This window comes from Sitophilus oryzae, unplaced genomic scaffold, assembly GCF_002938485.1.
Source record: "Sitophilus oryzae breed Bouriz unplaced genomic scaffold, Soryzae_2.0 scaffold_1624_pilon_pilon, whole genome shotgun sequence".
NCBI classification, from domain to species: Eukaryota; Metazoa; Arthropoda; class Insecta; order Coleoptera; family Curculionidae; genus Sitophilus; species Sitophilus oryzae.
In genome coordinates this window covers 537,305-609,393 of record NW_022146308.1, presented here as the reverse complement: position 1 = coordinate 609,393, position 72,089 = coordinate 537,305, and the positions used below count along the sequence as shown (strand labels likewise).

Here is a 72,089-nt window from a genome sequence, read left to right as displayed (position 1 = left end):
AATCCAACTTTGAAATTGAGACTAGTTTTTAATGGCCGGTTTTTTTTTGCCGGTGAGTTTATATACAACATAACTTTCATTACACTAATTTCAAGGTTCTGAATGAGGTTTAATGGTTTAGTTTTGTCATAATTTTTTGGATTATGAAACACAGTTTTTATTACAGTGTATAAAAATTAAATATTCATTGCGAATTATTCGATCAGAAATGTTTAATATTGCCTTGTTTCAAATAATATTTAAATATTTTCAACTGCGATTAAATATGATTTAGATTTTAACAAAAAAGTCAGATAACAAGAATAAAACTCTATGATCGAGACTCTCCATCTTCCTGATGATGTGTAGAGATAATTAAATAAAAGGTTTTGACTGAAATTACTCAGTATTACTGAATAAACATAATCGGTTTACTATTATTACTCTATAAAATTTCAAATTATTTTTATAAGTAGTAAAATTTATATGCTATTTTAAACTTTTATAGCATTTTTATGTTTGAATAAATATAGCAAATATCGATTTATTGCAAGTCATTTTTAGTGAAATTCTGTATTTAATGGCAGTAGCGATGAAAGGCAGAGATTTAAAAATGGAATTATGTCATAATAGAGGAATAAAATAAACGTTACATATTATTAATGCTACTATGATATACTGTAATTATAGTATGAGGAAGAGAGAGAACGTTAAATATTTATATAATCTTTATAAAAAGTAATATAATAATATGTCATATTAGATTAATGCATTATCGAGCGCAACAAATTTGTTTATTTTTGTGCACTTTTTTAGAAGTATTATGTTATATAAAAAAATTTTTAGAACAAATATACTCTATAAATCAGCCACATTATCTTCTAAATAATAATAATACATTTTATAAGAGAGTGGAAGTAAATTTTGCTACTGACCATATTAGCATCATGACATTCACATTAGATATAAAATGACATTCTGAATAGAATGACATATCATACGTCAACTTTTGATATTCTCGCTTAATAAAAAAATGTATTTTACATTTCAATCCAGGGTGCCACGGCTATGTTAAAAATACTAATGCTGAATCAAGAAGCCTTGGAAAAATAGATTTGATCGTCTAATGTTTTAGTGTCTTGTCCTGGCCTGTTAAAAAATGTCCAAATCTTATTTTTAATCATTCAACGAGGGTGGCTCATAAGCATATTTGGAAAAATAATTTTTTACGAAGAATTTGATACCACACACCTGGTATTTCGAGTCAAATTTTCGTTAGGAACCGCAAGTTATAATTTCAAATAAACCATATGCGAAAATGTCAAAAGTTGACATATGATATGCATTCTATTCAGAGTGTTATTTTCTATCGAATAAAGTAAAAGAATACCGAGGGTGCCGTTTAAAAATCAGAAGTTGTAGTCATTTCCGGTGAAACATGAAGTTACCGAAAACAATTGAATACCGTCAATCAATCCTAATTTATATCATATATTAACATACCAAATTTCGTTTTTTTTAACTGAGAAATTAAAAAACTTATAGGGATGAGCCACTTTTGAGACGCACCCGGTATAACGATTGTAAAATGTTTTCCTGAAAAATATATTTTACGAATATAAATTAAATAAATATAATTAGTTCTTTACTTAACCAGCTTTATACAATTTTATCAATTCCTTCTCATCTAGGTTTACAGCGACCTAAAAATTCTTATTACACTCTAAAATTCTGAATCGAAGTTGCGAAAATTCTTATACCTTTCTTTATGGTCGACTTAATGTGTGTTTAGAAGGATATAACAAAGGATCAAATAAAAGAGATGTCGGCCTTGAATTATCGATGAATATGTCTATCACAGACGTTATTGATACTTAAATAGCATTAGATTGAAAAAAAAACGGCGTCTAAGACGGCTGAGGAAAGAAAACCGATGATAATTTTGGCGAGGTCAAGCCCTAGACGTCCTTTACGTGGCCCGTACTCTTCTTTGTTTTGGAATGGCGCCTACTGCCATTTGGCCTTAAGAAGGTTGTAATTTATTTTTATATTGAGTAAAAATGGTTTTTAAATACTCTAGTTTAAAATTCGAAAAAAAAATATTTTTTTTGGCAATTGATTTGTGTGTAATTATTTCGGAAAAAGCCAATATTGACTCTGAAATTCAGCACAGGATTAGCAGCGCCTCAAGATCATTCTGGAAATTAAAAGATAGGGTTTTCTAGAGTCATGACTTGACCACAAAAACAAAACTTGAGTGTACCAAGCAATGATAATCCCCACAATGTTATATGGAAGCTGCAATAGAGAGACCTTAGACTACTCTTAAGAATCAAGTAGTTCCACCGTATCTCAAACGTATCGTCTTTGAAAATGTTAGCTGCAAGAGTGTTGAAGTCATGATTACTAAATCCCGCTTAAGATGGGATGGTAACGTATACAAGATGCAAGAAAACCACCACCAAAATCTCTTTTTTACGGTGAGCTTGTAGACAATAAGAGGAAACCGGGTGGACAACTCAAAAAGTACAGGGTGAGTCAACGATAAAGTCCATTATCTCATTTGTTTCAAGGTTTACAAAAAAATATTAAATATAAAAGTTATAGGGACGGTTAAGATACACATCTTGAATTATCTGAGTATACAGGCTGCTTCAAAAAAGTGTGGCGAATATAACATAAGTTTTTTTTAAATGCAACACCCTGTTTTTTATTTTTAGATTCTGGGTAAAATTCCATAACTTTTTTATATATAATGTTATACACCTAAAATTAATAGCTTTTGTAATATTTAAATTTGTTTAAACAAATGTTAGATTGCAGTGTGATAAAAAATTATCAATGATAGCATTGTTTCTGAAGTTGGACAACTAAAATTTGGTAGGAGAATTTAATAGAGATATAGAAAAAGACCTGTGTAAAGATGTTTTAGTTAGATACTACCGGGAAAAGCCTATGGAGGGTTCTGAGCAAAATGGGAGTTCCGAATCATCTAGTGGCTCTTATTAACAATTTATATGACAATAATACGGCAATTGTCCTAGATAACAAAACGTCGGAACCTTTCAAACCTAGAAAAGGGGTACGCCAGGGCTGTATACTGTCACCCAGATTGTTTAATGCCTATGGTGAATACATCATGAAACGTGCTTTGGAGGGCGAGGAAGGAGGAATCCTAGTCAACGGTAAAATCCTAAACAACCTCAGGTACGCGGACGATACCACTCTGATAACGAAAAGTGATGAAGAAATGGCCCGGTTGCTGGAAAGAGTTACCTTCGAAAGCAATAATCTTGGTCTAGAAATAAACATTGATAAAACCAAACTCATGCTGATTGATAGAAGTGGTGCAGTTCGATTACACAACCTCCTCCCTAATATAGAAAGAGTAGATCAATTTATATACTTAGGGTCTTTAATAACAAATAATGGGGGCTGCGAAGCAGAGATATGAAGGCGTATAACTATGGCACGGACGGCTATGATGAGCCTAAGAAAAATATGGACAGATAGGAGCATTACTAAAAACACCAAAAAAACCCTTGTTCGATCTTTGGTGTTCTCCATATTTCTATACGGGTCTGAGTCATGGACCGCCAAGAGCGCTGATAGACACCGTATAGATGCATTTGAGATGTGGTGTTGGAGGAGAATGCTCCGTATCCCATGGACAGCTCGAAGAACGAACCAGTCAATTCTTAATGAACTCGGCATCACAGATCGATTATCCACCATCTGTCGTAGACGCATCCTGCAATACTTCGGTCATATCACTCGCAGAGGTGAAGACAACCTTGAAAAAATCATAGTACAAGGCAAAGCAGAAGGTCGAAGACCCAGAGGACGATCACCATCGAGATGGCTTGACCAAATAGCAAATATTACAGGTCAGCCATTTCAATCAAATCTCCCAGAGGCGGAAGATCGCCAACGATGGAAGATCAAAATCACCAACTGCACATAGCCATAATGTCACGATTCTTCAGACATGAAGAGACGACGAAGAAGAAGACTACCGGGTGGTCAAAATATATTTATGAATTTCAACTACTTAAAATTAAGAAATTTCAAATTTTTTAAATGGTACACCCTATATATTATTATTTTTTCTGATAGATTTTACAAAACTCTTCAACTTTTATTAAGTATGTCTTATACCTATTTTTAATAGTTTCCGATTTATTCCAATTTTTTCTATTTTTATCCATATTTTTAATATAATACGCTATAACATCATAGTTGCCATGACGAAAAGTAATAATTATCAAGATTTCTTGTCTGTTAAGCAAGTTAAGAAGAAAATTTAAATTTAAATTTAATTTGTTGAAATAAGTATAAGTGGTAGAGATAATAGTTACAGATTTTCCTAAAATGAAATAGTCATTGTGACTGATACACACGAACAAGCCAAGAAAAACATATTTTTTGGTTCAATACTATATATTATATAGTACTTTGCTAAGTAGTATAAGAATATATGTAGATTATCTAAAAAACATCTTCAGTGTGTAATGGGACGGTTTCGCGGCATTAATAATATTGGCTTTACCAAATGAATTATAAACCAGCATTACTACGAGAAAAAAAACTTTACTGTATGTCAAAGAAAATTCCTATATCAGTATAGTCTTCAACAATTAAGTATAGTATTACCCTAATCTGCGGCTATTCGCCCCGACGGAAAATACAAGTGTCATCTTTCATAATATAGAAATACACTTCATAATATAGAAATGCAATTTGTTTTGACATGGTAACTATGATTTTATAGGGTAATTGTATTAAAAATATCGGTAAAAATAGAAAAAATTGGAATAAATCGCGAACTATTAAAAATAGGTATATGACATACTTAATAAAAATTGAAGAGTTTTGTAAAATCTATCAGAAAAAATAATAATATATAGGGTATCCCATTTAAAAAATTTGAGATTTTTTAATTTTAATTAGTTGAAATTTCTAAATATATTTTGAACACCCTGTATCATTTAACTAAAATATCTTTACATATATCTTTCTTTTCATCTCTATAAAACTCTCCTACCAAATTTTGGTCCTCCAACTTCAGAAACAATGGCACAACTGACAATTTTTTATCGCACTGCAATTTAACATTTGTTTAAACAAGTTAAAATATTACAAAAAGTATTAATTTTAGGTATATATCATTATATATAAAAAAGTTATGAAATTTTACGCAGAATCTAAAAATAAAATAAAAAATATGGTGTTGCTTTTAAAAAAGCATATGTTATATTCGCCACACTTTTTTGAAGCACCTTCTATACTCTAGAATAATTTTAAAATGTGTATCTTAACCTTAATAACCCTATAACTTTTATATTTAATTTTTTATTGTAAACCTCGAAACAAATGAGATAATGGACTTTACTCTCTCGTTGACTCATCCTGTACAAGGGTATTTTCCGCAAAAATTTCAAGGGGATAAGCTTGCAGAACCAGTGGCAAGACGAATCAATGGAGAAGAATTGTAAACTCAGTTAACAGTGACAACCAAAAAGTAAAGAGGCAACAAAGTAATGAGATTTTTGAATGTTCGGCGTGCGGTAGGCAAATAACATCACGTATTAGGCTGTTAAGTCACAGAAAAACTTATGAAACAAGTTGATTGCCATTCTCTAGCCCTCTTTGACGGCGTTTTGTTTTCGATCATACTTTTCAAAAACACTCAAGCGTCTTGCCGACACCTTCGTAGATTATAATAAAAAATTATACGAGAACAGACTGTGATTTATGTCGCTGGGAAATTTGATCTAAAAATCTTTATCAAACTGGTATAAAGTTCACGGGGCCTTATAAATTACCTTTAAAAGGACGTTTTATACTTATGACCTTGCCGCTCCTTCCGCCCGGGAAGTTTTAAGTGATATTTGTTACCGGTGCAACTTCAGCATCTTTATGAGTTTGATCCTTCGACTCGTACTTGCTCGGCTTAGTACACATTAAAGTTAAAAGTGCTGGCGAAGGTTTCAGATTATTTTTCTAAAAGTAAAAAGGAATAGATAAAATATAAAATTTGAATGTTTTTAGCAAGCAAAAGCATTTTTAAAAGTCCATTATTGTTACAAATATTTAAAAAAAATACTAACCATAGATATGTGCAGGCTGGGCCAAATTGGACGCTTTTAACGGGAAACACCGTTTTCTACAGGAGATGACAAAAATTAATATCGGTGTCTGGAGCTCAATTTTTATCAAAACCATGATGGTGAAAAGCGCACATCGATATCTGTTACTGTTTCAGAGTTACGGGGTGTTTTTCAAAAATGTGCATTTTTAACAAATCGCTGTAACTTTTTTGCTATGGATAATTTTATATTTTTATGAAAACATTTCCAAAGAACCGTTTTACGTAGAATTTAATGGTTTAAGTATAATTTTTTTAAAATTAATAATTTAAGAATTATCAACAGAAAATTTGACTTTTTATATGGGACACCCTGTATATTTTTAATTCATTGAAAAGAATATAAAATTACCTTTCCAAAAATATAGCACACTTAATATATTGCTTGATTCCTCTTCGAGATATTAGAGTTTATAAAAATTCGCCCACTTTAAATAAGTAGGCTTTGAACGGCGCCGGCTGTAATGCAAAAAGTTCTAGGTGTGAGTAATTAAAACGAAAATAATATGTGTAATGAGAGATTTTTTTTTAACAATATAAACTATAATTAACAACATAAACACATTTAAACTATATCTAATAACAATAAAAATACATAGCAAACCAAGACCCCCATGATATTTTGCTAGGTGTTCGACATATAGACCGTCTTCTATTATTATGGACAGACGGGACCGTTTTTAAACATTTCTCGCAGAATTCATTAACTCAGTGCGAATAAAGGATACCCTCGTATAACCGCTAAGTGCTTCTAATTCTTGTCTAGATTATACAGCCAATTTAGAAATAAGAACCTTAATTCTTCCGCAAAGATAAAAAATCATATTTACTATAGGTATAAGTCCGGCGGCCTCGACGGTTAACGGCTGGGATCTTGGTTAGCTATTAAATGATTCTCGAAATTGGCTGCAAAAATTTGCTGATAACTTCAGAGTTCTGAGGCGGTGGTTCGTCTTACTAGAAAAATATGTTTTTGAGTTCCATTAGGGATAGATCAGCAATAAGGGGTCCAAAGCCTACTAGATATAAGTGGCGAACTCTTAAAAATTCTGTATTTCGAAGGGGACTATAACAAAATATCAAGTGTGTTATATTTTGGGAAAGGTAATTTTAAGTTCTTTTCAGTTAATTAAAAATATACAGGGTTTTCCAAATAAAAAATCAATTTTTTTGTTGATAACTCCTAAATTAAAAGCTTATAAGGTTGAGTCACATTTCAAGAAAGGCAGCTCTCAGCGAAAATCTAATTACGCCACTAAATTCTACGTTAGAAACTCTATACGTGTATTGATGTGAAAACTGTATTTTCTATCTCTACTCATAAACGAGACACCTTTTAAAAACACAAAAATGTGACATTCCGTACAGTGTGCTTGAATCGAATGGATGCCCCTTACTGGAAAACCTTATTTTCGGACTAAAATCAAATATTTAAAGGTGTGATTTACAATGCAGTATGAACTCAACATAATTAAAAAAATTAAATCAAAACTGAATTTTGTTTAAATTAAAACACATATACAGGGTTGTGCACCACATACTACACGGAGTATTGTAGCTAAACGGTTAGATTTTTACAAATTGTAAGTTTTGGGTTTGTTGAAGGACTATGAGAGCTACAATTTAAAAATATTTTTACAAGATACAGAGTGTCCCAAATAAATAAAAAATATCAAAGTTTTATTTTTTTTAAATGGACACCCTGTATATTATTACATTTTTACTTTCTACGATTAAAATGAAGGTAAATTTGATTAAAGTTTATCACACTTAAAAAAAATTAAACCTTACCGTTTTTGAAATATTATCAATTTTCTGAAATTGCAGTGAAAATTTTAAAGCTTCATTTCTCCAAGGGTATCAAAGTTTTTAATACTAAATATTTACTGAAGTATGTTTATCGATCAGTTATTGTGTTGCAGTAATTAAAATAATACAACCTCATACAGAGTGTCTAAAAAAATATTTTAAATAATTTCTAGCTTTAAACGGCCATAACTTGTTTAATTTAAATAGAACACCCTGTATATTTTAGGAGAATCAGATGCACAATTTAATTGTCTATCAAATTGTATTAAACCATTTTTTACCTATCCCTTCAAGTTTTCGTAGAAAATACATTTTCTTATAATTTAGACCTCATTTATCAATATACCCATGGAATATTGACATTTTAGATTGTTTTTAAAGCAACAAATGTACAAAATGTACAGGTGCTAAAAACGATAATATTACTAGCTCTTTTGTATATAAAAAGAAAACTATTTCAATCTTTATAACAGAGTATACCATTAATTAAATATACCACCATTATTTTCGCCTAAATATTAATTAATTACATACTTATAATTGTGTTAGTTAATAAATGATTCTACATAAATGTGGATTTGAATCAGAAATTAATATAATAATAAAAATAAGCATTCTTCAAAAAATTAAATCAAATTTTTAAGGTGTTATTACACGACGTGTATCGACAATATTAGTATCTGTATCTTTAAAAATTTATTACATCTTTAAAAATAATCTAAAATGTCAACATTCCAGGGGTATATTGAGAAATGAGGTCTCAATGCATTTTCTTACGAAAACTTGAAAAGATAGGTAAAAATTGGTTTAATACAATTTGATAGACAATTAAATTGTGCATTTGATTCTCATAAAATATACAGGGTGTTCCATTTAAATTAAACAAGTTATTGCCGTTTAAATCTAGTAATTATTTAAAATACATTTTTAGACACTCTGTATAAGGTAGTATAATTTTTATTATTGCACCACAAAATTTAGTAAATAGAAATACTTCAGTGCAATATTTGGTTTTAAAAACTTAAATACACCTAGAGAAATGAAGCATTACAATTATTACTGTATTTTGACAAAAACCTAAATATTTTAAAAACGGTAAGATTAAAATGCGGTAAACCTTAATCAAATTTACCTTCATTTTAATAGTAGTAGTAAAAATGTAATAATATACAGGGTGTTCCATTTAAAAAAAATACAACTTTGATATTTTTTATTAAGTTGGACACTCTCTTGTAAAAATATTTTTAAATTGTAGCTCTAATAGTCCTTCAACAAACCCAAAACTTATAATTTGCAAAAATCTAATCGTTTAGCTACAATACTCCGTGTCGTATGTGGTGGACAACCCTGTATAGTTTTTATAAAACCTAAAACAATAACTTTATATAACAAAACAAACATTTCTAACTCATTATTTTAGATGCATATGCATAAACTGAAATGGAATGACAACAAATCATAAGTTAGATCCGCTTAAACTACCCGTCCAACTAAAATGCCTCTAACACTTCCGCAAGCAAATTTTCCGAAGCTCCCAATCCAGTCGTGCCAACACAAACTTTAAACTAGTTTTGAAATTACGCTAAAACTATCTAATTATCGCATTATGCTTGTTTATAATCGGCTGAAATAAAAGGTTAACCACGTGTCAACAGCACATATGTATATTTATAATTAATTTTATGGACGAGTTTCTCTCTGCGAAGCAATTATTCGAAACATTTTATTATGAAATGTGAATCGTATGTCAACTAGTTATGAGTTTTAGACAGGAAATAGATATATTTGGCAGTAATATTTTTTCTATAATCAAAATTCTGTATTTGTTATGTAGAATGTAGAATGTTTAGGAGGGGAGTTAATCACTGCGACCACATACAGATCTATTGTGTGTTCCACTTTCTTGAGTTATAACGTGTTATGACTCATCATACAGTCTCAGAGCTTTAACCAAAACCAGTATCTGAGACGGCTCCACAGAAGCCAGATCTCTATCCTCGAGATCAGCCGTACCAAAGTTCATGGCACGAATGGTCGTCGTTTCGGCGCACTCAGTGATAAGGTGTACTGATGTTTCTCCATTTTCCCCACACCCCACAGAATCTGCATTCGCCGTTGTTTCTCAGCTTCAACCTACTGAAGTGTTCATTGAGGAGACAGTGTCCTGTTAGAAACCCCGTGACAATTCGAAGATTGTTTTTACTTAAATCAAGAAAAACCTTTGATTTTTCTCTGTCGTAAGTTCTGAGAAACTTTTTCGAGTGTCTTAGGCCGTTGGAGGACACCCATTCCAAGTTAACGATGGAGTCTTCCAGATTCTTCAGTTCCACTTTCAGTTGGTTCCCGTTTGGAAAACAGAACGGTTCTGGTCCAGTTAGTGGAGTGTTCGCTCCTTTTCTAGCTAGATCATTTGCTTTCTCATTGCCTTCTATCCCTTGGTGAGCAGGCACCCAGAGTAGGAGGACTTTATTTTCTTTGCTTAATTTGTTGAGCTTCTCTAGGCATTCTCTGACTAGGTACCTTCGAATTGATAGTTACTGAGTTGATCGCGTTTAGTGCTGCTTGGCTATCGGATAGGATGGCAATTTCCTGTTTTCGATAGTTCCCAATTTTTTGGTTTCGATTATTCCTAATTTTGAATTGTAGCAGTTATTTGATTTTTTTTGTGTTTTGTGCAAGGTGTCCCAAATTCGAGCTTCATTATTGAAATCTCGGAAAATGGAAGAGATAAGGTTGATCGACAGTTTTACAATTTGATCCTAATCAAATAGCATCTTGTAGAACGTAGAACATTTAGGAGGGGGTGATCACTACGACCTTACAGATCTATTGCGTGTTCCCCTTTCTTGAGTTATAACGAGTTATAACTTATTATACATTCTCGGGACTTTGACAAAATCCACTATCTCAGACGGCTCCACAGATGCCAGTTTTCAATCTCCGCCATCAACGTTTATGGCACGAATGGTTGTCGTCTCGGCGCACTCAGTGATAGGTGTTTCTCCATTTTCCCACAGAATCTGCATTTGTCGTTGTTTCTTAGCTTCAATCTACTGAGGTGTTCGTTGAGGCGACAGTCCTGTTTAAAATCTCGTGACAAACCGAATATTGTTCTTACTTAAGTCAAGGAAAATTTTTGATTTTTCTCGGTCGTATATTTTGAGAAATTTCTTTGATTGTCTTAGACCGTTGGAGGATTCCTATTACAGGTTACTAATGGAGTCTTCCAGGTTCTTGAGTTCCGCTTTAAGTTGGTTTCCAATTGGAAATTAGAACGGTTCTGGTCCAGTTAGTTTAGTGTTCGCTCCTTTTCTAGCTAGATCGTTTGCTTTTCATAGCTCTCTATCCCTTGGTGAGCTGGCACTCGGAGTAGGAGGACTTTATTTCCTTTACCTAATTTGTTCAGGCATTCTTTGGCCAACTTCGAAATTATAGTTATTGAGTTGATCGCTTTTAGTGCTGCTTGACTATCGGATAAGATGGTTATTATCTGGGGGAGGGGTAATATTCGGCCATAGTAAAAATTTTCTTATTATATGTTTTTGTTTTTTCCTTTACTTAATGGGTAAATCTGTAACATTTCTTTATTAGAAAAAATGCTCTTCTTCAAAAGCGAATTTCCCCAACAAAAATAATGCTATTGAGATAAACTAAAAAACAAACTATCGGGAAAAGGTGTACCTAGATTTTAAAATTCTTTGTTTTGTCAACATATTCTACAGAGTCTTTCAAATTTTCGCCAAAATATCAACATTTTGTTGACCCTCGTATAATTGACAGATGGGAACATTCATATTTTATTTAGAAAGAGGTACTAAAAATTCACCTAATTTAGCAATAAATTGCTTAAAAAATGCTAGTAGGCTGATCAAAATCAGCCTACTAGAACAAAATATATTGGAAATCAAAATTTTTAGGTGGCCATCGTTCATGACGGCAAGAGCAGTTACAAAGTGAAACGTATTTGAAAACGCCAAAGAATTAAAGAAATTGTCACTTTGAATGCCAAAATTGGAAAAAAAATACTTGACTTATTACTGCATCGTGTAAAATCCTTTGAATAAAAAAACTAAGAAAGGAGCATATCAAAAAACTTAGATCGGGCGCGATGGGGATCAAAAATGGCCGACTTAAATTCCGGTTTATCAGTGCCATATTAATTTTATTCAAAACATGTAAAAATATGATGTAGGATCCATAATTTGGTATTTTATTGTACGTTGTCAATAAATATTATATTAATATGGTAGTTATTAAAATAGTTATAAATAGTTATTTATGGTACTAGTGCGTTATCTTACATATAAGTCACGCTGGGAAATATTTAGCTGGCTAATTTTCTCAAGTAACTTATTTGTTATAACACGCGAGTGCCATACAAAATTTTATCCAACAGCAGAACTGTTTCATGTCCAAGCTCTAAAGAATAATTGATTTAACAGGATCTACTAGTTCTACTTTCTTTGTTGAGAATTAATAAATTATCAGGGTGTGTTTATGTTACTATGCAATATAGATGTGCATTTTTTTTTGTGAATAATAATTAGCACTGAAACTAAGATGTCATTTAGATAAATCGCGATATTTTAACGATAAAATAGTGAATTATCAACCAGCAGTTTACCACCAAGTTAGATTTTAAAGAAAAATGATGCAGGAAGATCTTCCGCAAGAACCCAACAAACATTTGAAGTTAAAATTACGTTAAATTAACCACCTTTTTTTTTGGAGGTGTAAAATACCTTTACGTACGGAGTGTGGGACTCAATCTCTCCTTAATCTGCCTGAAGGACACTACCAACTAAACACTAAACCACCCCCCTCGCTCCTGCCACGTCTACCTGGACCCGCTGGACGCATCTCCTCAAGTAGCCGCCGGACTGTTTCTTTTTTTTTTCATTACCCCTGCTCTTCGCTGTATTTTGCTTCTAGTATATTTTGGGCCAGTTTTGAGATGGCTTCAAAGTTTCCTCTTCTTTCTGTTACCGATTTTAAGAAGTTATCTGCGGAGATGTTGCCACCAATCGTCATGCGTGCCGCACATCTTTCCTGTTCCCATCTTGGACAAGCAAACATTGTGTGTTCTGGAGTATCATTGGGTTCAGCACAGTATCGGCATTCCGCGACTTCCCTCTTTCCAATTTTACACAGGTAACTCCCAAAATTCCGTGGCCACTCAATATTTGAGTAAGATAGAAGTTTACTTCTCCATGCTTTCTTTTAATCCACATATTTATATTAGGGATGAGCTTATATGTCCATCTTCCTTTTTTGATATTTCCCATTCTGCCTGCCACTGCTGCACTGTGCGGTTTCTCTCCATCTCTCTGCTTGCCCTGGTTTGTACTTCACCCTTGAGAAAGAGTCGTTCTCTTTCTCTTGAGAGAAGATGCAAGGGCACCAGACCCGATATCACCAAGGCTGCCTGTTGAAGTTGTCCGATACGCCGAACAGACCCTCAAAGCCATGACTCTCTGTGCACCTTCAAGTCTTTTTTTTTATTTACGTGCATATTGGTTGCTTCGTTCCACACAGGTGCTCCATACATAATAATATTCTGGCACGCATATGCTAACACTCTTCTCTTTGCTGGTGTTGGGCCTCGAACGTTTAGCAGTATTGCGGACAACGTTTTAGCAGTTCGTTGTGATTTCAGACACACCTCCTTGATGTGCAGGCCCATCGTGAGTGCACGGTCTATGTGGAATCCAAGATGGTTGACTTTCTTTACTGGATTTATTATAATATCCTTAAAATTAAACCTTATATGGTCAACTTTTCTCTTGCGCTTCAGTAAAATCGCCTCTGTTTTTTCCACGGCTATTTCGAGTCTGTGCTCACGCATCCATCTGGCTATGATCTTTAGTGTATCATCCACAGTCTGCATTAGGTCGAGGTCGTTTATTTTTTTGTTTCTTTTATTTTTTTTTGTTATTATCACAGCAAGATCATCGGCGTAACAGATCAACTCTGTCCCACCTGGTACAGTAAGCTCCATGGCACTGTCGTATAATATGTTCCACAGAGGTAAATTAATTAAATTAACCACCTGGACTATTACTGAGCAACTCGAAATTGGTTGAAATTTCCAAGAATTGACGTTAAAATTCCTAGGAGTAAGTGGGGAATAAAACTAAAGTAATTTGGAAGTTAAAAACAGGTTAACAGGTTATAATGTCTTGTATGAAATATGGGCTATGAAGTCAAAAATAACAGACCTGTGGTCCTAACATGGTAAAATAGAGGTAAATTTTACTAAAAATAGTCCTAATTTATACTAGGTACCTACATTTTAACATGGAAAAGAAAGGAAAAGGATAAGGTAAAGTATTTTTCTTTTTAATATGTGTATGTAAATGAATTTCCCAATAATGAACCAGGAAGACAAACAAGTCTAGTAAGAACTGGCATAGCCGTTTGAACATTAATCCAATATGGATGAAATACCTACATATTGCTCTTCCTAGTAAATGTAAATAAGTTATTGGTAAGAAGTGGATTACTGGATTCACAAGATAATTATATTTGCGGAGAAAATTTTTCTGTGAGATGTAAATATGATACTGTAGCGTTTTTTAAACAACTACCTATCGATAATCACAGAAATAAATTACAAGCAATTAATCAACAAAAACAAAATCAAAATGGTCAAGTTGTGACCACCCAGTATACTAAAATTATCAGTAAAATTATCAAAGTATGTAATCTCAACTAAGTATAAAGTTTAAAATTTATATGAAATTTCAAACACCTAGAGATATAAAAAAATCAAAGTCGAAAATTTAATGCTTGTCCACCCTGTATAGGGAAAATACAAACCAAAATGTCTGTAAATATAAAGTTTCAAACTTTATCAAATGTCAAACACCTTGAAATTTAAAAAATTTCAAAGTCACAAAAAAATATTGACTATCCTGTATAAGGAAGTCCCAGCAATAGATAAACTTTCAAGTTTATCTACCAAGAAAAAATTTTAAACAACTATTAAAAAAAAATTTAACCTCAAAGAAAATTCAGGTCCAAGCATTAAATCTTGACCGCCCTGTATACCAGGTTCAAAAATATATCAAAATATCAAAAATATCAAAAGACAAAGCTGACACATCTTCGTTATATGAAATTGTCCAAATTCCATAGACCCAAATAATAATAAATAGTAATATCAAAAATAAGAAAGAGAATAAAAATTTCAGTCCTAAATCGTACCAGGAAAACAACAACTGTTTCCTCCTCTGTATCATGCCAAAAAAAATTAAACTACAAAAATTAATTTAAGAAAATTAATCAGGAAAATTGTCAGACTCCAGTGAAATACATTACGAGTAAAAAATACAAAACAGACTAAATAATATAGAGTGTCGAATTAAGGGCTGTTTTTATTTTCTCGAGGCCCTACGCTTATGGGTGCCAAATTATGTGTAGCGTTTTTTAAACAACTACCACTGCGAACGGCAGCTTTTCATCGGAGAGCAGTCTTGGATAAGGTATTTCACTGGAAAGAAAACTAATTAATAACAATAAACAAAAAAATAGGTATTGGGCGCCAGGCATGTACAGAGAAAGAAAACACAGTTGTATATTACTTAAAACTAATGACTATATTTATTCATGATGAATTCTGATTGTAAATAGCATTGTACAATTTTAATAATTATTATAGTGGTTATTTGTTGAGTAAAATTATGTATGTAAATAATATTAAATATGTTCTATGAAAAGACTATGAAAAAATACAATGCGTGTAACGTTATAGAAAATATAAGAAAAGTAGCATTACTTTATTTAAATTATTAAATTTTATGCGGTGTCAAATCTGACGTGTTGCAACCTGTAGATTCTAGAATCTATGTCTCGTTATTCACCTGTTAATATAGCGCAATAATAATATCTATAGAAAGTAATACTATTACAAGGCGTAATATAATGAAACCTAAAATCTAAATCACATTGTAACTACTGAATCGACATAAATGTTCTTAATAATCTAACCACTAAATATAGTCTGTACGATATTATTTAAAATGTACGTTACTGTTGACTGAAAATATATTTTAGATGTTAAATGTAAAACTAGAACTTAAATATACACTTAGCTGTTCTTTTATGTAACCTTGCTTCAAACAGTAGCAGCGTGAGGTGGTCTAGCATCTCTGTACTGTCTGTCGGCGATCCTGTTGGTCAAAACAACAAAAGGGGCCAGATTGAGGACACCATGAATCCTTACAGCCGTAGCTACTGACTAGGCTTAGAAATGGGAGTGAAGCAGCATGGGACTCAAGCTACATCCAAGCTGTGGCACTTAGATGTAAGAAAAAATCGTTCTTACTGGGGACACTCGTCCACAGGACATCTGTACATAAGATAATGTCTGTACATAAGACACTACCCGTACCTTGGAAATAGTCCGTACCTTGGATACTGTCCGTACCTTGGACACAGTCCGTACCTTGGACCCTAAAAATATGAAACTCTTGTTTAAAACCAAGCAAGGTCTAATAAACAAAATAAACCTACCTCGAAATACTTCCGAGGGCTCAATAAATAATAAACAACATGTCCTTTCTTCCATGTGACATTCTGGAGGACAAAAGAAAAGGGACGCCAACGTGCCAGCAAAACACAAATACAAGTTGGGACATCCGTAACTCTACCCTAAAAATATTCAATAATAATATCGAATCTATAAGGATAATATTTCATCTTTACCTGTTGCTTTGAAATAGCAGCTGATTCAGATTATACAGCAAGATTTAAATAATCACCATTTCTAAAAGCTGGGATACAACAGAGCGTCAAAACAAAGTGAGGTTAAGCACGGAGAGTTGACAGAAGCGATGTTGACAGCGCGCGCCTCCACAGAATAGTAACAGTGTTGTGTCGAACGATAACAGGGTTGGCGACCAGGGAACGTAAAAATTACGCGTCAAATAAACTATCCGGCCTGAACGAGAGGGAATCCGGTGATGATAAGCCCAGACATCATATATTATATATAAAAAAGACATGTAACGAACTAAAAACGTTACAATACAAACTAAACCTAAAAAATTATGCGCCATTAAAATTTTTTATATTTTCAACAATTAATTTTAGAATAAATCGTTACTTTCAAGGTTCTAACCTAACTTTTTTTCAGCTAACTTCCTTGGTACACTTTTAAAATTCTTAATTAGTTAATTTAACTTGTGGTACAAATTAGTTTTCTTTGCTTATTATTTGTAAAAGTTTTGTGTTTTGGGATTGTGAGTGGTTATTATAGAGGACTTTTTGTTTTATTGCACATAATGGACACGTTTAAGATTGTCTCGGTAATAAAAAAGAAACGCATTGAATATTCTTTCGTTCCCCACCAGTGGGAACAAGGTAATGTGCTATGACGTAATAATCCTTCGAAAACTATTTTAAACGGAAATCACCCCGAGGAAATTAAAAAAGGTAATTTTTAACCTGCCGTATGTCTGACTTTCTTCCAAGTCAAAAAACTAAGTTACCTTTGAAGCATAACAGCGACTTATGAGGTAGAAATAAATTAAATTTTCAACCTAATTTGAACTTCCCCAAATCAGGTCCCATTAAAAGTTATTAACAACTACATTTTAAGCTAACTTGAAAACCAAACAATGCCTTCGACCCCCGAGACAAATTTGAGGTTATAATAAAGTAACATTTGACCTACTTTAAGTCCCTGAAGTCTTAATGTCCTCAATAGGTTATCAGTAACTAGATTTTAACAATGCCAGCTAACTCCAACGTTGCTACTTTTCAAAGACATAATTTTAGGTTATTATTAACTAGTTTACGACCTCATTTTTAGATTTCTCGCACTTTATTCCCTACAAGAAATTTATTAAGTTAAATATAAGTAAAATTCAACCAAATAGTGGTTAATTTTCCGTGGTCAATGGTTTTTTCTCCTTCCTATGCTACTTGGGAAATTATTAACCAGGCAGAGGCGGCTACAGCACAAATACTGCCAGAAAAGTCTCGTGGCGTATATGATAGGGAATTCATAACACACTAGATTGTTATAACTGTACAAAAACTCACGCGTGTGTTATTATTCATTTTATATGCATGTATGCATTTAAGTAATGTCTGTATAAATAGTGGCTGTTGGATAAAATATATAATTCTAATGAAAATTAATTTGTTAATTACTAACTTAATTTTAATTAATTATTTATTACTAAAGTTATAATAATTATTTAATAACACAAACATTCGATACGCCCCTGAATCAGGTAAAGAAATTGGCGTATCTAAATTCTTTTACATCTAATCTTTGACAAGTAGTAAATAAAAGTAAAAATGCAAACAAATATATAACTAGTTAATTTTAAGCGAATTTCTTAAATGATCGGTTAATTACACCTATGTTTATTATAGTTACTTACCAGTGAAAAGTTATTCCATTATTTCCCTCGATTTTTGACCGAGATGTACCGCACGCTACACAACTCTTTTACAGTCTTTTTCGATATATCGCAATAGTGTCACTGTTAATTTAAGTTCTGCCACAATTTCCTTCTAGATTTACTATCTTTAAACTACTAATATTTGTAGAATAACTAATAAATAACATAAAATAAGCTCAGTAAAGACTGACCAATCCACAAAATTTCAAATCAAATTAAAATGCGTCAAATGAATCGTCAAACAGAACTGGCAAGGATCCCCACTCTAGGGCCCCTCCTCTGACTACCATACATGAATACATGGATAGCATTATACTCCTTCCTTAACATTATTTTCCGGACTGAAATAAAGTATGTAAAGGTGTTTTGTACGATACAGTATGAAGTAAATTATTATTTAAATATTGTGTATTATATTTTTGGTTTATTATCTTCAAAATACTAAAATGTATAACATAATATGGTTAAAACAAAGAAAATGGTGTATATTCTTGCAAACTATGTAAATCACGCTACACACACGTCCACACCCAGTATATATACCTGAGCACAACAACCTGTTTTTTCAATCGTGGTTATTTCAGCTTCGGACAACGCTTCTTGGCCGTACGTGGACGAAATCGGAGCGTCCGTGCTTAAAAACCCCCTAGTGGACGGCGGCCATCTCGATTTGCACGCCGGCTACGATCATATTAACGTAAACATCCTAAAGAACGACAAAAGTAAGAGCGAGCGGCACAAGGTCCACTACACCTACCCCGAGGAGGAGGATGCGGTGCAGGTCGTGGAAACGTCGCACCAATCGGGCTACTCAAGTAGGTATTTCTATGTGTCGTGATGTATTATTTGTGTGAAGCAGTGTATATTTTGATGGTTTGGATAGATGAAACATTACAAATTTAATAAAGTTGTTATTTAGGAAAAGTTTACTATTTTAGAAATCATGGTTAATTTTTTATAATTATCGTTTAAAGGAGCTTCATTTGGAGTAAATTAGTGGTTTCAATTAGCGTAGAAGTTTGTTCGTCCAATTTCAATGTAAGCTAAATTCAGAAGAAAAAAATTCAGAACGTCAAAATTAGTAGTAATTTTCAGTTAGTAGAAAAAGTTACCAAACTTTTAATTTTTTTTTACTAATTATAGTTCAAAATTTGCAAATAATGTCACTTTGGCATTTGATTATCATATGTCAAGACAAATTGTAGTTAGAGATAAAACGTTTATTGTTTTATAAGCTAATTATTAAGCTTTCTCTACATACAACTGGCTACCTCAAGTTGTTGCTAGATTATTCTGTTATTTTTAGTTGCATTTTTTAGACATTGTATAATTTTTTTAGACATTGTGTAATCGTAAACTATTAAGATAAAGTATAATTTAAACCACTAATTTACTCAACTAATTTGGAGGTTCTGAATGAAGATTTAAAAAAATACTAGCTTCATCCGTTTAGAGAATTATTAATTGCGAAAATCTCTTCTAAGTGTTTACTTAAGGATATTTTGTGCAGTATTTCATACTTATAGGTCAGATAGTAAGCAATTTTCATACAACAAACTTTCCGTTACCATTTTATTCTCTAAGAGGATGAATTTCCTAAAATCGCACTGATATAAACTAATATCAAAGCTTTATATGTTTAAACTAACCTTTAAACCAGCTAAAACTCAATATATAATCCAACTGACACAACCCTGACAATGCTTCATAATTGATTCCTGTAGGTATTGTGTGGTAGGTGTTTCCCATGTTTTTTTTTTAATATTTTTTACATAAAGATATAAGGGTTAAATAACATAAAAAGTCTTCATAAACAATCTGGAAATATGTACCTTTCATTTTCAAAAAAGAATCATCGAAATTGGTGATGGATAGAACAAAAAATACCTTTGTATTTTACAGTAATATGAATTGCTATTTTTTTAAAGTTTATTGTTTCAAATGACAATCATTAATATGTATACAGAGTGTTTGATATGTATACATTTTTATGTAATATAACCGTAACTGTCAGATTTACCATTGAGATGAATTTGTATATCAATTTAATTTCCAAAATAAAATAAGATGCATTGTTTTGCTTCTCGTTAATTAGAAATTACTTGAATTTTTTTAATGATGCAATTGTAGTTAAGGCGTTCTTTCTTTAACATGGAAGTATTTGACTAATACTATTTTATTATCTATAATGTAAATCTGGTAATTAAAATTGTTGTAGGCAATATATAAATTTCTTCTAATATTTTTTTCCTTATCAAATATACCAGCATATTGTATTCATACTAAATAAATATTTTTATTTCTACATAATATAAAAATAAATTCATCTAAAAATAGTAAAAAAATACTTTTTTAAATTTGTATTATTTTTGCTTGTATTTTTTTAAGTTTTCATCCATCATTTTAGTCCAACGGATTTTTCATAATTTCATAAGATATGAGAGACACTTCTTTCTACTAAAAATTAATTTCAATAAAAAAATTATGATTAAATAAAGTTTACTCGGAAATATAATACAATTTTGTCTATTTGAAAAGAAGGTTGCTGTGCTTGGATATAACTTTTTAATACATATTGTAGTATTGGTAGTTTATGTTAGCAATTAATATGTAGCTATTATTAAGTAGAAGCTTTCAATTAAAACGACATATTAGTAGCAGAACGTTAATATTTAACCTAACTAAAATTTTATTTTTAAGGTATTATTGATTTTTTTTAATTTTTAGTTAAAAATAATGATTTATAGTATAAGCACTTCACATTAGCTGGTAATAATATATTAAATATTTTTTTCCTTAGAGATACATTACCTATTGAGATTTCCTTACTTTGAATTTTTATTTTAACTTCTTTATTAATAGTTACCAGTTATATAAAGAGAGATATATTAGATTTCTCAAAGCTACCAACTCAAAGCGAGTTATTTCTCTACCGAGGTATAAAATATTGTAGCCAAAGTTCTTTTTCTCTAGTTTCCGTTTATGTTTTATGACTCGCGCTCCCAAATAATTTATTTTACTGTTTTGGAGCCCAAACTGCAAATTGCTTCTTCTATAACATTTGTTGTTTTATGACAAACAATATAAGACTTCTTCAACTACAAATTTAATTTTAGTTACAAAGTTGCTATCCACAAATTTAATAAAAATATTACTTGAGGAAATACTACTTAAATATTTATAAAATAATTTTAGATGTTTTGCTGCTATACTGGGTGTTTCATATTCGGTTCTGATCATGTCGGAAAATTTAGGAGATACAGGGTAGCTTAAATGAGGAAAATGCATGTTTTTAAATAATGGTTTTAAAAAATAGTTCATATAATTACAAATTGAACAAAAAAAAAATCGTTGATATCGGTTAAGAAATGCCTCTAATATAAAATAATTAAATATTGTTAATTTAAATGGCCGGGCAAACGCTCTCTACCGCGCCTCGCCGCTGTGACGTAACCCGCCGTTCTTCTGGTTGAGTGGAGCCAGACGCGTGATTGTTTTACACAGTTTGCTTTTAAACAAAATTTTAGTTATTTGTGTTAATTAATACATAATTACTAATTAGTGATATTTATAAATAGTAATGGATGAGCGAAAACAGAAAAAAATGGTCCAAGGCCATGAGAAGAGATGAAAAGAAAAACGTTAAATTATCCTCTATTTTTACGATTTATTGTTGTGAAGATCATTTTGATGTAAGTTCGTATATTTATTTATATTGTCTATATTCATATTTATGTATATGAAATTTGAATGTACAGGGTTATTCATTATATTTTGACACCCACATACAGCCTTAACTGCAAGTTTTAGAAGAAAACATTAAATAAAAAAGTTGCATGGTTTTTCATATACTCTGTTTTAAAATTAATTCTAGTTATACAGGGTGTTTCAAAAAATGTGGTGCAGAAAATTGTAGGTATTTTTCGCTTTTCAACTGTCAATATTTCGTAAAGATTTGAAGATAGGTATAGGATATTATACATGAAATATATCTAAAATATCTAGAAATTTCCGAAGAATCCAAAAATATATAGGGTGTGTTACTTAAAAAAGTAACTTAATTTTGGCGTTTGCTTATAGGACATCTAGTATAATATTTTCATTACTGATAAACAATTTATTTCCTATAATTTCGTAAAAAAAACAATCTTTAAAAATAACAAGGGTATGGGGGTGTCAATATATAAAAAAAATCTTTTTCAGGCTGGAGTTATTTACTCAGGAGTTATTTTTCCACGTACTAAACAAATATTTTTGTCTCTTTTCACTTCTACATAACCTACAGCATTATCTCCATCCGTCTCCCTACCTTATCTGAAAAATAAGTTTATAACATTAATTTATAACTATATAAAAGTTCGTAACAGTAGGTACCTTCTTATACTTAAATATGCCTCAGTACTACAAAGAATAAATGTTACATACTTCTCTGTTTTTTTCCTCGTAATTCAGCACCAATAAATTGGGAATTTGTATTTATAAAAGCAGCCAACATAAAAGCATCGACTTTTGGCAAGTTATCTGATTGTGCTTTTACAAACCCGGAATCTGTCATTACTTAAAAAAATTCTCAGAACACATACAAATAATAACTGCACAAAAAAGCATAAAAAGCTCCTTCAATCAACGCTAAAAGCAACAAAAATGTTTTAGTACGCCACCTAAATACGTACATAAACGGAACACGTCTGGCTGCTCTGGCCATCGCGCGTCGACGAGAACGGCGGGTGACGTCAGACCAATAGAATATCGTTTCAATTCGCGAGGCGTTCTTTGCGTTATCCATAGTATTTTAATCGTCCGTTTTATAAAATTGTGGTACTGTCCACTTAAAAACCTTTTTTAGAAAGTTTTTTTGAGATTGTCTTAAAACAAAAACCTGAAATTTACCACCCCGTATTACTCCTGTTTTTCTAGATCTCAATGATGAGTGTCAAATTTTGAAACACCCGGTATATAACGTAATATTGGACAAGAATATACTATTTATATGTTGATTGTAGAAATAGCAGATCAATAATTTAATAACACGAAACATACTCCTAGTATAATGAAATATTTATTGTCTTTGAAAGATTGATACTGAAGAGCGCAGTGTAAAGCAACATTTACGTTTTGCTGGATTTAGAATTGAATAGATTCTGCGATTAATTAGTTAAGCATAGTTAAATTAATTAATGTAGTTATCAGTATTACACATAGCAATACAAGAAAAATCAAATGTATATAATGTGCAAAATTAAGTTAGAATTTACTTTAATTTTTTCTATAAAATATGTGGGAAATAACTACGCACATTTTAGAAATATTTTTATCAGTATACAGAATAATTCAAAACATCATTCAAACTAATGATCAGCCTTGATGAAAAAGTGGTTTTTAAATTTCTTTGTATTCCAGGGTTATCGATATCAGGTGTTTTCAAGCCAAAAAACAATATTTTGTTTCAATTTTTAATTTAAAAAGAGGTTAAAAAGTAAATTAATTTAGCTACAGATTACTTGAGAAATAGTCAAAATCGGACATCTAGAACGAAATATATGGAACTTTTAAATAATGGAAATTTTAAGTTCTTTCGTCTTACTTGGATAAAAAAATAGCCCAAACAAACTAAACGTCCAAGCACGCATTTTTTGTAAAGAAAAAACAGGCAAGAAGAGACTTAAAATGTAATCTAAGCTAAAATTGCAAGGTCTTACCTTGCATATTATAAACAATAATTATTGTAGTGTTGCCAAATAGATTTTTTTAATTCTAAGTATTGTTATTCTGAGTTTTTGATACAGAACCAAATAAACATTACACATCAGTAGACTAAAAATATATAATAAAAAAATACCCTTATAGGATTTTTTGGAGAGCTGAATCCGCCACATAGCCGTAGGTATAGATATTTTTTAAAATTTATAGTTTGTATCAAATAAATTTTTAGTCACCTGAATAGGGTAGACCGGCACAGCGTTACCCACTTCTACATATTTTCTTTTAATTAAAATATTTTAGGAAATAAAAATAAATTAATTATAAATATATAAACAGTTATTATTTATATTAACAAAACTCACCTTCTTAACAGCACTTAAGGGATATAAAGGGCCATTACTACTTCTTTCCCGTTCAAAATATTCTAATAAAGTAGCGATGAGTTTTTTACGGCTATTAAACTATCTTGTACACTTCGCACTAAAAGCGGATCTAAAAAGGACAATATTTGACTGCTAGTAAAAGCGGTCAACGTATTTACTTATTATACAAAACTGCTTCTTATTTCCGGTAGTGGGTATCAATCAAAAATAAACCTGAACGTTAATCTAAATTTCAAATTTCGTATTTTCACCAACTAGATTATTAGAGCATAATAGATTTTATAAGCGGAAAAATATTTTTTTTCCTCAAAAAGTATTTTAATATAGTATATCAATAATTAAATTTATGTAGGGGTGGGTGTACTTTTACCCTTTTCGTAATTTCTCTTGATTTTTGTAAAAGTCAAATGTTAAAGCACTTAGCAAAATATAGACACCCAACATCCCATTCAAATCGGAATAATGGTTCATAAAATATACGAAAAAATGTGATTATTTTTTTATGTTTGTATGTTTTTGTATACCGTGCTGGCAACTGTTTCTTTTGGATCGGTATTTGCATGTGTGGAAGTAAATCGCATAGGGATCTTATTAAGTCGGAGTGAGAGAAATGCGACTGTGTGCTGTTGCGGCGTTGCCGGTACGCTTTTCCCTATCAAGTACAGTAAAATCACGATGGCAAACCGCTTATTTTTAAAAAACTTTTTTTTCGAAAAGATAACTAGATAATATCATTAGATATGATTCTGAGCATCTGAAATGGAATTATAAGGATATCATTGGTGTCCATTTTTTTAATAACGAGAAAACGTCAGTAATCGCGATAATTTAAAAACTCAACATTTTAACACATAACACATCATAGCTTAAGAACCACTGTGGATATTGAAATTTTTTTTATTTTGAAGATCGGATCTTTTATAATATGTTTATAAAAAAAATGGATAAGGTTTTTTTTCCATTCAAAAATTTTAAACAACCCATCCATTTACTTTTAGTGAATAGTAATTTTCAGCAATCGTGTAACTTTTTATTTATAAAGATTTTCACATACTATCTGCGAACAAAATATAGCAGAAATGTTATCAAAGTTTTTGAAAAAACTACAATCAATTATTTCTAATAGATTTCGAGATATCTACTTACTTTTGAATTTAGAGTTCTAACAGCGCGACCACTGTCGAACACCAACTCAAGTCCACTTATTTTTACCAAAAATGCAAATGTTTCTAACTTGCACTTAAAAATTTTCAAGCTATAGGGAAAATTACGACTCGTTAATTAATAAACAAATAAGGTATCACGAGACATAATTAAATCGTGAAGCTGAAGGCATGATATACACCTTTCCCTAGAACCCTAAGTCTAAGTACTGACAGAGGTACTGATTGGGTCGACCCGGTTAACCGGTCGACTGCGACAAATCACTAAAAGCTGCAGCCTGACAGGTGAAAGTTGTGCCTGTATTCAAAACTGTCAAACAAAATTTGAGGTTAGGGATAACCCTATGGAGCTATAACCCTTAGGGATAACCATATGGAGCCTGATGGGCCACAATGTAGTGACAATGATATGGGCCATAAAGTAGTGACAAAAACCATACAAAAACATTAACATACACCCAGGCACAACTGTGGCCCATCAGGCTGCAGCCGCAAAACCCCCTTCCACGTCTCTTAGCAATGCGCACAGTTTCTCGGTTTATTTCATACGTTTGGCAACTTGTTTACTGTTCTCTCTTTGTTCAGTATATTATAAACGCATACTCTTCTTACATACGGAAATTTCGACCCAAGACCCCTTTGCCAGCCCTTAGTAGAAGTTAATTGTGTCCAATTGAACTTATTTTGATTCCAAAAATACGTAGCAGTTCTATGTCCACGGAATATTGGGACACCCTGTATTCTAAAACTTTACGATTTCACGCCCATAACCTTACCACAAACAAACAATGCTAGGTGTGTGTCCTTCACAAACTCATATATTCCAGTAGATAACATTTTAACTGACCCGATATCATACATCTTTCTGTAGCTACCGTCCACGGTTAACTAGAGATATAACTGGATTACTGCGGGCCGGAACTCAGTTGAGTAATTCGCTGATATTCCGGATGTGGCAGACGGTTGCTTTAATTCGTCGGTTTACGACTCTCTCTGTACGCAGATTATACGAATCATAATAGATATTCTAGAACGTATTGTACCGGAGCCGTGTTCCAACCTCAGAGAAACAATATAAACATACTTTACTGTGCAAAACGATGGTGATCATAATTTACAAACGAGATGGGCACAGAAAAATGCTAGGTTGTGCTATTTTTTAACTCAAGATCTTGATTAACAAAAATCGTTTCATTTTTTTTCATTTTTGAAAAATAAACTATGCTCTTTCAAAATCATAAAACTTGAAGGTATAATGGTTTACCTTTTAACTTTATTAAGTTTCGATAATTCTTTTTTGTAAACAGTTCTAAGTGAATTAATATTTTTTGTTACTGTAGTCCTAGTCACTTTAGGGTCTACACCCTTGACCTGTCACTGTATTCTTTTAATTTTAGTCGCCATAAGCAAGGGAATCTTTTGTAAAATTCAATGAACAACTCACTGAGAAACTAATGTGACTGTTGCCGTAGGTCAGACATTATTTGTATTTGATTAGCAGATGATCTGCACACACTACGACTTGTCTGTGCAAACCTCTACGTATGTTTTTAAGTAGTACATGTAGAGGACGTTTTTGTCTGTCCATTGTACGACTCACCGCACTCGCAAGGTACCTGGTAGATGCACTCTTTTACTTGTTTTGATGATTCCGGTTTTGATTTTGTTAGGACACTTCTAAGAGTAGTAGCAGACTTAAAAACAGTCTTAATTTTATACTGATAGACTATTCGCCTGATCTGTTCCGATGTTTCTTTCACATATGGAATCGTCAAGTGTTTGTGAGAGAGAGAGAGAGAGAGAGAGAGAGCATCCTTCTCAGGCTGGCGCACCAATAAGTCAGACTTGCATGATTGGACTTCCCAACTAGCATTTACAGTGGCAGATACATAACTGCCAACTACAAAAACCACTACTAAGTGGGCAGTGACCATCGGTGGCTACGTCGTATATTCGTAGCTGCTAAGTAACTGCGACCAAAATGGGGAAAGATTTTGAGTAGCCGGGTAGTGTCTTGGGTAGTTTTTGTCACTAAAAGATGATTTGCCACTATGATGTGTTACTAAAAAGTAGCCTACTGGTGAATGGGATTTATCTGTTACGAAGCTGCCTAGTCGCGGGTTCGTGGCAGCCAAGTGTTATCCACCGACATGTGGAACTTTCGTTAAACTGTTAAACTTCTGTTTCAGATGAACTAACACTACACTCATCTACAGAAACAGCTTCAAAAATGTCTCAGTTACTACCTGATTTATGATGTTCACCAGTAGGATTATAGAAAGATGTAGTTTTTGTTTCTAATGTTGCATCGGCTCGCAGTGATTATTTTTGTTTAATTCTTCGGTAGAAAGTACTAGAATACCAAAATTTCTTTTTATTCGCCTTAGGCAGTTTACAAAATTTTAATAAAGCTTAAAAACAAGTAAAAGAAAACACTAAAAGAGAGCAGTACATGATGCAATCTGAGGCAATTACATTTATTAGGGTATATTAAGTTACGGTCACTATAAAGTAGCCATTTTTGACCCCGTGACTTTTTAGTGGCAATGGATGAGCGACGGCTACTTTATGACCTAGACAGGTAGCAGTAACCATTTTGCTACTTTCAATGCTACTATAAATTAGAAGTAACTAGGTGTCGTGGCCGCGACTACCCCGTAACTTAAATTGTTACTATAAAGTAACAAAAACTTAATGGTGGCATTATGGTAGCAGTTGTTAGTAACCCCTACTTTGAAAAGTTACTATAAAGATTTTGGTCTTTTATGGTGTCATATTCGGAGATTCGGGTAGTTCCAGCCACTTCTTTAAATTACATGTTTGCGACTTGTAATCGGGGTGTTTATTTTCCACTTTTATGATAGGCAGGCACTAACCGGTCACTCTCGAAATATACTTGAAAGTGACTATTCCTTATAGAGTAACATTTTAAGTGGAAGAGTGGACCTAGGAACTATACTTTAGAGACAGTGACATTTTAAAGAGGACTGGGAACTATATTTGCTAGTTGGGTTTATGTTGAAAAAATCCACGACCATATTATATCCAATATTCTTTTAGTTTCATTATCTGCAACGTCTTGTAGACGCAAGCAAATCGTACGATGAGTTGTTCCATCTGAACAGCGCCTTATATGTAAACCGGGCTAAGAAGACGGATGGACCATCTTTAGAACTACGATCAGTTTTCTAGACGGTCTTCCATCTTACCCGGCCCTTTTAACTGACAGATAAAACGTTAGGTATAGACGAGACTTTAAACAAAACTGTCATTTCCTTCCAGGTAATTTTATCGAGCCCGAACGCGAAAAACTCGTGTTCCAGAGCACGTGTCACGTCGCCATGGACAGCTGCAACAACAATTACCATTGTCGGATGCTGCTCGCCCCGATTTTGCACCACTGCGACATCTCCCGGTGCAACCGGAACTCTTGCATGGAGGCGCTCCAGACTTTTTACGGCAAACAGGATTTCCATTGGAACGTCGAGATCGCTTTCTGTCTTTGCAAGTAAGTGACGGGTTTCGATTGTCTCATTCTTTTTTGTCTATTTTCTTCTTCATGAATTTTTAGTTTTAACTAAAAATGCCAGGAAACTACTCTAGAAAAAGACAATGCTATAGTAATCTACATATCTGGAAGTATCTCTCAGGACTGTCTGTGCAAGAGGAAAAACTTTTTTATTGGCTTTTTGCGAAAAATGGCTTTCTTTATATAGGGTTTTTCAAAAAACATGTGCCATTTCTCGTGTGGTGAATCCTCATGTAAAAATAAGATATGTTTTTCATAGGTCCGATTCTGCTTTGTTTCGTAGCTATAAAGGGTTAAAGACTTTATTTTTTTGCGATTTATTATAATATTCTTCAAAGTGCTTCTAGCGATTCGAATGAAATTTTGAGGGTTAAAGTTACTATAAGGTATGTAGTCCTTTAATGCTTAGGTCTTTAAAATCAACTAATAAAATTAATATCGTATCATCGTATCGTCGGACAACGGATGCATGAAAATCAAGCTTAATCCGTTTATACTTTTTCTAAAAAAAAATAATACACACCATAATTAAAAAAGAATAGTCTACTATTTCGATTACTAACTAAATCTCAACAGGATACTTAAAAATTTTGATTTTTGGATTTTGAGGTTCTATCGTTTAATTAAATCAAAGCAATTAATTTTGACGATTCTTCAATTTGTTTTTGACATCTTCAGATATCTATAAAAAAGTTTTTTTTTCAAACGTCACAAAAGTATTAATCATGTATTAATTTTTGCGACGTGGTTGACAATATAAAAAGTCATAGCATAAAAGTAAAGCACTTTTACGCCAAAACATAATGTATTTTTTAGATTGTATTCCCATAAATACAGATATTCTCAAAAAATTGCGTGATATTCTTAACAGCATTGTAATAAAAATGATGAAATATTATGATACCTGGTTTACTATACAGGGTGATCTGAATTATATTCCGTAAATTTCGGCAGCATATTCTGCAGATAAAAATAAGTAAAAAAGTTCCTGTAAAATGTATGTCCTAAAATGTTTACTTTCGGAGGTACAGGGTGTAGAAGTTTCATTTTTATTGCTTTGTTTTATTGTTTCCAAATAATTTTTGTAGTAACGTCAATATTTGGATGAAAATTGGTATCTGGGAGTTTTTTTGACATATGAAATTTGATTTTGAAGTCAATATGACTCCTATTTGGAGGAGACGCCGCTTACATGTGTTTTAACTGTTTTGAAGAGTAATAACTTTTCGTCCGTACCTGTATAAAACTACTGAGTGAAAAAATATACTTTTCCGTGATTTTCTACGTAAAAAATGTCTCTTGGTAAACATCACTATGAGCAACCGGTCTCAAGATATTTGTAATGGAAATAGTCAATACATGTCATTATGGATAAAAATAAACATGTTGAACAGATAGTTATTTGACCGAAACGATAAATTTGGGAATTTTTTATTTTTTAAATTAATCATAAATTTTCTTCAAATAAATTATAATAAAAAAGTTTCTGTTGAACTTTTGGCACAAAAACATTTCAAATTTATGATTTCAGTCTAATAACTATTTAGTCAACATGTTTAATTTATGTCCATGACAGGTATGACAGGTATGACAGGTATGACAGGTATGACAGGTATTGGTAATTTCGATTCTTAATATCTCGAGAACCATTAACTCCTACCGATTTTTACCTAGAGAGTTTTTTTTAAGAGAGATATTTTTTACTCATTTGTTTTATACAGGTACGGACGAAAAGTTGTAACTTTACAAACCAGTTAAAAAATATGTAGATGGCGCCCTCTACAAGTAGGAGTCATATTGACATCAAAATAAAATTTTTTAATGTCAAAAAAATACGAAACACCAGTTTTCATCCAAATATTGACATTATTTCAGGAATTATTTGGACAAAATCGAAATAAAAATGATATTTCAACACCCTGCATCTCCAAAACTAAGCATTTTAGGACATACATTTATACGAACTTTTTTACTTATTATTATCTACAGAATATGGTGCCGAAGTTTCCGGAATACAGTTTGTACCATCCTGTATAATAATAATAATATAATATTGGTATAATCCATAACATTCTTTATTAAAATAAACAATACCTTACTACAAAATCTACGAGAAACTTTCTTTAGTGTTAGTAAAGCGTACAATACTTCTATATTTTTCTTACTATTCAAACTGATCTAGAAACATGCAAACCTAGAAACTCCGGAAAAACTTCGGAGTTTAAAGTATCGGAGTAAAACTTGGAGAGTCGGCATAAGTTTATGCTTTAATACTTTCCAGTTTCGACATTTTATGCATCCATAAACGTCAAGGTATTATTTACAAACGTAAAATGTATGCAAATATGTTTAGGTAATAATTTTTCATGCGAAAATAATTAAATCTTTTTAGAGATTTTGTTTAAAAAAAATGAGGTGGATCACCCTTATCACTTAAGGATATAAAAAGTAGATAACAACCTATTCTCAGACCTAGTAAATATACATGTAAAATTTTGTTAAAATCGAAAAGAATTTAATACAGGGTGGTCCGAACTGTATTCCGGAAGCTTTGGCAGCATATTATGCAGATAGAAATAAGTAAAAAGTTCGTCTAAATGTATGCCCTAAAATGCTTAGTTTCGGAGATACAGGGTGTAGAAGTTTCATTTTTACTTCGATTTTTTCCAAATAATTTTCGAAGTAACGTCAATATTTGGATGAAAATTGGTGTCTGGGAGTTTTTTGACATAGGAAATTTGATTTTCATGTCAATATGATTCCTGATTGTAGAGGGCGCCACCTACATATTATTTAACAGGTTTGAAGGGTAATAACTTTTCGGCCGCACCTGTATAAAACTACTGGGTACAAAAATATACATTTGTGACATCTTCTACGTAAAAAGGGTCTCTCGGTAAAAATCGCTACGAGTAATGGTTCTTGAGATATTTGGAACCGAAATTATCAATACCTGTCATCGTTGACATAAATTACATGTTGACTAAATAGTTATTAGACTGATATAATTTTGAAATGTTTTGTGCCAAAAGTTCAACAGAAACTGTTTTATCGTCATTTTTTCGAAGAAAAATTTATTACCAATTTAAAAAAAAAATTCTAATATTTTATTTATTTTTCTATATTTTCACTAATATTCCCAAATTTATAATTTCATCTACTCAACATGTTGATTTTTGTTTTGTCAATAAAGACAAATGTTGACGATTTTCATTCTTAATATCTTAAGAACGGTTGCTCGTAGCGATTTTCATCAAGAGACATTTTTTACGTAGAAAATCACAGAAATGTATATTCTTTCATTAAGGGATTAATACAGGTACGGTCGAAAAGTTATTACTCTTCAAAACGGTTAAAACGCATATGTCAAAAAAGTCATAGACACTAATTTCCATCCAAATATTGAGTTTACTTCAGAAATTATTTGGAAAAAATCGAAATAAATGAAACTTCTACACTTTGTATCTCCGAATCTGAGCATTTTAGGCAGAGCATTTATACAAACTTTTTTACTTATTTTTACTTATTTTTATCTGCAGAATATGCTAGGTACCAAACTTTCCAGAATACAATTCAACCACCCTGTAAATTAGATTAATGAGAAAAAAGTCACAAAATATTTGTGCCGAAGTTTTGGTATAATGCGTGACAATTTAAAAGCACATCCTACATAACATAACAACTTTATAAACCGTTTTACTCATTATGAAACAATAAACACCCTCATTTTTCCTACCATACTCGTACCAAAGCTCTCTCCCAACACGGTTAATATTTAAAATAATTCCCCGGTAATGCGAATATCGTTAATAAAAAATGACGCACTTAATTTCGTCGCTGGCGAAAGCTCATTTCAAGCGCGCCTTTTAAAATAAACATACTTTGAGTTAAATAATAACGGAGCAGTAGTAGTCGCCATGTTCGTTTTACCTTGTCGGAAAATTGTAGCGGTCGATTTTCCCATGTCGGATGGGGCTAAGCGACGGAAACGACAAGATAATTCGCGACAGGCGTGAAAATGAGCCACGGTGCAGGTTGGTGAGGTGTGAGGAAAAGGTAATCCGTCGATTTGTCTCAAGGACGCCTCGCGAAATTTGAATTAGAGCTGGACAGGGTGTTCCGCAGTCGAGTTTCATTATGATCTTGGAAACAGAAGAGATACAAGGTCAGTTAAAGGGAAGCAAAGTTGTGCAATTTGATGCTGATCAAAATGCCACCTTGAAAATTTAAAAATTCCGAATACTTTAATAGTTATTTGTGTACCAAGACCGTAAAGTTGATTAGGCGTAGCCGAGGCCAAGCGGATTTCAGGCGAGGACAAAAAAGATCATACGGCCGAGGTGCACACAAAATTTTTTAAGCCAGTGTCTTTTGAAGTAGGTAACAATTTTTTTTACAATTTTGTTTCTAAAAAAAGACGAAACTGGAAGATTAGATTCAAATTTTTATTAACCAAATGAAAAGTGTATTATTAAGTAACAAAGATGTGTGCAGAATTACTTACAGAATTTTAAACAGAAGTTTGGGTTATAAAGAAGTTAATAAATTAGGGCATTATCTGCTATTAATTGTTATGTTAAATGTACATTTATTACATTTTCAAAAAGTAATACCACTTTTAGACATGACATTGTTAACAAACATTTCATTTTCTTGATTTTCAGTAATAATGGTTCTTGCTGTTCTTGCCGCTTTATAATTTGACAATCTTAATATCGGACGTTGAAATAACTCAAATAAGTAAATTAAATGTGTCTAGTAGGCTGCCCTCATAATGACTTTGTTTGCAAAAGCGGCCGTAAAGTAAAAAAGCGGCCAAAAAAAGATATACTTTAAGCGGCCCATACATTATCAAACAAATTGCGCAACGAGTTGCCAATGTATGCTAGTGTTTGATGCGTTGCGCAATTGTTTGATGAGTTTCAAGAATGTTTGAATTCTTTTGTGCAACAGGAATGTTTGCGCAACGCGTTGTGTAGTGTGTGTGTACGTGTGTGTTGCGCTTCGTTGTGCAATATTTTAGTTCTTTCATCCAAATTCTTTGTTTTCTTTTTCGTTTTTTGGTATCATCGACATCATCTAGGGTATATACGTTAATAATTGACGCAATGGCAATTGAGGACATGATTGTTTCTCAAACAATGCACAACTTTTAATAAAAAGTTTGATCAAAATTTTACTAAGTGCATTGGTGATGCAGTTGTGCAACGAAACGTTGCGCATCGCTTTGTTGCGCAACTTGTTTAACAGTGTATGGACCGCTGAATCAGTTGTGCAACGCATCGTTGCGCATCGCTTTGTTGCGCAATTTGTTTGATAATGTATGGGCCGCTTTAGGGACGTTAATAGATCCGTAAAAATCATTTTTTGTGACACCCGCTTAAAAAAAATTGTATGTGCACTATGTACGCATATTTGAAGTGAAACTTCTCCCTAACAGCTATTAAATTGAAGAATTTAAAGGATATATAATTTTTTATGAATGCTTTTTATAAACTTCAAAAAAATAGAGTTAATATAAAACCGTATACTATTCTAGCTGTATAATTTTAAATTGTTTTTTTAGTTTTTATTAAAAACGATAATTCTCTACATCTATATCTCTGACTATTACTAACTGCTACTAACCAAGAATTTGTTTTGTGTGGTCTGTTTTTGTTTAAATCTTTTGTTCATTATTTATGTTGGGAATTTATTTTTAAATTAAAGTTATTTGTTAGGCAACCAGTAAACTCATATAATATATGTATTTCTTTTACATAATCAAAATTGTCACTCTAAATTTTACATAACCAAATTGTCACTCTAAATCGCTCTTTTAAAAAAGATAGCGATTCTTCATCTGTCTAAAGACAGATGTCACTTCTCTTGTTATTAATCATTTCATTATTCGAATTCTTAGAACGTTGTTAACAAAAGTCTTATCTTAAAATAAAATTTTAATCAATCACAATTGTTTATCTCCATCATTTACCGGATTAATAATACAGAAATTACAGCTCAGTTACAAATAATTCATTATTTATAATGATTTACAGTAATTTTATTAAATTATACTATTATATTATATATTTTATTATATTATTGTTACTGTTCTTTTTGTTGGTATGAGGGGTTCGGATGTTAATGGTTACTTCTTTAATAGACCATATCCATATATTATTTTTTCCTTTTCTTGCAAGTAAAATTTTATAATAAATTGAAAGATTTTTTATGCGACGTTTTGCTCCAACATAGTGGGCTTTTTCAGGCACAAGTGGTGTCTCATTTGACTGGAAGGTTCATTAACATCTAATAAAGAACACATTTTTTGAAATACAAATAATTTTAAGTTCTTGTCCTTATGATCAAGCCAAGTATTAACCAGATCGGCATTGCTTATCAATTTTACTCCATCTGAAAAGTATTATAAAAAAAGTAATATAAAATAAAGTTCGTCGCAGGTGAAATATACAAAAATTAAAAGTGTATGAAATAACAACAAAAATATTCAATAAATACGATATGTTTTGATATGTTTTTTTAAATGCCTTTTTGAAGTTTGAAAACGTAAAATGTTTATACCCATTTAAGAATCATCTTAAAAAATAAATAAAAACTAAACAATCACGAACTTGTTTAGAAATAAATTTAAAGTACATACCTTGTTTAACAATATTCATAGTGGCTTTCAATTAATTACGTACCGTTTAACTCCATAATATACAGAACTACTATGAATGTTATTCTTTTCACTGATAAGATAATGATCGCAAAATTTATTTTTAGTGAAAATATTTGCTAACAAAAAACGCTGTTTATGAAAAATAATATATAGGATGGTTGAACATTGCTATAAGTATAAAATTACATATTCAGATATTAGTAAATTTTAACTTTTTTTTCGATTTTTGTCCATGGGACGAAGGACTGTGCGTCGTAACTCTGGCATAGCGCTATGTGAGCTAGAGTGTTGAAACTCGGAATGTAGATGTGGTTCTTCGAGCCAGTGGCGCATGCAGAGAATGAGTCTGGGAGGGGTAATGGCAATATTTAAATAAAGTAATAGATATAAATTAAATTTTCGCTCAAAGGTATTGTAACTATGAAAAAAAAATTTAGATTGTTCTGGATTTCTATTTTGATTGATATTATTAATTTATTTTGTGACAATTTTAATTTATACAGATTTTCTTATTTATAAATTTCTTCCTGGGAGGGGTAATTACCCCCATTACCCCTCCCGTATATGCGTTCCTGCTTCGAGCCCCATTTTTTCAAATAATTTTGGCGACATTTCGTGCTCTAAGAAACCACATCGTCAATGAATCAAATAAAAAAATCGTCCGATTTAAATTAAATTTGGTATGTCTATAGATTGGACCAAGGCCAACTTTACCGTGGACGACACGTAATAAATGTGGCATTTGATCTTTTGACGTAAGAAACGTTAAAATTTGATGTCGTCCGATCGCGATCAAATTTCAAATCAAAATCATCAGGATTTTCCGTAATTATGGGTCGATTGATACCAAACCGGCACGTCGATAGAGGTACCCAAATGGAGTCTTCAGACGGACTGACGGACATTTTAATACAAATTTTATGAACTACTTTATTACTAATTTATTACTTTTTCATCATTTCAGACTACACTTTTTCAAACGTGTCCTTCAAATCCTTCAATTTAATAAATGTTTGTAAGAAGTTTCACTTTCAATCTGCTTCACTCAAATATGCGCACATAATGCACACACAATTTTTTTTAAATACGGCCTTACATTTTTTTATTAAGAATTTTAAGAGTCATCTAAGGTACCAAAATTAATAATGGAATCACACCATGGAATCATCTGCTATAAAATATAATTTCTCTGTTAAATTATTCCATCCAATTTACTAGATTGCCCCAATAAGAGAATACATACACTTTGCATTTATTTAGCCCGAAGATATTACGAACAAAGTGGGTTGACTTGCGGCGATGGACAAAAAGAAAATGCAGTAAAACGTCGGAAACTTGCAGGAAAGTCACAGTTTTCCGTGCGTCCCGCGAGATTTTTCACAAAAAACTTTTAAGTCTTCTTGAACTTGATATACGACGTATAAAAATGAGATATATACATAGCGACTTTATTGACTTTATTATTTATATTAACTGACTCTATTATTTATATTAACTTTATATAAAAAAATATTTAACAAATTTCATAAATGTTCAATTTTTCTTATTTTCAATACTAACTCAAACTAATCATGTTTCTAAGTATACGGCAACGTATTCTACTATATATATTATAGATTCTATGACCTTATAGATCTATTGTGTCCCTCTTTCATGAGTTAGAACTCATCATACAGTCTCAGGGTTTTGACAAAAAACAGTATCTGAGACTGTTTTACAGAGATTAGTTCTACATCTCCGATTTCAGTAGTGTCGAAGTTTATGGCACGAGATTATGTTTGTTATATCGGCGCACTCAGTGATGAGGTGTTCTGTTGTTTCCCTATTTTTTAGTGATGGGATAACTCGAGCGAAAATTCGCTCGTGTACTCGATTATTGAAATAACCGACATCTCTCGATTATGAAGGAACGATGTAAGTGACGAGTTACGAGCGACGAACGCAAGCGATCCTAGAGTGGAATAAATTGAAATTCGATTTTTATGTGACATATACTCGATAAAAAGCCGAGCGATTTTCTACATACATTGCAGGGAGCAAATTTATACGACGCCGTATATATATATATATATTTATCTACAACCGTTTAATTATAGCGTTTTTACATCACTATTTTTTTAGTATTTCAGTTACGTTATAAGATTCATAACACAACTAGTGGTGTTATGAATCTATAACACAACTAGATTTTATAATAATGAAAAACAACTACGAACATCTAAATATATTAATTTTTGATACAAATTCCTACTACTAATTTTTATATTAATATTAATAACACACTTTTTACACTACTTCAAAACAATTTCTGCTGCTGATGATGATGATGATTATAGTGAAGGTCTAACTGAAATAGATTGGGCTGTTGATCGGATTAGCATGCTTCCTCAGAAATTCTTGATCCCAAAATGTGCTGCGCAACCATTTTCTTGTTTTCTTTTGATGTACCTATATATCACCTTGCGACGGAACTACTTCTCCAACCTCCATGACGCTTAACCATTAGTAGATCTGCCCCCGAGTACGCCAGCAATGAGGCAGATCCCCACCATGTTATAGGGGAGCGAAATCTGGGTGCCGTACCGCCGACACATGAACGCATTAAACAAGTTGCAACAGAGACACCTTAGACAACTCTTAAGAATCCGGTGGTCCCATCATGTCTCAAACGTATCGGTCCTTGAAAAAGGTAACTGCGAGAGTATTCAGAAAATCCCGCTTAAGATGGACTGGTCACGTATGCAGAATGCAAGAAAACCGCATACCAAAATATATGCTTTACGGTGGGCCTGTAGACGGTAAGAGGAGGCCGGGTGGACAACTCAAAAGGTTTGGTTTGGATATTTACATGCCGAATGTGTGGGAAGAGTCAGCTCACAATAAAACTCAATGGAGAAGAATTGTAAACTCAGTTAACAGCGACAACCAAAAAGTAAAGAGGCAACAAAGCAATGAGATTTTTGAATGTCCGGAGTGCGGTAGGCGGATAACATAATCTGATGCGTGTCATATACTCGTCAGCGAGTAATAGCTGTATGTATGTATTATGTAGATGTGCGTCTAAAAGCGTGTCCTGTATACTTCCGGTTCATTAAGGCATAAAAAACAAGCAATTTTTTTTAGTAAAAAAATGTGACAAATGTCATAGTTAAAGGTGTTAAAGGTGGGCGACTAATAAACGAAAATTAAAACAGCATTTTCTTATTTTTCGGTAGTAGATAAAACGTTGTACATGACACGTGCGTTTAAACATGATTACAACACTCGTCTGATTAGAACGACTCGGTCTACGACCGTAATCATGTTTATAAACACACTTGTGTTGTAAATAACTATTATCCGTTTCTGAGAAACAAAATTTTACGACCTACATCGACAATGCTTTGAAATAAACTAAATCAAGCGATCAAGCATCAAGCGAATCGCTCGTTGCCTGCTACTTGCCATTCAGCACGAAAGAATATGGGCCCTGCGCACGCAACTTATTGCTTAGCGCTTAGCTTTAACGAGTACTTACAACAAGCGACGGACGAAAATCCGTATTTTTAAATACGAGCGATATTACTCTCGAGCGATCGCTCGGTTATTGCAATCGCTTGAAACTTGAGTACTCGATTATTGAAATTAATCGGTTTTTCCCATCACTATTATTTTTCCTACATAATCACCATTTGCCGTTGTTTCTTAGCTTCAATCTACTGAGGTTTTCATTGAGATTTGAGTCCGAAGATTGTTCTTACTCAAATCAAGGAAAATCTTCGATTTTCCTCGGGCGTAAGTCCTGAGAGTTTTTTCGAGTATCTTAGACCATTGGATGATTCCCACTCCAGGTTAGGGATGTAGTCTTCCCGGTCCTTGAGTTCTGCTTTATGTTGGTTTCTGTTTTGGAAGCAGAACGGTTCTGGTCCAGTTAATGGAGTGTTCGCTCCTTTTCTAGCTGGATCATTTGAATTTTTATTATCATCTATGCCGTATAATAAATAATATTTAATACATAAAGAATTGTTTTGCATTTTTTTACGCCTTAAGTTTTTGATGAGCTCTTATTTTTATACTTAATTTCTATAAATACTTCTAAATAAAAAAAAATACTACCTAGAATTAATCCATTTCCATTGAACTGATGTTGTAGAGAGGTGATATGTAGGTCTCCATAGCAACTGACGAGTAGCGTACCGTAAATCTAAAATTATACAGTAGGGTGCATATTTAATTTAGCAGCACTAAGTATAGGAGATACCGTGATTTATTTTAGGCACAATGTCAAACAGCATGATTAGGGTTAATTGATTTTAAACCAAATTATTCACAGTATTTTTAGACACCTATAAATATGATATAATGTAAAATTCCATATGATCCAATCTTTTAGTGTGCAAATAGTTTTAGGGGTAGTATATTTTGACTCCAGAAACATGATTATGAGGTTTTCTTCGCGAAATTTTTTTTAATTTTGGATTTTTTTTACTTTTTAGTAAAAAAAAACATAATTTGTTGATAATATGGCAACATAGGTAGTAGATTAAATGTGGTAAAAGTGGTTCTCAAAATTTTTTTAGAAAAAATATTTTTTTTTTGGAAATTTTCAAAATAAAATAACTCGGTAATTTTGGCTTTATTTGAAAAAACCGTAAAGAGAAAATACTATGTTTCTTTTATCGAGATCTACTAGCCCTGAAATATTAGCACTTATTTAAGATTCACCCTGTATATTTAAATAAAAAGTGGAATTTTTGAAACGAATATCATTATATATGACATTATCGTCTAGGCTGGTCCCTTTATGGCATTTATTAAATATGTTTTCTTAGTGGTTCTTTTGAGACTAAGAAACATGGTTTTGATGTCTCTATAATAAAAAAATACAATTATTAGTGTTAAACTATATTAATTTTTCAGTAATTTTTTATTTATTTTTATTATGTCTTTTTATTGTCTATTTTTTTAGGAAAACAGAAAATAGACATGATGCTTGCTTGATAGCGCAAGAAAAGATGCATCCAGTATGCGCTCAACGTATCGAAGAATCCCCACAGCCTACTTGTCTACATCTAGCAGAAAATTGCAAAGAAAATAATGCATGCAGGTAAACTACATCTTTTATATAAAACTTATGGTTAATTTTTATATTAAACATGAAATAAATATAAGTTATTATAAAGTAGTGTCTGTTAACAGAGCTAGTTTTTCTTGATTGATACTAGATTAATCAGAATTTTAACAGTTTTCAATATCTTTTTGGTAAAAAACATAATAATACATTTAGTGTAACTACAGTTTACTCTAACGCTAAAATGCACAAACCGCATATAAAGATGAATCTAACAATAATATTCCGCCAAAGTTGTAAGCAGAATTAAAAAAACATTTTTGAAGACACAAATCCATATATATTATGTTCAATAAACTTATTTTGATTATAAAAATACTTAGTAGTTCTAGATCCACGGAACATTGGTACACATTGTATTTTTGTAAGTAAAAAAAAGGTTAAACTATTACAAATATTACTTTATATACAAAATAAATATAATGATAAACATTTGCACTCGGCTATATGTTATTTGTTAAAATTAACAGACAGAACCAGCTCTGTTCTATATATACTCGAATATAAGTCAACTATTATTATAAAGCTGAAATGCTTAATATTTCAAAGGCTTTCTCGTGGTGTCAAGCATAAATGAATAATTCTGAGGTCTGTTTAATGCAATTCTTATTAGGTAATGTAAATGCAGAAACAGGATTGCTATAAAATTGCATTTCGCGATATTAAATATCAACTTCCGAATTACGTCTCTAACATTTTGTTGGGTTGTAGAAGTAAAGAAATTCGACTTGTAGAGATAAAAATACATAGTAAAATTTTAAAACACAAATTCCTTGCTAAACATATTTGAGTAAAGAGAATTTACTATAGTGTGTCCACCGACAAGATCCTTGACAGTGATAGATGTGTCAGTCATTTTAATTTAAAGTAGTTTATTTTATTTTACAAGGAAATAAGTTTGTACAACTGGAACGCATAGCAGGAAATTAATATATTATTTAAAATTTGACTGATAAGTGATTACTTCAAAATATTGTGAAAAAAAATGTATAAAACTGAAAAAATGTATTCGAGTTATTTTATTTAAAAAAACGGCATGTGTTAATACAAAACAAACAAGAACAAAACACCACATACCAAAAAAATATAAAAAAGAACTATTTCTTACATTCAAGCTTCAAGAAACTTCCCGCATTTATTATTATATTTATCAATATAACTTATGTACAAATACAAATTTGTAATATTCAATTACCTCTGCAGTTTGATTTCGGAAAAGATCAATATCGACTCTGAACTTTAGCACAGGATTAGCAGCGCCTCAAGAGCGTTCTTAAAATTAAAAGACAAGGTTTTCTACAACTATGACTTGAACACAAAAACGAAACTGGCATTGTACCGAGCAATAATAATTCCCACCATGTTGTATGGGAAACCTGGCTGCCGTACCGCCGACACATGAACGCATTAAACAAGTTGCAACAGAGACACCTTAGACAACTCTTAAGAATCAAATAGTTCCATCATGTCTCAAACGTATCGGTCCCTGAAAAAGCTAACTGCGAGAGTATTGGAGTTATGGTTACAAAATCCCGCTTAAGATGGGCTGATCACGTATGCAGAATGCAAGAAAACCGCATACCAAAATATCTGCTTTACGGTGAGCTTGTATACGGTAAAAGGACGCCGTCGCCGGGTGGACAACTCAAAAGGTACAAGGACATTTTCCACAAGCAGCTCATAATAGAACTGAATAGAGAAAAATTGTAAACTCAGAGAACAGCGATACAAAAAGTAGAGGCAACAAAGCAACGTAATTTTTGCATGTCCGGAGTGCGGTAGGCAGATAACATTACGTATCGGGCTTTTCAGTCACAGAAAGGCTCATGAAGGAAAGCGCCTGACCATCTTCTGATGCCTATCAAATACTCGCCAGCGAGTAATGGCAGTATGCATGTATTTATTAGTCATCATACAGTCTCAGGGCTTTGAAAAAAGTCGGTATCTGAATTGGCTTTACAGAGCTTAGTTTGACATCTCCGATATCAGTCGTACCAAACTTCATGGCACAAATAGTTGTCGTCTCGGCACACTCAGTGTTTCCCCATTTTTCCCACAGAATGTTCATTCGCCGTTGTTTCTTAGCTCCAAACTACGGAGGTGCTCATTGAGGAGACAGTGTCCTGTTAAAGAAAAACCATGAAAATCCGAAGATTATTCCTACTTAAATCAAGGAAAATCATTGATTTTTCTCGGTCGTAAGTCCTGTAATTTGTTCTGATGGCAGAAATTTCTTCGAGTGTCTTAGACCGTTCGAGGATTCTCATCCAAGTTGCGGATGGAGGCTTTCAAATTCTTGAGTTCCGCTTTAAGTTGGTTTCAACTTGGGAAGCAGAAAGGTTCTGGTCTAGGTAGTGGAGTGTTTGCTCTTTTTCTAGCTAGATTGTTTGCTTTTTCATTACCTTCTATTGTTTTGGGTTGGCATCCATAGTAGGAAGACTTTATTTTAGTAATACTTCCAGATAGAGAAGTTTCTCTGAAGTAGTAAAAAATTCTAAATATTTTTAAATTAATTTAATTTGATTGATTTATATTTAATTTAAAAATCTTATGCCTTTTTAGCGTAGAAATATACTACAAATTACTTAAAAAACACCTTGTATACGTATAAAAAAATCTTATTTAGGTCAAAAAATATACTGAAAACATATATTTTTTCCATGATTTAAAAAAATCTAATTCTCATTACTTTAATTCAATTTACAAACTGCAAGAACTTTTCCTAAACACAAATGATTGATCTGATAAATGTCACATTGACGATGGCTTTAACTTGGTTGGGACTAATTACCTCATAGAAGTTAATCACCCAAAGGAAATTTAATCATGCAAAGTGGTGATTTTGTCCGCCTATTTATTATTACCTTCAGTTGTTACAAAAATTAATTTAATTTAACCAAATAATTATAAATAAGAAAACCATAAAATTGACTGCATTTGAAAATAATTAAGTACTATTTATTTAAATAGTAGAAACTGTGTATTTACACAGTTTCTCTTTACATAGTATGACTTTTTTATTTTTTAAATTTCTCTTGAGTAAATAAACTTGCCACAAAGATGTAGACGAGTAAATAAACTTGCCACAAAGATGTAGACCTTACTCATCACTTTTTTTTGTTTTCATAATAAAATATTGCTTATGGAGTCGTTAAAATCAAATACCTTTTTGAATCATAACTCAGTTGGTTACGATTTACACTTTCTTCTGGGCAAAATTTTATACAGACTGGGTCTTAAATAAGTACAAATATTTTGATTTATTCCCAAGTGAAAACCAACTGCAAAACTCGGGAACATGGAAGACTCCAAGACGTATTGCTGAAATGTTTTATCAAGAATTTTTATCAGACTTACTTACGACAAAGAAAAATCAAAGACTTTCCTTGATTTAAGTGAGAACAATCTTTGGACTGTCACGTAGTTTTTAACAGGACACTGTCTCCTCAATGAACACCTCAGTAGATTGGATCTAAGAAATGACGAAAAATGCAGATTCTGTGGGAAAAATGGAGAAACATCAGAACACCTCATAACTGAATGCGCCGAGACAATAACCATAATTTTTGTCACAGTACCGTTGTGCCATAAACTTTGGTACGACTGATATCAGAGATGGAGGACTAACTTCTGTAAAACCGTCTCAGATCCTGGTTTTGTCAAAGCCCTGAGACTATATGATGAGTAATAACCTAAGAAGAGGCAAAACAATAAATTTATAAGGTTGATGTTAATTAATTTTCCCTGGTTAACAATCAGCTAGACATCTTGGTTCAAATCTATTTATTGTACCCTTAAATTACTTCTTTGGAATTCAAATTATTAATATTTACTACTGTTTAATACAACTTTAGAAATTTTATGATAATAATTTTAGAATAAAATTGGAGAACTATGAACAAAGCTGCGCTGTAGACAGCGTAACGAAGAAATGCGCAGGTTCAACAACTGAATGCAGGAAATCCATAATGGCGATCTTGGGAACTGACTTACGAACAAGTTGTGCCTGCAAAGGCACAGATATGAGTCAGCTGTACGAATGCTTAGGTTGGCAACGACTTCTGTGGGTAAATCCGTGTGTTGGTAAGATCATTTTATTTACTATAATTGTTTATCTAATCTAATGTGCTTCCCGCCCATAACAATTTTTAAATAAGAACCTTCTGGCATTTATGTCACACACTAACATTCCAAATCTTTTTTTTTGTTTAAAAAAATAATTATTGGTGAGCCACTTTTAAAAAATACCCGTTATAGATTTAGCTATTGTTTTCACTTTTCAATTTGAAAATTACTGTGTTTAATGTTGGTAATTACTCTGCAATATAAATATGTTCAGAAAGAAGGGTAACATGTTCTGAATAACTATTTGTTTTCATTTTTTTTCTTCTTGTTGTTATCAATGATCTCAAAATTCTCATTGCCTCCAGAATAATAAAAAAAGAGAAACTTCAGAGCAAAATTAAAAAAGTAACTGATGAGTGTCCAACCTTTTTTCTTTGTGTTAAGTATAAGTTCTTGATTTTTGCTCTTAGTTATTTCTCCAAAAAAGCATTGTCAAGCATTCTACAACACTATAAATAGGTAATTATAGTCTTTTGTGATCTTTAAACCTAATTTTTTTAATAGTTGAAGCGCAGAAACACTTTCACGTGAAGAAAGCAGCCGAACAAAGCAGGTTAATGCCTCATACTACGCGATCCACCACCACTACAACCACAACAACAAGCACCACCACCATGAAAACAACAACCCCGAGCATCACAACACCTCCACCACGCGTTCACTTGACAGCTGTCAAATCGATGACGGATGAAGCTTCGATCACCGTGATCACAGCCACAGAGTTTTTGCCGCCTCCTCAGGCTTTTGTGCCTACTTCAACTGTGAGTCTGCCTTCGACTAGTACTAGCACAACCATGAGGACTACTACAAGGAGAACTAGGCCTACAACGACTACAACCACTGCACCTCCAAGTAAGTTTTATTTTTTTTTTTCATTCTTGTATTGTAAAACACATTTTTACATACTTGGTTTCACTCTGGAAAATAATATTTTTTAAGGTTAATATGTTCAGTATCGGTTCTTGAGTTCCGCTTTAAGTTGGTTTCCACTTGGAAAGCAGAACGGTTCTGGTCCAGTAAGTGGGGGTGTGTTCAACAATGGTAGTAAATAAGAACTCCCCTTTTCGGAATTCAGTTTCTGAACCCGAAAATTCAGGCAATTAATATTTAGTTACAATTTACATGTTTTCTAATGTCTGCATTTGTTAAAACTTAAGTAAACGGGTATGTTTTACATAATTGCTCATATGATATCCAATTTTTTTTTCTCATTTTTCTCGTCAAACATTAATTGGGGTAATATAATACCCCACTCGAGTACTTACGTAGAAAAAGGTGGCGGTTCTGTTAGGAAGGTTAAGATCTTCTCAGAGACAATAGCTGGCCAACACATCTCTATGGTACAGAAGTTCACAAGAGACAGGCGTAAAAGTTTATAGGAACATTCTCCTCAACTCACGGCATGGTGATTAATAACAAACATTCTACATTTTACAATCCATTTTTGATATACATTCAGTGCACTAGGGGCATTCCATAATTGTATGATTCCATTCCTGAAATAAAAATAACACCCTCCTTTGCGAGTTTTGGTCCTTGGAATGTTTCAATACGGCGTCCGGCAATAGTGCGTCGGGCATCTGTAGCTCCTAGAATAAAAACCTTGGGAATTTTGTTTAAGTGCAAACCTAAAGTATGTACTAGGATGTATTTCAGGAAAATATTTGAACTTTTATAGGGTAGCTCAAAAAAGTGTGAGGGCATCGGGATGATTTTTTTTAAATGGGGCGCCTTGTGTATTATTGCATTTTTGGCTTCCTTTCAGATCACGTTACATAATTATAAGATATGAGTAAATATATTTAGATAATTAATAGAGGTATTAATAAATAAATAAAAAATAATTCTCTTTTATTAAAGTTCAGGAAAGCATAGTTAGATTCTCTGGAATAGTGATCGGGGTTTTCTCTGTCGTGCTCTTTTACTCGTGAATTCCAGGCACTCCATTCATTTCATTTAATAAAATTAGTTAATTTAATTTAAACTTAAATTTCCCAAAATTTTGCTTCTGTCAAGGCGCGTCCGAGGTAATCACAATAAAAAAATATTTTTAACACACAACGTAGGTTTCCTTCTTTCATTTAAGGCCAAAATATTACATTCTTCAACTTTGTTGACGAATTTGGGTTGTTGTACTACAATAAAACAGCAATTGAAATAAACCAAAATACAAACCTGTTAGAGCGACTTTAACATTACCGAAATAAAACTTCTTATTTTTCTTTCAGGATCTTGCATTGTACAGAGACCGCAGATTCCGGACCAGTTCATAAGGGAGGGCAGTTTTAAAAGGGTGAGTACGAACGAGATACAACACGTTTTGGCGCAAAACTGCCCTTAGTTTAAAATTCCCGACGATGCCGTAGTTCGAATTGAAATTTATGTACAAGACCAAAAGGCCAGATAGTTGCAGTAGCGGCAAAAGTTTACTCGCTTTATTTGCTTAATTTTTCACGAGCAACAGCCTTTTACGTCTAATAGAAACTTAAACAAGTAAATTATTCGGTGAATTTTCTAGTAGTTATAATCGAGTTTTCTAATCCTTCTTTGTTTAACTTGTGTGCTCGTTGTTTTCTCTGTTTAGTCTTGCAGGAAAGTCATTTTTGGTTTCTGTGTTATTGTCTGAGACAAAATTTTAAAAGTTAAAACTAAAATAATTTCGGACATCTGTTGTCTTTATTGATTTCTTCTTATACAATGTATCGTTCAGATGTATCACCGTTATGAAGTGTGAACTAATATAAATCCTAAACTAAAAATATACTTTACTTTTTTTCTACTGAGCTTACCTCGCTTGTTTCTCAAAAGTGAATGATAATAGATAGATATTGATATAGATAGTGAACACTGTAACATATTTTTTCACATAAAATTAAACGAGATTTGTTAGCATATGACATAAATTAGAATTGACTGACGTATTCAATTGTTTTCGGTCACTTCCTTAGATGGAACCCTCTATATTTTTTTACTTTATTCGATAGAAAATTATACTCTGAATAGAATGACATATAATATGTCAAATTTTGACATTTTCGCTTAAAAAATCGTATTTTAAATTTCAATCTAGAGTGCTGGTTGTGCTGAGATTATGGTTGTGTTAAAACATTAGTTTTTATTCAATGAGCCTCGGGAGAATAGACTTGATGGTCTAATGTTTTCCGTGTATTTTTCTGGCTGCTTAAAATATGCTCAAATCAAATTATTTTTAATTATATCTCAATTTTTTCAAATGGAACGAGGGTGGCTAATTAGCATATTTGGAAAAAGTTTTTTTGAACGAACAAATTAGTACGACACACATGGTAATTCGAGTCAAATTGTCGTTATGAACCATCATACACTACATTTCAAATAAAACATATGCGAAAATGGTAACATACTCGTATGATAATACGTCATTCTATTCAGTGTGTAATTATCGAATAAATTTAAAAAAAACTGAGGGCTTTATTTAAAAATCAAAAGTTGTAGTAAGTCCCACAGGGGTGAAACAGGAAGTGACCGGAAACAATTGAAGTCTACAGGGGAAAAACGATCTAAGTCACATTTTCTTACTTTTGAGATAAATGATTTTGAAACTTTAAAGACCAAAGGTTTTTATCAATAGTTATATGTATAGACATTAACTGATTAACAGACAAAACAAAGAAAAATAATTTGTAGCAAATTTGTTAGATAAAATAAAACTCGTATTCGCTTGGTTCAATGGAAAAGTGATCCAAATCCATATGGAATAATTCTGCATGTGGTTACTCTGAAGATTACTCATGCTGGAATAAAAAGAAAAATATGTTTTTATTCTCATTTTTATTATTAATATTGTTATTATATTTTCTTAATATTTTTTTATTTATTTCTTATTTTTATTATTATTTTTTTATTAATATTATTAGCATTAGATTATTTTTTACTTAGGAATGGCGATTTGCTTCTGATAAAATGAAGCTACACTACTAGACAGTTCCCTTATGGTTCCATTAGAACCCCCCATTTCCAGAATTTAATTTCTTTGAATTTAATACTAGTGACACAATAGACATAATCAGACTTCTTTTCTTAGGCAGAAATAAAAGCAATATAGTTTAATTGATATTACTCACCATATCTGCATCGTTTAGATGAGCAGTGTTTGATGCACAAGGCAAATTTGTGTAGTAGTCTTGCAAAGATTCATCTACGAACTTTTTCAAAAATTGTAACTGCTCATACTTGAGTTTGGGCAAAGAAATTAGGTCAGCATAAAGTTGTTGTGGTGCTGAATATATAGCTATTTTTATTCGTTTTGTATGAGTTGATATGTTTACAAACATGAAATATGGACTTGGATCCATCTTGGATCGGTCTTCCGTGAATTCACGTGGACTTAGATTGCTTTTTCAAAGTATTAATATTTTAATCGCTGATTTTATTGGACTTAGATCATTATTTCAGTGTTACATTATTCCTATTTTGGAACGGATACTTGATGGTCATAAGATGGCAGTGTTATCTCAATTTCCATTTTTTGGACTTTAGTTAATTTTTCTTAGTCCGTTTTTCCCGTGTAGTCTTCAATTGAATACATCAATTAATCCTAATTTATGTCATAAACAAAATAAAAATGTTATAGGGGTGAGTCACACCTTTGAGAAACACCCGGTATACTAGAGCAGATAATTCACAAGATTGGGTGTGTTTTATAAGTGGTTGCCATATTGTAGAAATTTCCATATTTAGATGACTAAAGATGTTATTATTACTAGAAATGAAGAGTTTTTTAATTTACACTTTTTCCAATGAGCTCTCTTGTGAACAACACGGGCTTCTGATCATTGATGTTGTGGTGCTTGGATTCTACATCGTTTGCAATACTTCATTGTTTCACCTTTTTGTATATGCTTTTTATATTCAATAAGTAGATTTAGAGGGAGTTTTATCTCTCCAATATACGACTCACCACATTCACAAGGTACCTGTTTTTGTTAAGACGCTTCTTAGAGTCGTTCCAGTTTTGAAGACAGTTTTTTGTTACATTGTTTCTGATGTTCCTGAAAAAAGAAAGAGCACATAAGACTGGTACATTAGTGCACCAGATGACTCATGGTAATTAAAATTAAGCCTATACGTGTTAATACTATTTAATTCTACATTAAGTGATAGTTCGTCACTGCGTATGATGTTTGCTCGATGATATAAAGTAAATGTTTCAAACTAAAAGAATTTTGGACTTTCATTGTCTTTATTTATTTTGATTAACTCAACGTTTCTTATACCGTATGATAAGAAAAAAACGGCGTCCAGTTGGCTTGGAAATGACGTACGGTAATATACAGGGTGCTACAAAATCGAGGTACGAGCATTGGTATCTCGGAAACCGTACTAGATACAAAGATGGTTAAATTGGGGCAAAATTGCACCTTGGGATGTTCACCAAAATGCCATGAAAAAAGTTTCAAAAATTTCAAGGATTGCTGAGTTTTTTGAAAAAAACTGATTTTTTTGGAAATCTATTTTATTTTTTCCTGTCGTTGCTTTTTAGAAAATCAAAAAACTAATCACATTCTCATAGCCACTTTATTAGGGCTATCTGATAGTATTTTTAGATTTTCAAATTAGCTGATAATTTGTGAGATACAGAGGCTTACTTAATTTTTTTAAATACGGACCTGCATTTTTTATTTCAGGTTTTGAAAGAACTCGGTCTCCTGAGTACAATGATATGCCACACTTAATATTTTTTTTTGTCTTGACATTTGAACACAATTTATTTAAACTAATTTCAAGTACGTCTCTGTTTTTTTTTAAATATTTAATCTATTCGTCGTTACAGTATTGATAAGCTTTCAAACTTAACAATGTGGGGTAAAATATTGTTTACGGAAAATCAAATGCAATGTAATAATATAAAATAATTAATATAAATATAATATAATATAAACAATCAAATCATTTTCCCGGAAGATGGATTGGAAATGGTAGAGCAGTATAATGACCAGCGAGGCTCCTGGACCTATAGCCAAGGCGCTACATTACTTGACGTCATTTGTAAAAGTGAAAACAATTCATCTCAACATTTACAATAAAGAGTAGGTACAAAATGCATTTGGAAGTTTAAGAAGAAAGTTCAAAGAGCTACAAATAAAATTGAACGAAAAATAAGTTTGTCCTGTGGTTTGTGCAATAGGGAGGGTGGTAACCCTTTCGAACACGTAGAACATTGGAAACTAGTTTGTAGAAGTTGATTAATTTATAATAACTACGTTTAATATTATGCATATTATTAGATCGCACACTGAGATTTCAAATTCACAATAAAAAAAGTTAAAAATAATATCTTTAAATTTCTGACCTCGATATTATTTATTTCAATATTTCAATTGGCTCGATTTTCCTTATTCAATGTTAATTAGCGCTGATCAATATAGTTGCAATGAATATAATCAGATTAAATAATTTTAGAAACCAGAGTCGGCCTTGAATTTTTTTTAAATAATAATTAAATAGTTTTGTTGCTGTTAAGGTACCCAAAACAAAAAAAGTATAAATTGTGGCATATCATTTTACTCAGGAGACCGAGTTCTTTCAAAACCTGAAATAAAAAATGCAGGTCCGTATTTAAAAAAATTAAGTTGGCTTCTGTATCTCACAAATTATCAGCTAATTTGAAAATCTAAAAACACTATCAGATAGCCCTAATAAAGTGGCTATGAGAATGTGTAATTAGTTTTTTGATTTTCTAAAAAGTAACGACAGGAAAAAATAAAATTGATTTTCAAAAAAAGCAGTTTTTTCCAAAAAACTCAGCAATCCTTGAAATATTTAAAACTTTTTTGACGGCATCTTGGTGAATATCCCAATACGCAACTTTGCCCCAATTTAGCCATGTTCGTATCTATTACGGTTACCGAGATACCAATGCTCGTACCTCGAATTTGTAGCACCCTGTATAGTACTATAGCTTTATAGTATTTTTTATAAAAGACGCTTTTAGATGTTTCCAAGTATAAGGAGGGGAGTAATTTTATTAAATACTCATTCGATTAATGAAAAGTAAAATAAATTACTTCATAGAGACTCAGAAGGTAGACGCTTAAATTACCTCGAACAGTTAGAAATATTAAAAACAGTAAAAAATGGCACAAAGTTAAACGACCATCAAGAATTTTTACACATGTTTACTGCCCCTGTTGTAAAAACTCTTTGAACCCACTCTCTTAGCAAATAATTTTCGATACATTTTAGTGAGGTTTACGTTTAGTTTATTAAAATACTAATGTTCAAACAATGTTTTACAACAAAGACTCAACCACAGATTCAGTACGATTTAGCTTTCTTACTGCAGTTGTAACTCAACTTTTGTTAAAAAAATGAAACTACGAATTAAGAAAAAATAATTTAAAATCGATAAAAATGGAAGTTAATTGTAACATGTCAAAGACATCGACCAATTTGCGATGGCAAGACCGGTCGTAGACTCAGACTAAATCCGAATTTAGTTTTTGCGATCAAAGGCTTTCTCTTTTCTACACCGGTCCGGGCAAAAAGTAGTCGATTTGCTTTTTTTCTTTCCAATTGGAACGCCTTTCCACGAAATTCGGGAGAAAAAAGTGGAGAGATAGAAACAGGGAATAGATTGGCTGGGCGTCGAAGTAGAAATTGGGATTTGACGACAAAAATCTCTCTGAAATTTATTTGGTTATTTGATTGAATAGGAACAACAAATTATTGGATGACATATGCCATATTGCTCTTGTTATTTTTGTTTGATTGAATCGTTATTTTTATTAGCATAAAATAAAAAAGGATTAATAAAATACAGCGTGGTCCGAACTGTAAATTCGGCAGCATGTTCTGCAGATAAAAATAAGTAATAAAGTTCGTATAAATGTATGTCCTAAGATGTTTAGTTTCGGAGATACAGGGTGTAGAAATTTAATTTTTATTTCAATTTTTTCCAAAAAATTTCTGAAGTAACGTCAATATTTCTATGAAAATTGGCGTCTTGATGGTTTTTAACACCATTTTTTTATTTTGATGTCAATATGACTCTTATATGTAGGGGGCGCCACCTACATGTATGTTAACTGTTTTGAAGATAATCACTTTTCGTCCGTACATATATAACATTACTGAGTGAAAAAAATATACAGTAGTACAAAATATATATATGTATATATATAATTTTCGTGAGTTTTTACGTAAAAAATGTCTCTCGGTAAAAATCGCTACGAGCAACCGTTCTCAAGATATTTAGAATGGAAATAGTCAATACATGTAATTATTGACAAAAAATAACTTGATGTTGCTCATGCCTACTGTTGACTGCTTTCAAGTACCTCGGACACCACTTTGGGGCTACCGGCATTCGGAAACCTTGTTATGAGAGGGCGGTTTTATGGCTGCAGCATGTAGAGCGCGCTCCTCTGAAGCCGGATCAAAAAATGGTTCTATTGCGGAACCATTTGATTCCAAGACTTCAGTATGGCCTGCAAAACACCAAGGTCAATGGAGCACTCCTAAAAACCGTTGATAGGTTGATTAAGGCGTCCGTTAAAAGATGTCTTCATCTGCCTGTCCGGACCCCGGACAGCGTAATACACGCTAAAGTCCGGGACGGAGGCTTGGGAATACCTCAGTTGCGAAAGGTAGTTCCGTGGACGCTTCTCAAGCGTTTATCGGGGCTGCTGGACAAAACCGAGGACCCGATCATCAGCTCAGTATTGCAGTCGGACCGTTTTCGTAATATCATGGGGCGCTTGCAAAGACTGGCAGGGGAAATCCCCGCTGATCAAAAATGGAGAGAGGCCATAACATCTGGTCCAATGACTTCCGGCTCACAGATCGCGGTTGAGGACCCGGCTAGCCGTGAATGGGTGACTTGTCGTCCTCATGGCTGGTCGGGCCGAGACTACGTCAGGGCTATACACCTTCGAACCAACACCCTTCCCTGTAGAGGGCATCCGTCGAACCCACCGGACCAGCGGCGGTGTCGTCATCTAGACTGCACAGCCCAGGAGACGATTTCTCATATTCTCCAAGCCTGCCCCGCAGTGCATGGAGAGAGAATTCGTCGGCATGACGAGGTTGTCAAGCGAGTGGCGGTCCATTGCAGATCGAAGTGGCAGGTAGAGACGGAGCCGCACGTACGCCATCCTGATGGAAGGCTGTACAAACCCGACTTGGTCATCCATAAAAACGATGGTACGTCCGTCGTTTGTGATGTCCAAGTATCGTGGGAAGGGGTGGATGGCCTTGGCAAAGCCTGGGCTAGTAAACGCGCGGTATACGGAAACCCGCACTTCATCGAGGCAGCGAACCGGAGATGGCGCTCACGTACACTCGTCTTCATGCCCCTCATCATCGGGGCGCGTGGTATTTGGCCACGATGTAATGCTCCCACCGTTCAGGCCCTAGGACTTACCAAACAGTTGAAATCCAACTGTGTCCATGGTGTCTTGAAGTGGGGCTCGAGCATTCATCAGACCTTCATGAAGCGAGTGTGGGCTCATCACTCTCGAAACGGCACGTGAAAGGCGCTGCAACCTGGGGCGGTTGCACCAAGGACTCAACACTCAACAGCTACTTACAACTCAGCTACTCAACACTTTGAGTAGATAGTTATTTGACTCAAATGATAAATTTGTGAAATTTTTATTTTTTCAAATTAATCATAAACTTTTCTTCGATAAAAATGATGATAAAACAGTTTTTGTTTTGACAACTTTTGACACGAAAACATTTCCATTTTATGATTTCAGTATAATAACTATTTAGTAAACATGTTTATGTCAATGATGACAGGTATTAATAATTTCGATTCCAAATATCTCGAGAACCATAACTCGTTGCGATTTTTACCAAGAGACCTTTATTACGTAGAAAACATCGCAAATGTATATTTTTTTACTCAGTAGTTTTATACAAGTACGGACGAAAAGTTATTACTCTTCAAACCAGTAAAAAAATAATGTAGGTCGCGCCCTCTACAAGTAGGAGTCATATTAGCATCAAAATCAAATTTTTTATGTCCAAAAACTCCTAGACGCCAAATTCCTTTGAAATATTGACGATACTTCATAAATTATTTGGAAAAAATTGAAATAAAATTGAAACTTCAATACCCTGTATCTGCGAAACTAAGCATTTTAGGACATACTTTTTTACTTATTTTTATCTGCAAAATATGCTGCCAAAGTTTCCGGAATATAGTTCGGACCACCCTGTATAATAAATGCAATAGAGATACAATAAATCTGCTAGAGTAACTGCCAACAACTAATAATATGACTTTTCAGTAGCAGTTCCATTACATAAACTATAAACACTATTTTATAGGTGTGTTGATTAAGACCAAAATCGATGACGTGCTTTACTACTAAAATTGTTATTAATTGTAACAGTTACAATTTTTTCTTCCACTAGGAGATGCGAGACTTTGTCGTTGGTGGGGAAGCTTTGTCGTTGGTTAATCATTTGCTAGGAGGAATCTTCTCTAGCACTTTAGCTGGGTCTAAGAGCATCTCACTGTCTTATCCCTGGCTGTAGTGTCGTGGCCAGGGAATTAAAGCAAGACGTATAACGATGCCGCATGGGACTACCCTGTCCATCATACCAAGCACCCTTCACTGACTGTGATCATGTATCATGGTCAGAGGGTGTAGGGTGTGGGGCTTGGAGGGCTAAACCCTAACCGTGGAAGGACACAAAAGACACAAGATCGCAGTGATCTTGTGTGTGACCCCTTCCACTTATTCTACATTCCTCTAAAAAATACTTTAGGTTAAAGTATATCAGTATATTGACAGTCCCATCAGTACTTACTCTCACACGGTCAATGTTACTGAGAGTTTCTGGAAATACTGTTAACAATACTGATCGTGTGAGGCCCGCTTTATTTTACATTCAATGGCTCTCTAATATTGTCTACAATTTTTTTTTCTAGATCTATCACGAGGACGAATTCGAATGCTCCGACGTCTGTGAATGTGAAATAGGTGAAAAACTCACATGCCGCACCATCTGCATAGACAGGATGCCTTGCAAGACGGAGTTTGCTTTCTACAATCATGCAGCACCGGCTTACCAAGCTTTCAGGGGAAGATGCCTGTGCTATTCGGGCAGGTTCATATGCATGAAACCGTCACCAACTGACTACTCGCTGCCGCATGGTGTCTTCCTCTTTCTGGGTTATAGTGAGGTGGATGAGAGGGAGTTGAATAGGAATCACACGACTCATTTGGTGGTAATTCAGGATGTTGTGAGGGTGTTGCAGAACTATGTAAGGGAGGAGGCGGATAAGAAAAATGGGGTAAGTTAAAAAATTGCTGGTTTCAGTGAACTATCCAAACGAAAATTTCTTTTAGAAAATGAAGACTATATTACCTTAAAATGAACTTCTTAGGTTATTTCAATAAAGTCTGATGTGAAAAAAAAACATGTTTCCTTTAAAAATTTTTGTATTTTATTTTCTAACAGAATGTTCCCGGATTGTCTTTACAAGAGGAAAAACTTTTTTACTATTGAGATTTTGAGAAAAGTGCATTCTCCATAAGAATTTTTGCTTGTTCTAAAATGGTAATACTGTTTATACTTTTCCAAATTTCCATACCGTTTTAAAGGAAATTAAAAAAACTTTTTTAAAAAATATAGTTGAAGTTTTCTCAAGTCCTAAAAATCAAAACGCGTTTCTATGGTAATATAATTTCATTTTCATTCTTTGATAGATTTTTATTTATAAAATTTTCACTTACGTCATATTTTTGCTGTTTTAAAATGTTAATGAAGCAGTTAACATTTATTTAGTTCAATGTTACGGAAAAAGTGGTAATAGTTATCGAAAAATTTCATACTTTAACAACAGCGAAAAATATGACATTAATCAAATTTTATAATAACCTTATATAATCATTTTGCGGTTGCTAAGCACAACCGCAAACAAAAGAGAAATAATTTTCTCTTGTCCATATTATCTCTTATCAAAGTTAGATTCTTCAAAAATTATAAAATCTTTCAAAATCTAAACCGCCCTCATTGAAAAAATTCCAAAAAGTGTTTAAAGTTAATTTTCAAAGTTATTATTGCTATCTTGTGGGTTTCATTTAAGTTTTATTTACTCAAACCCGTGATAATTGTGAAAAAGTAGCATTAAAAACTTAAAAAGCTGTGCTGTGAACTGTGAAACTCTCGATTTTTCTGTTAACAAAATTTTTCAGAAAGTATAGCGGAAATGGCAACAATGTCATTCCTTTTGTCTCTGTCATGTGTTAAAATTTCTCTGTAACGTCAAAGATGCGTCAAATAGTACTAAAATTAACTGTCAAACCTACAGCTTCGCCATAGAAAGTATAATTTTGCTGATAATAAAACAATTTATTATTTTTCAGACATTGTGCAGTTTGGAATTTTTTAATGCAACCAGGGAAAATGTGATAATTATAGGAAAAATTTCCGATGACATTGACACAAGTAAAATGACTCCAGCCGAAATCCTTGAAAAAGAAAAGGTAATAATGAAATTTATTTATTTAGGCTGTATTCCTTTGCAAAACCAGGCGAACCAGACCGATAAACTACGGTAAGAGCGGTTCCTGAAAAACATCGGTTTGATACGGAACGATTTGGTAAAATACTGGAAACGTCAAATGTTGACGTTTTCTAAATTTCAATCCCTCTATTATAAAATTTATCTTTTATGCATTTTTAATGTACTTATTCTCTGTTTTTACGTTTGCTTCTTCTTTTCAATGGAGTTTAATATTGAAAAGTACTTTATTAATAAACTTAAAATCGTTAGACAGCTCCAGTGAAGATTTGCAGGTCCAATATTAAAATAGATCAATAATAAATAAACAAATCTAGTCAATATTTATATATTTATAGCTTACAAAACATTCACGATTTCTTGATGTCTTGTTTTTCATGTTCTCTAAAGGTTCCTGAGTTTAAGAAACAATGGCTGCATGATAAGTTTAAATGGTCCTAAAAAGTCTTTCTATTTAGTTAATGAAATTTATTAATCTTTACTGCCTACCTCCATTGCTTGTGGATGTAAAGACAAAATATTATTACAAATTTTAGAAATTAAACGAGAATTTCACTCGAACTTCCAATATTTGCTTGATTTCTGTCACACAAATGACACTGATTGACAAACAAAACCAGAAAAACCAGCCTTCTCGCGCTGGTTAGCTTGGTAACAGTTATAACCGAATTTTTCAGGAACCGTGTTCCGTAATAAGAAAACTTTCAGGAAACCGATAGAAACGGAACATAAAACCATAACCAAGGTAAGCAACGGAATACACCCTTAGATGTTAATAACATGTATATTTTTTTTAAATAGGAGGAATGTGCAGAGTACTTGGATCTGGTCAGCGACAGAATCAACTTGCGCCATCCGGAATTCTTATCCCACGTGTTACTTTCCATTTTTAAGATGGCCGAAGTGGAAATCGTACCTCTGGAAACGTCGTCCGCTTGTCACGTCCACAGATCCACATTTTCCACTCTGCTGTCACTTGCCGTTCCCCTCTTAGTCCTAATCAATTATACAAAAACATATCTGACAATTTCGTGACTTTGAGACTGATGAATACATATCACTTTAGCTTAATATACAATTATTAATTAACGATTAGCCATTGAATGAAAGGTCTAAGGAAGGTGTTATCAACAAACTTCGAAAGGTGAGTTTTATGTACAAAAAACTATTTTTGGAACATCCTTGGGAGTGTCTATTAATAACGTGGTACATTTTTGAGGATCTTTTAACTCCCCACAGTAATCTCAGGATAATGAGTTACCGTCAGCGGCTAGAAGTTAGTAGATTTCGACGGTATCTGATGTTTAAATTACAGTATGCCGCCGTTAGATGGCATTTATCTACTAGGCTAAGTCCTTAGAGAAAAATTTAAAAATTATTACTAATACGCCTGATCCCACTTTTAATGCATAAATATAGGGTGTTTTTCAAAAGTGGACTTCTATATCTTTTTCGGTCTTTCAGATAAAAAAACGAGATTTGATGCGTTAGTATGTGACATAAATCAGGGATTGATTGACGTATTCAATTGTTTTCGGTCACTTTCTGTTTCACCGGAAATGATAACAATTTTTGATTTTGAAATGAAAAGCTTCGGTATTTTTTTACTTTATTCGATAGAAAATGACACTCTCAAATGTCAATTTTTGACATTTTAGCATATATAGCCATGGCACTCTACAGTATGTCCCCGGATTGTCTTTACAAGAGGAAAATCTTTTTTATTATTAACATTTTGCGAAAAATGCATTCTTCATAAAAAAAAATTGTTCTAAAATGGTTAATTCCGTTTATACTTTTCCAAATTTCCATACCGTTTTAGAAAAAAATATAAAAAAATGAAATTATGATTGAATTTCCTAAAAATAAAAAATTGTTTCTATGCTAATATAATTTAGATTTCATTCTTTGATAGATGGTTGTTATTAAATTTGATTAATGTCATTTCATGGATCAATGTCAACTTTTCGAAATTTCCATACTGTTTTAAAGAAAATAAAAAAAAAACTTGAAAATGTAGTTGATTATTTATTTTTCCAAGTCCTAAAAATTAAAGGCGTTTCTATGGTAATATAATTTCGATTTCATTCTTCAATAGATCGCTATAATTAATTTTCATTAACGTCATATTTTTTGATGTTGTTAAAAGCTGAGTTCGGCATTGTGCTCTGAGAAATCTAGATAAACAAGGAACAATAAATATAAAGTATTCCAGGGGAAAAAGGAGGAACAACCTGTACCGTCTCTGATATCTGTCAGGGTATTGTTGAAAGTGTGGGTGGGAAAGGTCGATCAAAAAGATTGAAAAGAGACATTTACAACAATACTTTGCCGTAACTTTGACAAATATCAGAGAGACTACAGGTTTTTTCTCTCTTTTCCTCTGGGATGCTTTATATCTGTTGTTCTTTGTTTATCTAGATTTCTCAGAGCATAATGCCGAACACGACTAACGTATCAGATTTTCCGATAAATATTATCACCATTTTCCTAGAACTGAACTAAATAAATTTTGTGCTTCTTTAAAATTTTAAAACAGTAAAAAATATGACGTTAATTAAAATTCTGTTAATAATGATCTATCAAAGAATGAAAAAGAAATTATATTACCATTGAAACGCGTTTTGATTTGGACAACCATTTGTATATCAACCACATTTTCATGTTTTTTTTCTAATTTTCTCTAAAACGGTATGGAAATTTGGAAAAATTTAAACGGGATTAACCATTTCAGAACAAGCAAAAAATTTTATGAAGAATGCATTTTTCTCAAAATGTCAATAATAAAAATATTTTTCCTCTTGTAAAGACAATCTGGGGACATACTGTAGACTGAAATTTAAAATACGATTTTTAAGCGAAAATGTCAAACGTTGACTTGTGATATGTCATTCTATTCAGAGTCTCATTTTTTGTCGAATAAAGTAAAAATATACAGGGGATTCCATTTATAAATCAAAAGCTGTATCCGGTCAAAATCATTTCCGGTGACCCCAAAAAAAAATTGAATACGTCAATCAATCCTAGTTTATGTTAAACAGACCAAATCTCGGTTTTTATCTAAAAAAATAATAATTTATAGGGGTCAGTTACTTTCGAGAAACACCCGGTATACTAACAATACCGCCGGTGGTTGTTTAGGCAGTGTGAAAAGAAATATTTAGAAATGATTACTTTACGCTGATCCCTTCTTTAATGTATAAATATAACTTTGTTTAATTACTTTCTTAGATTTTTTATTCAACGGCATTAGGGTGTCTTTGAAACACTTGCTATAGGTAATTATTACCGATCAACCACTCTATGTATATAAAATTATTGTTGACTATTATTGTTACTGTTAACATTAGACTACATTAGTCGTCGACTGTGTCGTTTCAAAGGCATTGCTCAGATCTTTAGGTAAATTTATAAGGAACAAACGTGTTTTGTCCTGTATTTTGTAATCGCTTTTCGACATGTAGAGAATATCTGGAAATGTCTTCCTCGGATACGAGATTCTTGTTGTCTCTCCAACAGGTTAGAATAAATAGATGTAGATGTAGAATTTATACAGTATGTCCTCGGATAATTTTTACAAGAAGAAAAACTTTTTTATTATTAACATTTTGAGAAAAATGCATTCTTCATGTAAGTGTTTGCGTGTTCTAAAATTGCTAATCTTGTTTATAGCTTTGAATAAGAAGACTAAGGAAGGAGCATAATGCTATCCATGTATTCATGCATGGTGGGCGGAAAAAGCGCCATAAAAGCACTCTAGGGTGGGGATCCTTGACAGTTCTGTTTGACGATTCATTTGACACATTTGAATTTGATTTGAAATTTTGTGGATTTGTCAGTCTTTACGGAGCTTATTTTATGTTATTTATTATTTATTCTACTACTGATAGTTGTATAAAGGTAGTAAATCTAGATGGAAATTGTGACAGAACTGAAATTAACAGTGACACTATCGCGATTTATCGAAAAAGACTCTAAAATGGTTGTGTAGCGTGCGGTAGATCTCGGCAAAAATTGAGTGAAATAATGGAACAACTTTTCGCTAGTAAGTGACTATATAATATACATACGTGTAGTAAACTGATCATTTATGAAATTCACTTAAATTAACTAAATTATATATTTTTCTTGCATTTTAGCTTTTATTTATTACTTGTCAAAGATTAGATGTCAAAGAATTTAGATACGTTAATTTGACTTACCTGCTTCAGTAGCGTATCGGATGTTTGTGGTAATAAATACTTATTATAACTTATCTATTTTTATTAGAATTATATATTTTTATTACAATTTTAATAACTACCAACATTTATTCACAACGTAAAATAAAACAACAAATTATTGAGTCTACCCCACGTCTACCCTACATCATAGTTTTACATTTTTTAAATAAAATTAGAACGACACTGATAAACCGGAAAGTCGGCCATATTTGAGGCCCATCGCGGTGTACCTAAGATTTGTGATATGCTCCTTCCTTAGGCCGGGTCCACATATGTAGCATCTTTGTGTATCATATCTCCGTCGCGTTGCACCAACATGTATCATAATCGCTAGTTTGGACGCCGAATTAACGCGATCATATGGTACACCTTTGTGATACCGTATCTGATACATGCCAATCCGAATTTTGACGCGTATCTTAACAGTGCGTATCGGATACACGTATCACGATCTGTCATTTCGACGTGTTTTGATACAGTATAACGATACAATTGACTTGATACGCCGTGACCCGTCTTGAGGCGGTTTTTCTCCGATCATCAAAGGGGCATCGAAGGTTCACTGACAAGTTCGTACGCGATTGATGTCGATTGCCGCATTTGGTAACTACCATGCACTGAGTGTACACGCTTTTACTATGAGTTGGGATAACGAAAGTGTATTATAAAACTGATTGATGCGTACAGAGGGAAAGAATTTTTGTGGAATCCCACTCACAGGAATTACTACAATAGATTATTAAAAAAAAGATGCTTGGGATGAACAACGACAAACTCTCGTATGCAGTCACGGACGATGACATGATTCAATCACAGCTGACACTGTACTGACCGTTCTGATAATATAAATGAGAGTTGATGAACATGATACACGATACAAGGTAATTTGTTGTATACCGTCCACATACACTGATACGCACGCTTGTATGAATTTTATAAGTATGGACGCTTACTTTGGCACGATATGCATATTCAGTCGACACAGCCCAAATAAACGTCCATACTTACGATACAAGCTCTTGATACGTGATACATGATCCTGATACAATAGAGTGCTACATATGTGGACCCGGCTTTAGTCTTCTTATTCAAAGGTTTATAGGCTTGGTGCATTCTCCGTTGGTGCTGCCACCATCAGAGAATATCGTAATCGGGTTTAAATAGCGAGTATATGACAAATTTATATAATAAAAAAATATATTTTTTGTGAAAATTTTAAAAATAAAAAGTAAATATTTTTATATCTTCAGAAGGTCTAACTTGTATTATAATTTATTACTCCAACTAAAAAAACTCTTTAGATGAGTCCAACTACGGTAGCGAGCATAGTTTTACGCACCGATTTTACGGTGGGTTCATAATTGAGGCAATTTCGGTTATATCGAAATTTCTTAAGGGTACATAATTATAATTTTAGAAGATGTTCATAAAACATTTAATTACTAGTTGATTAAAAAAAAGCATACCATTAATATTGCAAATTATATTTGCGTCTCATATATCGTCTCATACATACATACATACACTAATACACGCATGACCATATTTGTGACAACCGTGCAGTAAAGACATTTGTGGTATCATCTCTATTTTTGTACGAAATGATACGAACTCGCTGTCCACGACCTAAAAATATAATTTATATGTCTATACACTCCACCGTAAGAAAGTTATTGGCATTTATTAATTGTGGAAACCTGTTCTACAAATATTATAATTTTAGAATGTGTATTTGTGCTACCACAAATACCTTGCACCATAAAAGTGTGTAATATAGATACCACAAATATACAAATTTCAACTTCCTGTAAAAAGGACTCCACAACTATTGTCGAATGTGAGTAATTATCAATTAACCTTTTAATATAAAATTTTTAGTAATTTCCGTGTAGGTACGCTGATTCAGAATTAGTGTTTGTGGATGCTACATATTGCTATTTGGAATCATTGTTTTCGTTCAAGCAGCTATATTATATTATCACATATTTACCGAAAAAAATCGTAACGTACCATACGATCGAAAAAAAAGGTGTCAAAGACGGCTGGGGAATGACAATCAATAATTATTATTATGAGCGAGGTCAAGCCCTAGATCTCCATTTACTTGGCCCGTACTATTCTTTATTTTTTCATGGCGCTTACTGCCAATTTATTTTTATATTAGTAAAAATTATTTTTTAATAATGTAATTTAAAATACGAGAAAAAATATTTTTTTGGAAGTAGATTTTTGAGTCTGGAAACATTCAATCATTTTTTAGATGTTAGAAAATTAGTATTAATTTTTGATAAGTTTTATGTCAATTATTAGAAACTGGCGTCTAGAGATTGACCTCGCCGAAACTAGCAACTATTGTCATTCCCCAGGCGTATATGACGCCGTTTCTTTTTCGATCAAACGGTATTTCTAACCCATTGTTCACAAATAACGATATAAAAAAACTTTCACTCAGTGTAAGTAGGGTTTCCAATTATTTAAAATCCCGGAATAAGAACCTATAATCTCGGAATCGCGGGGATCAGAATGAGAAATTTAATCTAAAGAAATATTTAATAAAAGTTACATATATAGATCAAAAAGAAAATGAGGAAAGAGCTTTATTAAAATAGAATAAACAAAGTAATATTCCATATGTAGTTAGTAAAAAAAAATAAAATTCTTGTTGCAAAAAAAAATATAGCAAACACGAAAATATAACATTTAGATATTGACGTTCGGCTTACAGCGCTTTCAGATGGAGCGGATCGTCCGCGCGGATGTTTTTTCAAGATAGCTCATCCGGACAGAGCATATGCCACCCATGTGAAATTATGTTCATTTAAATTCATGGAACGCCATGAAAATTCATGGACGCTCCGCTCCATCTAAAAGCGCTGTAACAGCGCTTTCAGGACTCAGCGCGACCGTACGCGCGGAGCGTCCGCACGGATATTTTTTCAAGATCTCATCCGAACGGAGCATACGCGCGACCCATGTAAAATTGTTCATTTGAACTAGTGGAACACGCGGACGGTACGCGCGGACGCTCAGCTCCATCTGAAAGCGCTGTTAGTATAAATAAAATATGATATTTGAAAGACTAACTCGAATCATTTTAGATTGGGCATTAAAGTAGGATTTAAAGTACAATAGTTAATTTAACTATATATTAGGCTATACCGGGTAAATTCCAATTTAGGTAGCTTTTATTGTAATTTAAAAATTGTTCTTTATTTCTAGAAAATGTTAAATATGTCAAAAACCTTACATTTTAGTCATATACTTCTCTTATAAAACTCACCTTTATTTTTCTCCCAGAATCCGAAAATCGATTAATATATAGGGTACATATATAATACATTACAAAAAATACAACTTTCATATGTAACTTTTTTTGGGGACAACCTGTAGAAGTCTCTATATTTTTAAAAAGTGCTCTGAATTAAACTACATATGCTCACAAAATTTCATTTCAATACAAACTGTCGTTCACCTTAGAGCCTCCGCGGCGTATGAGAGGCGCCACCCTGTACATTCCCAAATATTTCTTAAAAATTTGGAACGCAACAGAAAACATAAAAGAATAGAAATTAAATATGGTGTGTATTCTGAATCGGTACGTTTCGGGAATGTACGCATTTAAACGCCGGATTTACCACAAATATGAGTGTGTATAAAAATGTAAATGGCGCTGCGATACAGGGAAGTTTAGGTTACCACAATTCTGAAAGTGTGTGATACTAATAAATATTATGATTTGTGGAAACTTACACACGTAATTTTTCGGATCTAGCCGACCAAACTAATTTTGACCCGAGGATATCGAATTTGCTATCAGAAAATTGTGGTATACGCGTGTATGTATACCATAATTGAGACGTATGTCACAAATACTACTACTGCACACACAAGGTGTCACAAATATGGTCACACATACACACATTATCAGGTAATTTGGACAATTCAGTTTTGTGCGAGCTACGACGTTTTTTGGTTACGTCATGAAAATTAAGCATTTGCTAGCAGTTGCGGCGGCTGTTTCGGTTACACAGTTAAGGTGTCACAAATATGGTCACACATACACAGCCATTATTCGCTGACGAGTATTCGACACACAAACGAAGATGGTCACGCAAGGCGTTTTCTTTCATGAGCTTTTCTGTGACTGCCTACCGCACTCCGGACATTCAAAAATATCATTGCTCATATAGTCTATGAAACGAATAACTGTGAATTTGACAGTTCCCGCGGGCTTTTCTAGTGTTAATTTTATTAGGTTAGCAACTTGCGGCCATGCTAACGCAATGCCGTCTCTAACAGAACAGCCTCAGAGCGAGATTTATGACGTCAAGCTAGTTAGATACAACCGATTAATAAATATGTTGTAGAATACATGGAAAACATAATTATTCCCCGTATTTTTGGTTTTTATTTTAAAAATAATATAGTTTACATGAAATATACATAATAATATACAGTTAATAAATACAATATATATACCTATTTATAAATACTTTGGCAAATAAACTATGAACCATACAAATGCAGCAAATGTTTTACAATATGGCTAAAATCGTACTCCATAGTCAATGTAGATAGTTTTAGTGTTAAGAATAATAATTTTAAAAAATATGTGGTCATCTTTTGACAAGTTTATATTAGTTTATTAATTGCAGTAAACATTATGTGGTGTGTGGTGTGAATATTTTATATGTAATTTTTTGGATTATATTCGACACTGATGAAGATTATAATGTTAGCCGAAACGTTTTTTTTTAAACCAAATAAAAATAATGAAAAATCAAATGAAAACTTAATCAGCGTTATTCCCGAACCTAAATCCAAAGAAAATCAAAAATTTTAGAATAACTTTACATATAAAATGACAGCTATCTTTATGTCATAGCCATCGCTGATGCCTTTTTTCTATGATATTGTATTATTTGAAAATATAATTTTTCGAACATTAATAACAATACATCACTATTAGTAGATATTGAATGTTTTTTGTTAAATTAGATTGATTTTCAAACCCCAAAATTTAAAATATATTTTACATTTTACTCATTATCTGATGTACCTATTCATTATTTTTATATTGTAAAATATTTGCTGCACTTGTATGGTTTATAGTTTATTTGCCAAAGTATTTATTATTTATTACTATAAATAGGTATATATATTATAATTATTAACTGTATATTATGGATATTTCATGTAAACTATATTATTTTTATAATACAAACCAAAAATACGAGGAATAATTATGTAACCGGGACGGCGCCGGCGGCGCGGCGTGAGGTACATAGCTAAATTTTTTGATTTCTGCCGTATACAGCGCTGCGGTCGGAATTTTTTGAAATCAACTGAAATGCACCAAGCCTATATAGTTTTACAAATTTCTATACCGTTTTAGAGGAAAATATAAAAATTATAAAAAAACGGTTGAATTTGTATTTTGTATTAAAATAATAAAGGAGCGCATGATTTATTTAGTTCATTGTTATTAGTTAAAGTGTGATACTAGTTACCGGAAAAGGTGATACTTTAGCAAAAGCAAAAGATAAGAATTTTTTTCTCTTGTACCGACGATTCGGGGACTTACTATACTATAGTAATAAGGCGGAACAACGACGAATAACTCATATTTTTTTTTTATTTTAAGCAAACGCAACTGAAATTTTTTTTACAAGTTTAAAATGTAATATTTTTTTTATTTTGAACCCTAATTCCTTGATTTTTTAGCAAACTGTATATAAATATATCAACTTTAATTCCTAAACTTAGTTTAATATAAACTTTAGTATTTGACTTATTATACAAGGTTAATTGAAGAGTTGTTTGTTACCCTATCTTTAAAACACCCTGTGCAATAATTTCGTGAGCAAATTTTCCTAAAAAAATATTTTTTATTCAGAACCATGTCTTCTGAATATTTTGTTTTTTGGTTCATGTCAACACATGCCTTGGTTAATTTTTAAAAACAAAATGAACTTGCCACAAACATTTTACAAGTTTTTCAATTTATTATCGTTACTTTTTGATGTTCTTCTTCATAATGACGAGGTGGCTTTAGTGATTATTGTTGTTTACGATAGAGTAGGTTCTTAGTGTCGTAGATTGTGCAAAAGTCATGAATCTTTTTGGAGATGGGCGAAATTATGAATATATGCTTGGTCTTTGAAGAGGAATGGGAAGATAACAGTATCTAGCAGGACGTCTATTATAGACATTTATAGCAATCGGGGGAGGTAATACAAAGTATTAGAATATTTTTTACCAGTTTTTTGTTTGTTTTTACACTTAGTTATTACAGTATTTTTTTTAGTGTTGCTAATATTTATTACAACCAAGTTCGAGTTTTAATCAGTGTCGAATCACAGATTATACAGATTATAAACTTTGTTTTTTCTTTATTGTTTTTCGTGGTTCCAATTTTCGGAATCGGGCACTAGTTAGGTTACTAGTTTGCGCACATAGCACGCCCACTTATGGCCTCTAAAATTGTGCACAGCGCTTGACCGGCACAGTTATTAGAGAGATATCGGAAAACCGAATAGCGTCATACAGTATTTACGCGTACCTCATCATGGTTACGATATGCGCGAGTCAATTTTTAACGCAACACCCGCTAATAACGTTACCGCCTGACGTAATTTGCGGATCAATTACACCAAGCGCTATTTCTCAATAACGTTTAAAAATTGCTTAAATGGGCATGTGCGGATATTTGACAACCGGGGCCGGCCGGCGAGATCTTTTATTTTAGGTTATGTTTGAATTGTTTTGAATTATTACTTTAGTTTTATTAGGTAATTTGATATTTAAGTAGTCGGGATTAGTTTTAATTAATTAAATATGGCCCAAAATGTAGATTCCACCTCTTCCAATATTAAAGAACCTATAAAGAGGCTTAGGTTTACAGCAGATGACGACTTAGCCCTTCTAAGAGAATTTGTTGCTTGTTGCCCTAAACCCACTGGCATACGTTGAACAATAAAGCACTGGAAATAAGCACTTTTAGCCCCTTAGTTTTAAAATACCTAGTAAACAAAACAATTTCAATGTTTTAAATTCAAAGTTAGGTTAAGTTTAAATAGCGGACGCGACGCGAACAGAATTCTTTCCGATCCGATAACTATAAATGAAGAGAGTTAATACCACCTCACGTAAAGGAAATAACACCTGGCCTTATTAACGTCGATGCACGCTATTCGGTTTAGCGATATCTCTCTATTACGCTGTTTATTGTTATTTTACGCGAGTTTATTTTTGCGCACAGGAAATTTTACTTGTTTGCACATAGTCATAAAAATCAATTTTCGTACAACGAATTAGGGATAAGATTTTCATCTGTATACATATAGTATACCTAATCTGTGGTCGAATGACATTACGACAATAGTCACCAAAGCCACCTCGTGATATCAAAAAATGACATCATAAAGTAATGATATTTTGAAAAAAATGCAAATTGTTGGTGACAAGTTCATTTTGCTCTTAAAAATTAACCAAGAACCAAGGCACAGCTTAAGTAAAAACTATATTATTATAAACTTTTTTTCCGATTTAGCTGAAATTTTGAATGCGCGTATAAGTAATTTAAAAAAATGAAGAAACACATTACTAAAAATTGTATTAATCAATAATAAATATGTAAAAAGTAAAAATAAATATGTAAAAATTAAAAAAAAACGATTAAAAAAAAGTCGCATTGACTAGGATTCGAACCTGCCTTACTACGGCTCCAACATCATAGCAGCGTAAGGTCCTTACGCTTTAACCTGTGACCAAGGCATGTGTTGACATGAACCAACCAAAAAAAAAAAACTCATGAGACATGGTTCTGATCGAAAAGTAACTTTAGGAAAAGTTACTCACGAAATTATTGCACAGGGTGTTTTAAAGTTAATGTAAAAAACAACCCTTTAATTAACCTTTATAATAAGCCAAATACTAAAGTTTATCAAAAACTGAGTTCATGAATTGAAGTTGATAGATTCATATACAGTATGTAAAAAAAACATTCATAAAAATAGGGCTAAAAGTAAGAAAAATATAATATTTTAAACTTGACGAAAAAAGTTTTCGTTGCGTTTTTTTGCATCTTAGTGTAAATTAATAGAATTATTCAATTAATAAAAATTCTCTTTTAAATTGCTAAGAAATCAAGGAATAAAAATATATTGTTAAAAATAGTAAAATATAGATGCTACGTGTCTTTGGTAAACCAAAACCATTAAGCCTCATTCAGAATTAGTGAAATAAATTAGTGGTTTCAATTGGCATGGAAGTTTGTTCCTCTAGCATTTAAAACGTGAAAATTAGTGGTAATAATTTTCAATTAGTAGAAAAAGTTAACAAATTTTTAAATTTTTCAACAAATTATACCTCAAAATTTGCGAGTAATGTCATTTTGGCCTTTGATTATCATCCTTCAAGAGAAATTGTAGTTAGAAAAAAAAGTTAATTATTTTATAAGCTAATTATTAGGGTTTTTTTCTGTACACAATATACAACTGACTAACGCAAGTTGTTGCTAGGATATTTTATTAACTTTAATTTTCTTTTTTAGACATATTATGAATGATCGTAAATCCACTGATTTATTCAACTAATTTTAAGATTTTGAATGAGACTTGTCAAACACTCATTGATGTAATATTTTAAATTTCCTATCGTGATACATACTATACATATCATTGACAAAATATATACATATCAAATCTAGATCAGTAAGATCAGTATTAAACTTTTAAATACATAATATAATATATGCAATAGTCTAGATAGTTTATTAACAGTTTATAGAGGTAACATAATAATATAAGCATTATTATAATAGTTATGAAACTAAAGAATAGCTATTTATGTAACTAGTACCTAAAATGATGTTTTTTAGGACGAATCATTACTGTTTGCGGACGAGGCGTTAGCCGAGTCCGAGATAGTAGATGAGTCCTAAAAAACATAATTTAGGTACGTGTTACATACACTATTTTTTGTCATACGCTTTTTACAGTTTTTTAGAACGCATATTTGCAAATTTTCCATATTTGAAATTATAATGTTTGAAAAAAGTTGGCTTATAAATTCATATCTTAGTAACGAGTTTGTTTATTTCATCGCATTTTGACATGTCATTCGAAATTTGTCACAAAATCACACAAATTCATCAACAATTTTAAAATGTTCCAAAATCCCGAACATATTGCTAATAAGGCCAAAGAAATCGTGTTGGATTTACTTCCTGTGAAGTCTCGTGCCATTTACCAGAAAGAATATGATGTTTTTAATGAATGGAAAGACAAAAATGGCGTATTCGTTGTAAATGAAGATGTATTGCTAAATTATTTCCACGAAAAAGTAAGTACCTAGGTACTTACTTTAAACAAATAACTTAGCTTTTGATATTGTTAGTATTTAATAATTTAATTATAAATATATGTATAATTTTATGTGATTTTGTGACAAATTTCGAATGACAAAATAAAACAACCAAATAACGAATTTAGACATTTTAGTCCATAAAGGTTGCCATGACGACCTTTACGGCCTAGGCCGAAAAAGAAACATTTTACGGACTGAAATGAGTCCGCAAAATAGCTGTTTTTGGGAGCGTATGACAAAAATATAATTTTGTTCGTTTTGCTAGATACCCGTCCATTTTATAGAGTGTAGTTAAAAGATCTGCATTAAATGTAATGTTTTTAAACTCAAACATTTAGGGTGTCCCAATATTCCGTGGACATGGTATGTTTTGAGTCAAAATAAATGACTGCACATAATTTACGTCTTAAAAGTGCTTCGTTTTTCCGTTAGAGGGCATCACTAAAAAATTAACCCGAACGATAATTAATTTTAAATTCATAAAGCTTATTGTCAAATATAATTTGTGATACTTGAAGAAACATTTTTTGTAAAATAGCTTCGGAAAAACATTTTTTTTCTCAAAAAATATGGTATATGTATATGAGCGGTGGCGTTTGTTTATAAGAGACAAAAAATGTAATGAATACTAGAACGGTCATTTTACGAAAAAAAATCTGCCGTCGGTGCATATTTGACACCCTGTATACGTTATACCATTTATACAATATCTCTAAATGATTTTTTTTACTGAAACATATTATATTTAGTTAAAAAAAACATTTAAATTAAAATTAGGTAAAATGATCTTTATAAAGTGATAGAAGAATGGTCTTAACTATGTAGCTATACAGGGTAGAACTATATAGCGGGTGTTTTTCAAATAGCGGGTGTTTTTCGGCTCATCTACTTTTGGCTATCAACTTTTACAATTACTTTTTTGGATTTAACTGGATTGGGTATATTA

At 32.4% G+C, this 72,089-nt stretch overlaps 1 protein-coding gene across 1 annotated transcript; it reads left to right on the top strand.

Moving 5' to 3' along the window:
* Positions 1-13,950: 13,950 nt before the first annotated feature.
* LOC115880481 lies at positions 13,951-58,593 on the top strand. The gene is made up of 10 exons (XM_030897688.1): positions 13,951-13,963; positions 18,936-19,166; positions 28,883-29,108; positions 40,742-40,879; positions 44,781-44,986; positions 45,533-45,880; positions 47,257-47,321; positions 55,953-56,318; positions 57,394-57,513; positions 58,353-58,593. Exons 1-10 carry the CDS (start codon positions 13,951-13,953, stop codon positions 58,584-58,586), a joined length of 1,947 nt encoding a protein of 648 aa, XP_030753548.1. The 3' UTR covers positions 58,587-58,593.
* The last annotated feature ends 13,496 nt before the right edge of the window (positions 58,594-72,089 follow it).

Coding starts and splice junctions, on each gene's coding strand:
- LOC115880481 (XM_030897688.1), top strand. Junction 19,167..28,882: donor GCACCAATCGGGCTACTCAA/GTAGGTATTTCT, acceptor ATTTCCTTCCAG/GTAATTTTATCGAGCCCGAA. Junction 44,987..45,532: donor GTGGGTAAATCCGTGTGTTG/GTAAGATCATTT, acceptor TTTTTTTAATAG/TTGAAGCGCAGAAACACTTT.